We start from the raw sequence: 72,089 nt of genomic DNA on the forward strand, positions 1-72,089 counted from the left end.
TATACTTAGAATATAATTTCAAATCAGTTTTATGTATGCACATGGTTGTATTCGTATTAACTTATTTAACAACGATAACACCTTGTGTGCTTATGATCCGGCACCATTTTTAGTGTGTGACATGGATGGAACACTTTTATTTTCACAGCCCAATATTAGCTTTATTCTACAGTTGATTTAACTGAGATTCTGTGGGTTTGAGAAACTTGAACAAGGGTATGCAGCTTAGAAAGTGCTCAACAGGGATGTAAGTCCAGGCAAGCAGGCTGGAGTCCCTGCCCCTGACCACTGCATGTGCTACCGCTTCTGGAGTCTGTGGCCTTTTCCACACTGCGTTGCCTCTCCATCTGGGAGGGCCATACTCCAATCCTGGAATCACTGGTTCTTTCCATATCCAGTGTTTTCACATAGCTTTCCCTCTCTTCAGAATGCTCTTTTTCATCTGTAAGTACAAGGATACAAAGATAACTCTCCATGACTCTGTTACATTCCTTTAGGCCCCAAGTCAGTCATTCAACAAATACCTACTGAGCCCCCAAAATTTGCCAGGCCCTGTTCTACAAACTGAGGATGCATTCATGAGCAAAACACATAAACTTCATCTTTTTAGCACTTAAAGGAGGGTATATACGGAATATAAATTTGGTAATTGATAAGACATGGCGTATTAGAAGAAAACTGCATGCAGTGGGGCTCCTGCAGCTGTGTAGGTGTCTTCTGCCTGCTTGGTGTCCTCATCCTCCTCCTGGGGCTACAGTGGCGTCCTGGCTGGATCTGACGGGCTGATGGCGGGGAATGAGAAGCTCACGCAGAATCTCAGCACCGCTTGGCTCCTGCCTGGACAAGGTGTGCGCCCTGAATGTGTGGACCATGGCGAGCCAGAGACGAAGATCCGCGACTGGTACCAGAAGCAGGGGCCTGGGCCCGGGCCCTCCTGCGACTCCAGCAGCTCCTACAAGACCATCGAGGACCTGCGGGAAAAGGTATTCTTGGGGCCACCACTGAGAACCGCAGGACTGTCCTGCAGATCGACAACACCCGTGCGGCCGCAGAGCACTTCCGGGCCAAGCCTGAAACGGAAAGCTCTGCGCATGCGCTTGGAGGGCGCCATCAAAGTGCGCAGGTGCGGGACCAGCTGACCTAAGCTGGACCCGCCTGGAGATGCAGATCCATGGCCTGAAAGAGGAGCTGGCGTCCCTGAAAAAGAACCACGAGGAGGAAGTCGGTGGCTGAGGGGCCAAGCGGGAGGCCAGGTCAGTGTGGAGGTGGATTCGGCTCCTGGCACCGATCTGGCCAGATCCCGAGTGACCTGCGAAGCCAATGTGAGGCCATGGCGGAGCGGAACCGGAAGGAGCTGGCGTCCGGTTCACCAGCGGGGCTGGGGAGCGGAACCGGGAGGTCGCTGGCCACACGAAGCAGCTCCAGATGAGCAGGTCCAATGTCACCGACCTGCGGGGCACCCTCCAGGGTCTTGAGATTGAGCTGCAGTCGCAGCTCGGCCTGAAAGCTGCCTTGGAAGCCACACTGGTGGAAACTGCGGTGCGCTTTGGGGCCCAGCTGGCGCAGATCCGGGCGCTGAGGAGACGTATTGAAGGGCCGGTTGGCCACTGTGCGAGCTGACGGCGGCAGAATCAGGAGAACCAGCGGCTCGTGGACATGAGGTCGCGGCGGGGGCAGGAGGTCGCCACCTACCGCAGCCTGCTCAAGAGCCAGGGAGATCATTCCAACAACCTCTCCACCTCCAAGGGCCTCTGAGGCGGCAGGCTCCCGGGCTTCTGCCCTCCTTCAGAGGGTGTCTCCTGGGTTAGGAGGACAGGAAGGAAGGGCTCTTCCCCTGACCTGCCAATAAAATTCTTTGGCCCAAGGGGGGGGAGAAAAGAATGAAAGATGTAGCAGGCAATAACAAACCAAAGAATGAAAAATGTTTAAAAAAAAAATGCAGTTAATGTGAAATAACGCAGCATCTGAGACAATAAACACTAGTAGAGATAGTGATTACTGGAACCAACACACCAGGAAAATATTGCAAGTCTAATTTTGCACAGAACTAATATCAGATCTTCACAATACATAGAAAATGAAAAAATGGAAATCCATAATCACAATGGCAGTTTTTTTTTGGAATGTGTTTCATCTGGCTTGTTTTCAACTTGATTGGGGTACAATTGACGAATAGGTGAAAGCTGTACACATTGATTTTATGTATACGTTATGAAATTATGACCACCATCAAGCTAGTTAACATTTCCATCTCACATCGTTTTTTTGGGGGGGGGGGAGGGTGTGGTTAGAACACTTAAGATATCCTCTCAACAAATGTCAAGTATACAAGATTTATCCTCTTAACAGATGTCAAGTGTACAAGACTATTGCTAACTGTAGTCACCATGCTGTACATTAGCCCTCTAGAAATTATTCATTTTTGCATGACTGAACTTTGTACCATTTGACCAATCCTTATTCATTTCCCTAAACTAATCACTGGGGACCAACATGCTACTCTGTTTCTGTGAGCTAGGCTATTTTACATAAGTGAGAATATATGGTATTCATCTTTCTGTGTATTTTTCACTTAGCATAATATTCAGGTTTATGTTGTCCCAAATGGTAGGAGTAACTCTGGGGCTAAAAAATATAGAATATTTCATTGTGTGCAAATATGTGTATGTATATTTTCATTCATTCATTTCGTTATTTTTCTAATTTTGCTATTGTGAATAATGCTGCAATAAACACTGGTGTGCCGATACCTCTTTGAGATCCCAATTTCACTTCTTTGGGTGAACCATGACCTAGAAGCATGATTGGGAGATCATACGATAGTACTATTTTTAACTCTTTGAAGAAACGCTATACTATTTGCTTATAATTGCTGTTTTCATTCTCACCAACAATGTTCAAAGGTTTCTCTTTCTCCACTTTCCCTCTCTTGTTTCATCTGTAATGATGGCTATTCTAACAGGTGGGAGGTGATATCTCCTTGTGGTTTTAGTTTGCATTTACCTGATGCCTAGTGATGTTCAGCTCTTTTTATTTACCTGGTGGCCATTTTTATGTCTTTTGAGAAATGCCTACCCAGGTCGTTTGCTTATTTTAAATCAAGGTAATTGGTTTTTGCTATTGAGTTGTTTGAGCTCCTTATAAGTTTTGGTTATTACCCCCTTTACAGATACATGGTTTGTGAATGTTTTCTCCTATTCTGTAGGTTGTCTTTTCACTTTGTTGATCAGTTGGCCAAATATGCTCGGGTGAAATACGCTTGCTTTCTGTTCTCCCTATTATTTCATTGGTCTATATGTCCATTTTTCTTATGACAGTTCCTTACTGTGATAATTCCCATAACGTTGTAATATATTTTGAAATAAATGTGATGTCTCTAGTTTTGCTCTTGTTCAAGATTGATTTGGCTATTTGAGATCTTTGGTTCTAGGTGTAAAGAAATACCACTGATATTTTATAGATTGCCATTTATAGATTGTTTTGCTTAATAAGGACGTTTTTAACAATGTTAATTCTTCAGATCAATGAATACAATGTCTTTCCGTGTATTTGTGTCTCCTTCAATATCTTTGACTAATGTATTATGATTCTTAGTGTACAAGTTGTCTGCCCCATTGGATTAAGTATTCCTAAGTGCATTATTTTTTGCTATTTTAAATGGGATTGCTTTCTTATTTTCCTTCCAAATAACTCATTGTTTGCAGAAATATCACTGATTTTTGTGTGCTATTTTATGTTCTACAACTTTACTGAATTTGTTCATTCAAATAGTTTTTTGGTGTAATCTTGTATATAAAAACCCTAAGGCCATATCATCTGCAAATAGAAATGATTTTAATATTTTTCTAATTTTGATGCTTTTTTGTCTAATTGCTTTGGTTAGGACTTTCAGTACCATGTTAAACAGAAGTGGTGACAATGGACATCCTCGCTTTGTACCATATAATAGGAGAAACATTTTCATTTTTTATTATGTTAACTGTGGGCTTTTCATATATGGTATGTTGTGTTGAAGTAAGTTCCTTCTATACCTATTTTGAGAGTTTTGACATGAATTGTCAAATGCTTTTGCTGCAAATTTTTAAATTCTCTTTAATGTTATATCACACTGATTGATTTGCCTATGTTGAAGCATTGTTGCATCCCAGAGATACATTTCAGTTGGCCATGGTTTATTATCTTTTTAATGGGCTATTGAATTTGGTTTGTTAGTATTGTGTTGAAGATTTTTACACCTATGTTTATCAGTGATATTGACCTGTAGTTTTATTTTCTTGTGATTATCTTTGGCTTTGATAAAAGTGTATCATGGCCTCATAAAATGAGTTTGGGTCATTCTTTCTTTTGGGTTTTGAAAGAGTTTAAGAAGGATTGCTGTTCTTCAAATGTTTAGAATTCATCCATGAAGCCATTTGGTTCTGGTCTTTGGGAAGTTTTTGTTTACTAATTTAATCTTGTTTGTTATTGGTCTGCTGAGGCTTCCTATTTCCTCTTGATTTAGTTTTCATAGGTTGTATAAAGAAGTTTGATTTCTTATAGATAATCTAATTTATAAGTGCATAATTTTCATAATAGTCTTTTATAATCCTTTTCATTTTGAGGCATTTGTTCTAATGACTCCTTATTTCTTATTTTAGCTATTTGGGAGTTATTTGAGGATACTCTTTTTTTTCTTAGGCTAAGTTTTATCACCTTTTACTTGAAAAAAAAATTTAGTTTTGCTGATTTTTCTAGTTTTTCTAGTCTCATTTATTACTACTTTAATACTAGTTCTTTATGATAACTTTGGACTTAGGCTTTTCTGCTTCTAGTTTAAGGTATGAAGTTGGCTAATTTGAATTCTTTAATATAGCTATTCATTGCAATCAACTTTTAGTACTAGATTTGGTCCATCTCAGTTTTAGCATATTGTATTTTTTGTCTTGAGATTTTCTCTTTTGATTTTTCCTTTTGCCCAGTCATTGCTCAATGTAATGGTATATATGTTAACACACCAATATGTGATAGAGTACATAAACCTCCAAATCACTAAAGTTACAGAAGATTTATACAACATAATGGCCACAAAACTTGTACATATGGAACAATGCTTGCAACAATAATAAAAGTCATGTTCTTTTCTAGTGCACATGGGATTCTCACCAAAATCAAATACAGGTGGGCCTTTGACAGAACAATAATATAGACATGACATAAAATGTGTAGGATGGACTGGGTGCAGTGGCTCACACCTGTAATCCCAGCACTTTGGGAGGCCGAGGCGGGAGGATCATGAGGTCAGGAGATCGAGGCCATCCTGGCTAACACTGTGAAACCCTTTCTCTACTAAAAAATACAAAACAAAATTAGTCGGGTGTGGTGGGGGGCGTCTGTAGTCCCAGCTACCAGGGAGGCTGAGGCAGAAGAATGCCATGAATCCAGGAGGTGGAGCTTGCAGTGAGCCGAGATCGCGCCACTGCACTCCAACCTGGGTGACTGAGCGAGACTCCGTCTCAAAAAAAAAAAAAAAAAAGTGTAGGATGCAGCTAAACCAGTGGTTACAGAAAAATTTATCCCTGTAGATCATTAAGAAAGAAGAAAGGCTAAATATTGACGAGTCTATTTCAAGAAGACAGAATTTAAAAGTCTCAAATTATGTCTACAAAATGTTGAAAGAGTAAACAATGAAGTAGACACCATCTATTTATTTATAAATGTATGTAGAAATCATAGGTTAATATCCGTGTTTGATTTCAGTTCCACATCAAAAGGTCTATAATCATTTTTCCACTTTTGTGTTCTTATTGCATTATTTTCAAAAATATTTTTAATTGAAATACTAAAATACATATTTTATGGGGTACAATGTGATATTTGGATATGTGTATATTTGTAATGATTAATGAACATTTTACCAATTTTTGTGGTGAGACATTTAAAACGTACCCACTTAGCCATTTTGATATACAACACATATATAGTACATGGGTAATTATAATTTTGTATTATATATGATATAATATATTACATATAATACATATGTATATATTATATATGCAACTATATAATTTTGATATATACAATAACAATATACAACATTGACACAAATGAACAAGATTTTCTTCTATTTAAAGGCTGTGGATATGTCTTTTCTGTATCTATTCATCCATTGATGGATACTTAGGTTGATTCCATATCTTGGCTATTGTGAATAATGTTGCAATGAACATGGGAGTGCAGATATCTGTTTGACATACCCATTTAAATTGGATACATTCTTAGTAATAGAATTCCTGAATCACATGGGGTTCATACTATTAATGCCTACATCAAAAAGTCTGAAAGAGCAGACAGACAATCTAAAGTCACACCTCAAGGAACTAGAGAAACAAGAACAAACTAAACCCAAACCCAGCAGAAGAAAAGAAATAACAAAGATCAGTGGAGAACTAAATGAAATTGAAACAAAATATACAAAAGATACATGAAACAATAAGTTGGTTCTTTAAAAAAATAAGTACAATAGACTGTTAGCAAGATTAATCAAGAAAAGAGAATACCCAAGTGAGCTCAATTAGAAATGAAACAGGTGATATTACAACCGATACCACAGAAATACAAAAGATTATTCGTGGCTACTATGATCAGCTTTATGCATGTAAAGTAGAAAACCTACAGGAGATGAATTAATTTCTGGAAATATACAATGCTCCTAGATTAAACTAAGAAGAAATAGAAACTCTGAAGAGAGAACCAGTACCAAGCAGGAAGATTGAAATGGTGCCAACAAAAAAAGTCTGGGACCAGATGGATTCACAGCTGAATTAATTGGCATCAATCCGATTGACACTATTCCACAAGAGAGAGAGGGAAACCTTCCTAAATCATTCTATGAAGCCAGTATCGCCCTGATACCAAACCCAGGAGAGGATATAACAAGCAGAACTGTAGACCAATATCGCTGATGAACATACATGGAAAAACTCTAAACAAAATACTAGCTAACAGAATCTAACAGCATATCAAAAAGATAAATCATCATGATCAAGTGGGTTTCATAACAGGGATGCAGGGATGGTTTAACATATACAAGTCAATACATATGATGCATCACGTAAACAGAATTAAAAGCTAAAGTCACATGGTTATTGCAATAGTTGCAGAAAAAGCATTTGACAAAATCCATCCCTTTATAATTGAAACCCTTAGCAAAATCAGCATACAAGGGACATACTGTAAGGTAATAATAGCCACCTATGACAAACCCACAGCAAACATTCTGAATGGGGAAAAGTTGAAAGCATTCCCTCTGAGAACTGGAACAAGACAAGGATGCCCATTTTCGCCACTTCTATTCAATATAGTTTTGGAAGTTCTAGCCAGAGAAATCAGACAAGAGAAAGAAGTAAAGGGCATCCAAATCAGTAAAGAGGAAGGTGCACTGTCGCTGTTTGCTGATAGTATAATTGTCTACCTAGAAAACCCTAAAGACTCATCCAAAAAGCTCCTAGAACTGGTAAACAAATTCAGCAAAGTTTCAGAATACAAAATTAATGTACACAACTCAGTAGCTCTGTTAATACAGCAATAGCTACCAAACTGAGATTCAAATCAAGAGCTCAACCCAATTTACAATAGCTGCAAAATAAAAATACTTAGGAATACCTAACCAAGGAGGTGAAAGACCTCTATGAGGAAAACTACAAAACACTGCTGAAAGAGATCATAGATGACACAAACAAATTGAAACGCATCCCATGCTCTTGGATAGGTAGAATCAACAGTTGAAAATGACCATATTGCCAAAAGCAATGGACAAATTCAATGCAATTCCCATCAAAACACCACCATCGTTCTTCACAGAACAACAATCCTAAACAATCCTAAAATGCATATGGAACCAAAAAAAAGCCCACATAGCCAAAGCAAGACTAGGAAAAAAAGAACGAAACCAGAAGCATCACATTACTAGACTTCAAACTATATTATAACGCCATAGTCACCAAAATAACTTGGTACTGTCATAAATATCAGTCTATAGACCAGTGGAACAGACTAGAGAACCCAGAAATAAAACGAAATACTACAGCCAACTGATCTTCAACAAAGCAAACAAAAACATAAAGGTGGGGAAATGACACCCTCTTCAACAAATGGTGCTGAGAAAATTGGCAAGCCACATGTAGAAGGATGAAACTGGAACTTCATCTCTAACCTTATAGAAAAAGCAACTCAAGATGAATCAAAGACTTAAACCTAAGACCTGAAATTATTAAAATTCTGGAAGATAATGTGAGAAAATGTGATCTTGTAGACACTGGCTTAGGCAAAGATTTCATGACCAAGAACCCAAAAGCAAATGCAACAACAAAAAATAATAAATGGGACTTAATTAAACTAAAAAGCTTCTGCACAGCAAAAGACATCATCAGAGTAGACAGACAACCCATGGAGTGGGAGAAAATCTTCAGTCTATATGTCCAACGAAGGACGGATATCCAGAATCTACAAGAACCTCAAATCAGCAAGAACAAAACAATCCCATCAAAAAGTGGGCTAAGGACACAAATAGACAATTCTCAAGATAAAATATACAAATGGCTAACCAACATGAAAACAATGCTCAACATCACTAATTATCAGGGAAACGAAATTCAAAACCACAATGCAATGCCATCTCCTGCAAGAATGGCCATAATCAAAAAATTTTTTAAAAACTAGACATTGGTGTGGATGTGCTGAAAAGGGAACACTTACACTGTTGGTGCAAATGTAAACTCGTACAACCACTATGGAAAACAGTGTGGAGATTCCTTAAAGATCTAAAAGTAGATCTACCATTTGATCCAGCAATCCCACTACTGGGTATCTACCCAGAGGAAAATAAGTCATTATATGAAAAAGATACTTGCACGTACATGTTTACAGCACCACACTTCACATTTGCAAAAATATGGAAGCAGCCCACATGATCATCAATCAATGAGTGGATAAAGAAAAAAAAAATATATATATATATATGAATACTACTTAGCCATGGAAAGGATGAAATAATGGCATTTGCAGCAAACTGGATGGAATTAGAGACCATTATTCTAAGTGAAGCAACTCAGGAATGAAAAACCAAACATTTGTATGTTCTCACTCATAAGTGGGAGCTAAGCTATGAGGATGCAAAGGGATAAGAATGATACAATAGACTTTTATGGACTTGGGGGAAAGGGTGGGAGCAGGTGAGGGATAAAAGAATACGCATTGAGTAGTGTACACTACTTGGGTGATGAGTGCACCAAATTCTCAGAAATTGCCACTAAACAACTTATTAATGTAACCAAACACCACCTGTTCCCCAAAAACCTATTGAAATTTTATATCTCTCTCTATATATCTATATATATAGATATATATGCACACACACATATATATATATATATACACACACACATATATATAGGTATATCATCCAGGAGCAGTGGCTTATGCCTATAATCCCAACACTTTGGAAGGCTGAGGTGGGAGGATTGTTTGAGGCTAGGTGTATGAGACCAGCCTGGGTAACATAGTGAGACCTCATTCTTACAAAAATTAAATTTAAACAATTAGGGAGGCATAGTGGCATGTGTCTGTAATCCTAGGTACTCAGGAGGCTGAGGTGAGAGGATCACTTGAATCTGGGAGATTGAAGCTGCAGTGAGCCACGATTGCACCACTGCACTCCAGCCTGGGTGACAGAGCAAGATCCTAACTCAAAAACAGGAGGGTATCTATTTTAGATACATCAAAGTCTTATCTGTGCTCTTGAATTCCCTGTCTTAATCTCCTCAGACTGATTTTTTAGACAGTAGGTGTGTAACTTCCCTATCAATTTTTAATATTTTTATTGCAGAGATGTGTCCAAATGTAATATTTTAGCAGGATATATTTAAATGGTAGCACACTGATCATTCTACAACATATATTTTTCTTCAACTTATTGAAATGTTCACAAATTGGTATTAATATTGATCATATGTGCATTTTCTTTATATGAATACTTAGGTTTACCACTTTTTTCATGCTTTATAAAGTACCAGAGTGTCTATCCTTGTATAATCTCCTTGGAAGTCTTAGGTAGTGAAGAAAGAACATCTTCAATGTTATGAGATATTACTAAATTCATCTCTAAAAGAGTTACACTAATCTTTCTAACCATTTTCCCTTCTTCCTTTATTTAACAAATAATCAATTTTTACTGTTAGGTTGGTGCAAAAGTAACATATGCCAGGCACAGTGCTAATGTTAGGAAACAATAGAGAAGAAAATGAATATATTTTGGACTCCTCATGCAATAACAAAGCCCCAAACAGTGAATAGGTAAAATGTATGACATGGTCATGCCAGATGATATGTTATGAACATAAAATAGGGAGCACTGTTGCAACTTTAAATATAATTATGGATTGGAATGGACAAGGTAATGCCATAGTAACATCTCAAGCTGCACAAAAACATTATGTGATGTTCACACTGTAAATCTGTCAGATGGTACTTGGGGTCCACACATCAAAAGTCCCTCAAGGACCTAAGATGATGGATAAATTTGTTGACCATTTTGTCATTTTATGTTCTTGAATATGTTTATATTTGTGGCTATACATGAAGTTTATACAACTATTGAAGTCTATCCATAAAAAATCATAAGTGTACAGCTCATTAAGAATTTCATAACAGTACCTAAAATGTATCTAGAGAGAATTTTGCAATTTTACGTATTAACCCTCCACCTGTGATTTTTAAACACTTAGTTTTTTAACTTTCATACCTATGCAGCATTTAGATAGCCCATTAAAGTAATTTTTAATTAAACATATACATATTCATGTGGAATTTTCATTGAAACTTAGAAATAAAATACAAGAGTAAGTGAGTTGAGGCTTGTGTGAAGAGTACAAAAGGATTGTGATGTCTCAGGTGTGAGAGTTCTCACTGATTAAGAGTAGAGCAAGCCTTCATACAGAAATTGTCATATTATCAGAGCATTTATGACTGGTAGAGTTTATACAGAAATGCATTTGGTAAATTCACAGCAAGGAAGCAGGATACGAGAAGTTATGAAGGAATATGAAAGTGTGTGGTTTAAAGATACTCGGAGATATTGGAAGAAGCAATGTTGGAAGACAGGGTGGTTACCAGCCAAGGAGAGAATACGCTCATTCTGTTTCCTGGTGTCCGTATCTGCTTCCACAGTTGGGTTTATGTGTTGGGTTCTGCATCTGAGGATTCAACCAATCATGGACTTAACCAATGATGGATTGAAAATATAATTAGGCTTATGATGGTCACATTGGTACAGACTTTTCTAAAAATTTTATTTTTTTGTTATGTAGTAGGTCTATACATTTATGGGGTACATGAGATGTTTTGACACGGGAATGCAATGCATAATGCATGATGGAAAATGGAGTATCCTCTCAAGCATTTATCTTGTGTTACAATTTTATTATACCCTTTTAATTATTTTTAAATGTACAATTATTATTGATGTCACTCTATTATGCTAGTACTTATTCATTCTAACAACTGTGTTGTATCCATTAACCATCCCCACCTACCCCTTCATCCCCCCCAGTGACCTTCCCAGTATCTGCTAAGCATATTTCTAATTTATGTCTCCATGAGTCCAATTGTTTTGATTTTTAGGTCTGCCACAAATAACTGAGAACATGCAATGTTTTTCTGTGCCTGGCTTATTTCACTTAGCATAATGACGTCCAATTCCATCTATGTTGTTGCAAATGACAGGATCTCATTATGTTTTGTGACTGTACAGTACTTCATCATGTGTAAGTACCACATTTTCTTTACTCATTCATCTGTTGGACACATAGGTTGCCTCCAAATTGTAGCTATTGTGAACGGAGCTGCAACAAGCATGGGTGTGTAGGTATCTCTTCAGTATATTTCTTTTCTTTTGGGTATATACCCAGCAGTGGGATTGCTGGATAATATGTTAGCTCTGTTCTTAGTTTTTTGAGGAACCTCCAAACTGGTCTCTGTTGTACCTTTAAATACAACTTTAAATGCAACTTTACATTCCCACAAAGAGTTTATGAGGGTTCCCTCTTCTCCATGTCCTCACCAGCATTTGTTATTGCTTATCTTTTGTATAAGTGCCATTTTAATTGGGTGATATCTCATTGTAGCTTTGATCTGCATTTCTCAGATCAATGTTGAGCAATTTTTTATGTGCCTGTTTTTGACTTTTGTCTGTCTTCTTTTGAGAAATGTCTGTTCAATCTTTTACCAATATTTAAATCAGATTATTAGATTTTTTCCTGTAGATTTGTTTGAGCTCCCTATGTATTGTGGTTATTAATTCCTTGTGAGGTGGGTAGTTTGCAAACGTTTTCTTCCATTCTGTGGGTTGTCTCTGTTGATTATTTCCTTCACTGTGCAGAAGCTTTCTAATATAATGTGCTCCCATTTGTCCATGTTTGCTTGGGTTGCCTGTGTTATGGAGTATTACTCAAGAAATACTTGCCCAGACAAATATCCTGCAGATTTTCTCCAGTGTTTTCTTGTGGTAGTTTCATAGTTTGAGGTCTTAAAGTCTTTAGTCCATTTTGACTTTATCTTTGTATATGGTGAGAAGATGGTACTAGTTTCATTTTTCTTCATATAGATACCCACTTTTCCCAGTGCTGCTTATTGAAGAGTCAATCTTTTCCCCAGTGTCTGTTCCTTGCAACTTTGTAGAAAATGAGTTCACTGTAGGTGTGTGGATTTCTTTGAGTTCTCTATGTCATTGGTGTATGTATCTGTTTTTATGCCAGACCCATGCTGTTTTGGTTATGGTAGCTCTGTAGTATAATTTGAAGTCAAGCAATGGGATTCCTCCAGTTTTGGTGGGTTGGTTGGTTGGTGGTTTTGCTTAGAATAATTTTGGCTATTCTGGGTGTTTTGTGCTTTCATACAAATGTTAGGATAGTGTCTTCTAGATCTGTAAGAAATGTCACTGGTATTTTCATAAGGATAATGTTGAATCTATAGATTGCTTTGAGTACTATGGATATTTTAACAATATTGATTCTTTTGGTTCATGAACCTGGAATATCTTTTCATTTTTTAGTGTCCTCTTCAATTATTAATGTTTTATAGTTATCATTATAGAACTCTTTCACTTCTTTGGTTAATTCCTGTTTAATTTTGTGGCTGTGCTAAATGCGATTACTTTTTCAATTTCTGTTTTAATCTATTTGCTATTGACATCTAGAAATCTGCCTTTTGTATGTTGATTTTGTATCCTGCAACTTTCCTGAATTTTAGTTCTAATAGGTTTTTGGGGAGACTTTAGGTTTTTCCAAGTATAAGGTCCTATCATCTGTAAACAAAGATAATTTTACTCACCTTTCAAGTTTGATGCCATATATATATATGTGTGTGTGTGTATATACATATATATGTATATATGTGTACATATATATATACACACACACACATATATATATATATATTTATTTATATTTGTTTCTCTTGTTTGATGCCCTAGCTAGGACTTCCAATAATATTTTGAATAACAATGGTAACAATAGTTGCACTAAAGTGCAAGACAAAGTCTCCTTTAATTTCCTTTAATTTTCTGTCCACTTTTCTCAAGCAGAAGGAGTCTTGCTCCATAGCCACCATATCTGGTAATATGCTGAGTCTCACCTGAAGCCAGCATGTCTCAGAGTGTCACCCAAGGCCCTTGATGTAGTACCTGGGTGTCACTACTGGTTATCTGGAGCCCAAGAGCTCTTCAGTTAGGAGGTGATGAATACTGTCAGGACTGAGTCCCTCCCTTTAAGGCAGCAGATTTCCTTCTGACCCAGTGTGTGTCTAGAAATTTAGGACCTGGAAAAGGGGGTCTTATGACTCTGGCTGGTATCCAACCTGATGTGATGAGCTGGTATCCAAGATGCAAGACAAAGTCCTCCTCACACTTCCCTCTCCTCTCCTCAAGCAGAAGAAAGAGGCCTCCTTTGAAGCCACAAGCTGTGGAGCCTGAGGTTAGGGGATGAGGGTTACCTGCCCTGGCTGGTGTTTTAACAGGTCAGGTGACCCCCCAGTCCACTGGCTCTGGGCCCAGTTCAGCACTAGGACTTGCAACTCTTGTGGCCTAGACTCCCCTTCAGGTTTGTCTGTGGCTCCGGAGCACTTTAGCCCTTCATGGTGAGGCTTGGGTAGCTCAAGTAAGTTCCAAACACTGGGATTGGCAATTCCCCTCTAGCAATGGCTGGTTTAAATGCTCCCTCCATGGTGGGTGTCAGCTGCATTGGGTCTGGGTTTTCTTTCTGCTATAACAAGGGCATCACTGAGTTCAGTGTCTTAAAATTGCTGGCTCTGCCTCTCCCTAGTGCACAGAGAAGCTCTCCATACCACACCACCACTGCTGGGGGATGAAGGAGTGGTAGTGTCGGTGATGCAGTATTGTTTTTCTGACTTCTTCAGGGCCTCATTCAGAAATGTGAATTTAATTCCATGTACTGTGAGTGCTCACCTGATTTTTGGTTCTTGTAAAGGTGGTTTTTGTGTAGTTTTTAAATTGGTGTTCTTGCAGGGGGATGATCCGTGGAATCTTCTATTCTGTCCTCTTGGTCCATCCTCCATCCTCCAGAACTTTTTCTTGTCATTATTTCCTAAAAAATGTAACAACTATTTACATAGTGTTCATATTGCATTAGTTGTTACAAGTAATCTAGACATGATTTCAAGCATATGGGAAGATTTGTGTAGGTTGTATAGAAATACTCTTCCATTTTATATTAGGGGCTTTAGCATCACGGATTTTGGTATTTTCAGGATGTCCTGGATACTGAGGACAGATACTGAGGGATGACTGTACACCGGGGTGACTGCACACAGGGATGAGTACACTACTCGGTACTTGTACATTTGACATACTGAGAAGGACTAAGCACAGCGTTGGAACGTTGTAGGCACTGGGAAAAGTGGCTCCCTTTCCCGTTCTTTTTCATTCCCAAATTATATAATGTAAATTCGATTAGACTAATATTTCAAGGGAAGTCTCTGAGCCTTTAAGGATAGCGGTGATGTGGAAGGTCACCCTGTCATGGAGAAATCTTAGATCACATTCGGTCATCAGATTCACAGATGTTAAGTTTCACAGAAGCATAGCAAGTACATAATACTCCTCCTTTTATTTGATTCTGACAAAGTGACACTCGGAGCTTTCAGTGTTCACTAAGATTACACAATTAATTAGAAGCAAATATAATCAATGGACAATGGTTTTTTAGAACCTTGAAGGTTGTCAGACTCAAATATTTTCTCCTGAGTCTGGGAAAGCCCCAGCTGTGTTAATGGAGAGTCTCTATAGATGCAAATTTTCCCCACAAAAGAGGGCTTTGCAGGACCATTTCAAAATATGTCAAAGACACACTTTGGGGTGGAATATTTTGATTTCCCTCGGGGTCTGCTATCTGTCATGTGATGCTATAGCAGAGTCAGGTTGGAATTTGGTATCTTGTTGCCACTAAGAGTCTGTTTTGTCAGTCTTAGGATCTCTCTTTCAATGTTAATGCTGGCCAGTTGTGCCTAAACTCCAAAAGAGGGGGGTATAATGAAGTGTGTCTCCCTTCTTATGTTCTGGAATTAAGCTTTTCAGGTTTCCTGAGGTCCTATTGGCCTAGAGAGGGGTCTGTTCAGTTGATTAAGGGACTTAGGATTTTATATTTAGTTTACAGACTTCTGACACTGGTTTTGCATGATCCTCCCTTTGCGAAATTCAGATTTGCTTTTACAAAGAGCTGATTTTAAATGTCTCATATGAAAATAGAATTTTAAACTAGAAAAATGAAGTTTAAAAAATGTACAATGTCATGAAAAAGATGGATTTGCTTTTGGATAGACGCACCGCATAAATGGAAAATATGTTTAATTCCCACAGGGACCGCAAGTGGAAAGTTAGAATCTATCAATCAAAAATAGCAAAACAAAACAAAAATACCAAAATGGTGGATTCTGAGATGGTCTTAAAGTAGAAGCTCCAGGGAAGAGACGATGCCAAGTACAGGGAAGATGAATAAGCAGGAAAAAAAAAATGCAAATGATTAAGCAATAAACACTCACCTCAATTCCCTAAAGTGAAGAAACTGATGTAATTTTCTCGTTTTGCATTCTGAATTTAAAGCCCTTGCTTTGCCCTTAGCATGGTGAAAGCAGCTTCACTGAGCTGGCGTGGCTTTGATTTATTCTCTGATGCAGTAGAACAGGTGGAGCAAAAGGTTTGTGCTGTATGTGCCGTGTTTCTCTTTGTTGAAAGGTGTGTCGGTAACCCGTCTCTTCAGTGCTTTATAAACGGGGTAAGTAAGGAACAAAGATACCTGACTCTTGTTGCTGTATCTTCCTAATTCTGACTTTAGGTTTCCTGAAGGTCCCAGTTTGTTTTTTCTTTTTCGGCCCTAGGAATAGTGCATTATATTTCACTTTGCATTTTCACGTGCCTCAGTCACTATTAGTATTTTCCTCAGCATTATTTCTCTAACCTGCAGTACAGCAACCCTGAGGATGACCAGGCCTCAGTCATGGGTCTCCTTGACTCTTCATTAGTCTAGAAGTTACTGGGCTTCTTAACTTTGAGACAATTGTGTCAAGCGTGATTGAAACAATTCAACTGGAAAATGAGACACAGAAATATTCAGACAAAGCAGTTACTGAGCAAAGCTCTGAATTGATGGGAGGGGTGGCGGTTTAGTCTATTATGCAAAGGAGATGCAGGACAAGAGGACCCTAGGCTTGGTTGCAGGGCTGCGGTTTTATGAAAGATTCGACACAACTGCCCCATGTGCTGTCTTTAACTTCATTTTTCAATCACTACGCACGGAATTTTGGACATTTTAGGCATGATTTTGGGGGATAAATGGTATCAACAAAATGAAAATAAATATTTTTATATTTCAACTAAATACTTGATATTTAGGGCATCTGCCCCGTTTACTGCTGTGATTTCTTGTAAAAATATTTCTCTGCATGACAGTTAATAAATTAAATGCCTTAGATGTCACCGGGGACTGGGAGAGGGCTCACTCCCTCCTGCTGCTCTCCTGCTCCGCACTAGTTCTGCACCCCGAGCTGCTCTCCGCAGGCAGGCGGGACTCTCCCTCTGCTCCTCTGCCCCAGGCAGCGCTGCCTCTGGAACTCAATCTTGTGAGGAACAGCAGAGTAAGCTGAAAAGTTTTCATGAGGAAAGTGGACTTTAATGGAGATGTATCATGGTAGAGAAATTTAAGGAGATTTCAAAGTTTCAGCTTATTTCATGGTATCAGTTATGATATTTGTACCATTAACAACATTAACATCAGCTGTGATTTCCATCACTGAGTCCTGGATGAGCTACTGTATCCAAAAGTTCGTGAAAAGCTCAACCCAACACTAACACTGTGTGACAGACCTAATGTACATTCCCTACTTAGGTCTCGAGCCATCCCACAAGGCCAGTGTATGTGTATTAATTCTGGGGGGAAATAAATAAGACGTAAAGAGTGCACATGTCTTCACTCTTGACTTGGCTCATGAAGAGTCACCTCCCCACATCTGTTTCGTATTTCATTTTAGCTTGTGGCCAACATGCGGCTTGATCTCTCTAAGATTTGAACTTAGGATTTTATATCAGTTTAACTCAAGTTTTAGAAAAATAACTCAAAGCGCATGTCTTACCAGAGAAAGGTTAGGAAAGTCATGTACATAGGAAAGATTCAAAACTAATGACTCTTTTTTTCCCTCAAGTGGAAACTGTGAGCCAGTCATGTGCTCAGGGAATCCAACTTCTCAGAATCAAACTGCAAGCACCGATTTCATTCTCACGGGACTCTTTGCTGAAAGCAAGCATGCTGCCCTCCTCTACACTTTGACCTTCATTCTTTTCTTGATGGCCCTCACTGGGAATGCCCTCCTCATCCTTCTCATCCACTCAGAGCCCCGCCTCCACACCCCCATGTACTTCTTCATCAGCCAGCTCGCTCTCATGGATCTCATGTACATATGCGTGACTGTGCCCAAGATGCTTGTGGGCCAGGTCACTGGAGATCACACCATTTCCCCGGCAGGCTGTGGGACCCAGATGTTCTTCTACCTGACCCTGGCTGGAGCTGAGGTTTTCCTCCTGGCTGCCATGGCCTATGACCGCTATGCTGCTGTTTGCAGACCCCTCCATTACCCGCTGCTGATGAACCAGAGGGTGTGCCAGCTCCTGGTGTCAGCCTGCTGGGTTTTGGGAATGGTTGATGGTTTGTTGCTCACCCCCATTACCATGAGCTTTCCCTTTGGCCAGTCGAGGAAACTCCTGAGTTTCTTCTGTGAGACTCCTGCCCTGCTGAAGCTCTCCTGCTCTGACGTCTCCCTCTATAAGACACTCATGTACCTGTGCTGCATCCTCATGCTTCTCGCCCCCATCACAATCATCTCCAGCTCATACACCCTCATCCTGCGACTCATCCACAGGAGGAATTCTGCCACCGGCCGCAGGAAGGCCTTGGCCACCTGCTCCTCCCACATGATCACGGTGCTGCTCTTCTTTGGTGCCTCCTTCTACACCTACGTGCTCCCGAGTTCCTACCACACAGCTGAGCAGGACATGATGATGTCCACCTTTTACACCATCTTCACTCCTGTGCTCAACCCCCTCGTGTACAGTCTCTGCAACAAAGATGTCACCGGGGCTCTGAGGAGCTTGATGCAGCCAAGAACGAACCAAGAAAAGCTGTAAATAGCCAGCATCGTCCCCTTCCTCTTTCTAGAATTCCTTTATTCTGTCTCTCCTCTCTTTTGCCCTCAGGTTCCAGGGTCCCCAGCACAAAGCCACTCATATTTTCCCTCTTGCTTGTACCTGGCTTTTTCCCTCCACACTGCGCATTGCTCCTATTTATCTCCTTAGATTTAATATCTTTTTTTAAAGCTGTGCTGCAATAGCTGACCTATGAAAGACCTTATAGGGTGCCTGTTATCTCCTCTCCCATCCCAGGTTCACTGATCATTTTAGTCTGAGACTTGGTTGTAAACACTTTACCCCTGGAGGAGACTCGGTGTAAAGACTTGGAATCCTAGCAGAGCCCTAGAGAAGTGTCGGCTGCTCCTCACTTTGCAGTACATTGTAAACCTCGGTTCACTTGGCAGCCTCTGGCTTTCAACGTTTCTGCTATTGTATCTCAGTAAGTAGAAAGAAACACATTTTTTCCAAAGGCTAACGTTAGTTTTATCATGTAAACGCCAATAGTTTTAACACTGTTTGACTACCAAAACCACCTAAAGGAAAAATGAATCCATCTTAAAATTCAAAGAGATAATAGGTTCATCTATTCTATTGTATGTAAATAAAAGTATTTCCACATTTAGTTTCTTTAGTCTATTCCAGACAATCGTCTACTACGTTTAGAGTAAATATTGTAACAGTCTCTGGGATATTGGAGATTTAGGAAAGCTTAACCCCCTCAGCATGTTTCTTCTGAAACTGGGAAAACCAGCAAAATAGTTGTAAACTTGTCACCAGCCTTCAGTTTGCCAGACATATATCATGCTACAGAGAGAACTTCTGTTGATCTGTGAGCATCAGCTCACTATCATTTTCATTAACAAAACAACGCATGTGTCTAGTGTTTCTGGAATGTGAGAAATTAGGAGAGAAATACACTTGCTCTAATTAATATGCAAGAAGCCAGATCTCGAGCTGAATCTCGAAGCTGTTAATATACTTCCCCTTGGCACAGCCCTGACCTGGCCCGATTCACAGTGAATGGAAGCCAGGTGCTCCATGCCTGCTGCATCTTGGAGAGAACTGACAAGTACTCGCTTTACATGACACATCGAGTGAACACTTTTGCTTCTCACTGAAAATTATTCCTGCAGGGCATGAAGGCAGTTTGTCTGCGTTTGTGTACAGAGATCTGAATGTGGAAGTAAATTCCACCAAGTGGTGCAGAAATCTCACTCATAATGTAAGAGGGGATTGTTAGAGGTCGGTAAAATTTGGTTTCAGAAATCGCTGTAATTAAACAAATGGGCAAAACTGCTCAAATGGACACCAGAGACGACAGACTAACAATGTTAGTAGTTATGTTGTCATCACATTATTTATATAATTATACATTATTGACCTCAGGAAAGTGTACAGAGTGGGATTGCTGAATTATATAGTCGCTCTATTTTTAGTCTTTATAGAACTACCATACAGTTTTCAACACAGGCTGTTGCAACTTACATTTCTCCCAACAATGTACAAGTACAAGGGTTTCATTTTCTCCACACACATGACAGCATGTGTTACACATTGTTGGTCTGGTAACAGCCATCCTAGCAGGTGTGAGCTGATACCTCATTGTGGTTTTGATTTGCACGACCCTGATGATTAGTGATGTTGGACATCTTTTCATTCACCTGTTGGTGAATTTGTATGCCCTCTTTGAAAAAATGCCTATTCACACTGTCTTTACCATTTTTAAGTTGGGTAATTTGATTTTTGGTATTGATTCATGTCAGTTTATTTTTATATTTTGGATGCTAACTCCTTATCCAAAATATGGTTTGCAAATATGTTCTCTCATTGCAGAGATTACATTTTCATTTTGTTGTTTCCTTTTCTGTGCAGAAGTTTTTGGAGGTTGATGCAGTCCTGCTTGTTTATTTTGCTTTTGTTGCCTTAATTTTTATGTCATCAAAAATATCATAGCCGAGATCAGTGTCAAAGAGCTATTTCCCCCAGTCACCATCTAGGACTTTTACAATCCAGGTCTTACACTTATGTCCTCAATCCATTTAGATTTGGTTTTGGGGCATAGCGTAGGATAAGAGTCCAGTTTCATTCCTCTGTATGTATATATCCTGTTTTCCCAATGCCATTTATTGAACAGACTATCCTTTCCTCATGCTGCATTTTTGGCACCCTCATCAAAGACTAATTGGCTGTATAAGCATGGGTTTATTTCTATAATTTGTAATATATAGCTTGAAATCAGTCTGAAGCCTCTGACTTTGTTCTTTTTTATTTTAATCAATATTGCTTTGGCTATTCAATATTTTTGAGTATTCACAAAATTTCTAGAATTGTTTTATTCTATTTATGGAAAAAGTGCCTGTGGAATTTTAGTTGGGGTTACACTGAATCAGACGTTTTCTGGAGTAATATGGACGTTTAAAGAATAGTAGTTATTCTAACCCATTAACATGAGAGATCTTTCCACTATTTATCTCATCTTTAGTGATCAGATCTTTTACCCCCTCACTGTATTTATTCCTATGTATTTTATTCTATTCGATGGCATTGGGAATGGTATTCTTGTCTTAATTACATTTTTGGATGGTTCCTTTTTGGTGTATAGAAATACTACTGATTTATATATGTTGATTTTGTATCCTGCAACTTTCTTGAATTCTTTAACTCTGAAGGGATTTTGATGGAGTCTTTAGAGTTTTTTATATGTAAAATCATGTCATGTGCAAACAGATGGCAAGATAATTTAACTTCCTCTGATTTGAAAGCCCTTTTTCTTTTTATTACCTAATTGCTCTGGCTAGAGTTTCCAGTATTGTGTTGAATAGAAGCAGTGAGAGTGAGCACTCGTGTCTTTTTCCTGATCTTAGTGGAAAATCTTTGTTTTTCGCCATGGAGTATGATTTAGCTGTGAGATTTCTTATGTAAAGGTACATTCCTTCTATAACAAATCTGCTGAGTGTTTTATCATGAAAAGATGTTGAATTTTATCCAATGCTTTTTCTATGTCTATTGAGGTGAACAATTGTTTTTGTCATTTATTCTGTTAATGTGGCATATTTGTTGACTGGTGTATGTTCAACCATCTTGGCATCTGGGGGTGGGGGGAAACTTGGGACCCCAACTGACTACGCCTAAAGGAAAAAAGATATTAAGCTGAAAGCTGTTATGCAAGAAACTGCCTTTCCTTTTGTTTTGTTTTTTGTGTGTGTGTGTGTGTGTGTGTGTGTGTGTGTGTTTTCCTAATTGGTTAGCTACAGATAAAAGGTTAGAGTAACAGGCAGTTACTCCATGTTCTCCTCACCTCGCGTAAAGCGAGGATCCTTCTCCTGAGTGAGAAAGGAATACATGACTCTTCACCTAACCGCTCCTTTGCTGCTTTTCTTCTTACAACCTGTGGATTATCACACTCTCCCTCTTTCCCCTCTAGCCTGCTTTCCCCTTTAAATATTAAAGTCCTCAAAATTATCTTTAAAGAAAAGCACAGACCACAGTCTATTTCTGTAATTCTGTGTTCTTTTTTCTGAGCATGTCCTTAACCTTGGTGAAATGAACTTTCAAACTGTTGAGACATGTCTCAGATACTTTTGGTTTATACATCCTAGGAATAAATCCCACTTGATTATGGTGAAGTATGCTTTTAATGCACTGCTTAATTTGGTTGGTTAGTATTTTGTTAATTTTTATCAAATTATGAAAGCTGTCTTGGAATATTGACCTATAATATTGTGAAAGCTGTTTGTCAGGAATATTGACCTATAATATTTTGGGGGTTAGTGTTCTTACCTGGCTTTGGTTTAAAGGGAATGTTGGCTTCAGTAATGAATTTGGAAGTGTTTTTCCTCTTCAAATATTTGAAAAAATTAGAGAAGGATATGTGTTAATTCTTGAAGAGCTTGGACAAATTCACCAAGTAGTTTTCTAGTCCTAGGCTTTTCTTGGGAGATTTTTTTTTTTTTTTTTGAGATGAAGTCTCACTCTGTCACCCAGGCTGGAGTGCAGTGACATGACCTTGGCTCACTGCAACCTCCGCCTCCTGTGTTCAAGTGATCATTTCATGTGCTGAGTACTCTTATACTTACTTTCTTAGCAATTATCAAGTATATGATTGTTGAAACTGCAGTCGCCATGACATACGATAAACCTCCTGAACTTGTTTCTCCTACTTAAATAACATTTTGTATCCTTTGACCCACATCTTCTCTTTTCCTTCATCACTCCAAACTCTGGTAACCAACATTTTACTGTTTCTATGTGTTTGACTATTGGACGCTTCACATATAAATGAAATTGTGCAACATTTGTCCTATATCAGGCTTTTAAAAAATATTGTCCTCTGGCCTCATCCATATTTTTCTGAATTATAGAATTGTCTTTGACTTTTGACAAACTGATCATAATATGTCTCAGGTATAATGTTTTGGTTTGTTCTTGCTTGGGTTCTTTTGAACTTTATGAATCTGTGTGTTCCTATCCCTCACAAAGTTAAATTTTGTCATTTTAGCTTTGTTTTTCTCTCTTCTCCTCCTGTGAATGTCATAATGCACATACGTATTTGCTTGATGTTGTCCCATAGTTCCCAGATGTTTCTGCATTTAAAAAAAATTTTTGTTCCTCTAAGTGTATGATCTAACTTCAAGTTCATTGCTTCTTTTCTCTGTATGATGAAACATGTTGTTAAAGTATTCTGTTGAACTTTTCACTTCTGTAATTGTATTCAGAATACTTCACAAGCTTTACACTGAAGTTAAATGATTTACACACCTCCATTGCAGTACTAGAGTGTGTTGCAAATTTGACTACAAATCTTCTCAACGCATGAATTTTTTCCTTTTATGATTTCAAAGTCTTTATTAAATTTCTCAAGTTGTTTATGCATTTTTTTCATTACCTTTAGATTTCTGTTATTTTGAAGCTCTTTGATCCTATTTAATATGATTTTAAAATTGTCAGGCAATTCATAGATTTCCATTTCTTTGGGGTTGGTTAATGGAGCTTTACTATTTGGTGGTATTTATTACTTTGGTGGTGTCACATTTGCCTGATTTATTGTGACTCAAGTAGCTGTGCATTGATGTGTGCGCATCTGAAGGTGCAAACAGCTCTTCTGGTCTGTGTAGACTGGTTTCAGTAGGTAAAGACATTCTTCTGTTCTTTCTCTAGGCTAATAAGAATTACCTCCAGGATTGTAGTTAAACAGGGTTAGAGCTATGTCATGTGGCTACTCCTGGGTCTACAGCAGAATTTTCAGTTGGCAGCTTGTTACCAGAAGTGGAGTTGAGGATAAATCCTGTTCCTGTCTGGTCCCTGGGTAGAGTGGACTGGCTCTAGCACCTTGGTCAATAGGGCTATCACTAGGATCACTAGGATCTGCTTCAGGGTTCACATTTGGTTCTGTAGAGGGCAGGCCTGTTACCAGGTACGGAGATGGGTGTGGATTCTATTCAGTCCCTCGAAGGACTCCCATTACCCTGGTGGGAAAGTCTCTGGGCAGGAAAGATCATCCCCAGACCACAGTTGAGGACCTGGAACTGAGTCTCAGGGCTGTCATGGACCACAGCTGAGTCTGAGGTCTACTGTCCTGCATGGATGGGTGTACCTCCTGCGTAGTACCTGTAAATGTAAGATATCCCCAAGCTGTGGTTGAATGGAAGCTGGAGCTGGATAAGAGGGCTGATTCAGGAACTCCAGCTGACTGATGTCGGCTGTCTTGTTTTTTGGGGCATCAGTGAATGTGTCACCCAGGAGGTCACTGAGTGGGCAGGACTGCTCTTGAGCAATGGAAAAAGGGTGCCAAGTAACACAGCTGCTTCAAGATTGGCATTGGACCTAGAGTTGTGGGCCCGCCTCTAGGCACATGAAACAGGGTTGTCTCCTGGCAGGTCTCTCAGACTATAGCTGAGGGAGGCTGGAGCTTGGTCATGGACTGCTTCAGGGTCCAGAGCTAGAACTAAGGTCAGCAGGCCTGTTACCTGAGGTACTCGTCAGTGTGACTGCCTCTGGGTCCCTTGGCAGATGGTTCAGGTGGCAGGACCGATGCCCAACAGGGCTCTAGTTGAGTCTGGAGGGATGTTATTTCTGTGTCTGTAGCCAGGACCACAGTCAGTGAGCCTGCCACCTGGGTGAGTTCCTGCCTTCTCAAAATAGCTCTTTTCAGTGCTGGGATTCACCACAGTTTTGACACTTCCTACCAAGATCCAGAAGTTCCCGGCAAGGGACTTTTGTGCCTGGTTGGCTGCTATATTATTGCTGCTTTGAGGGGATATGATTATAGGAGCTCCTCTTCTACCATCATGCTAATATTTTTAATCTTTGTATTAAGAATAGTTCTCTAGCACATTCTTCAACTTGGATTTTACTCAGTAAGTTAATTTAAAACCTGTGAAACCAGACAGCAAGTTATCTGCTGTCAAGATACAACAGTGACACTGATGTGTAAGATGGACATTCCTATTCTGAAAGAGAAATTGGAAGTAATAAAGAAATCTTGGAGCCAAAGCAAGCCTGAAACCTGTCAGGGCAAGTTACATTAGATTTTAGGACTTGAGGTCCTCTTTGGCTTGATATCCTGACCTGCAGTCCATAAATGTGGTGGCCCCTCTTCCTTTGTTCTGGGCATGTATCTTTCCATTTCTTTATATCTCTGGTGTCTTCAGGATCGATTACAAAATTTTTGACATGTTTTATATGTTTATGGCTCTTAACATTTTATTTTTGCTTTTATAAATATTTTCTCAGTTTACATTTAAAATGTAAAAAAGGTAAAACTTAAGCAGGGTTTCCACCATAAATATTACTGTTGAAAAAAATATACATCAATAGCTCTTGTCATTGTTACTATGTTTTAAGTATTTTAAATAAAATATTTAAAATACGTTTTAAGTATTTTAAAAATATTCTCTTCAAAAAATATAGAAATCTCAATAATCTGAATTATTGTGGAAGAATTTTATTAAAATTATTTTAAAATCCAGACTTGACCTCTAAGTGTTTGGATGCCTGGGAGACCTATCAGGCTTGTTTATAAAAATCTGCAACATTTTAACAATATCAGCTCTTTCCAAATATATTTTATTGTATTCCAATCAATACGATTAGTTAGATCTTTTGAACCTAGCCAAATAGATCAACTGAAAGGAAAAAATAACTGTTAAAAGCTTGACTATTTTGAACATGAACATACAGGAAGACAAGAATTGTTTCACTAGATGTTTAAAATCGTCATGAGGGGAACACCCAATAAAACAAGGTATTTTAAAGGAATCCAGTGGAAGACCAATGGAAAAGAGTTCATGTGGAAACTTAGCCTCCCCTGCTCTGGCTTCTGGCATAGGATGTTGACCCTCCTTCCTCCTGCAATCCCATTGTTTCCTCCATACACACTGGTTCTCACACCCATGATTTCAGGACTGCCTTCTCTTATGAACTCTGGATTCATGGATGCACTAGCCTTGCTGCATAATCTTCATGGTCGATGTGTACTGGGCAACTGGAGTCCCAAATTTGTTTCAGCGTTACATGCCAACCTGCCCAGCCCCCAAATTCCTGTGTGTATAAATAGCAATCCAACTTTACCTCCTCCACCACAAACCCCTTGCCCAGACACCATATCTCTCATCAGGACTAGCTCTTATTATTCTATACATACATATAGAATATATACATCTTATTATTCTATACATACATATAGAATATATTTTGTAAAGTGGAAAAGGCTAAGTCTATTAACTAACTCATGTTTCATAGATAAGATTTTGATGATGAGATCTGAGATTATTATAAATATTGGTTAAGAGTATACATTTATAAACAGAGGTAAAAATTTTAAAAGCCATCAGAAGAAAACCAGAATGGTTCAGGAGAGCTACCTACTGACCTCTTTAGCTCTCTTAATTGCATTCTTCTTCAAATCCCAGAGGTGATGTGTCAACGGAAAGCTTTCATCCACTCCCCTGGTGGACATGGTAAAACCAGGCATGATGTCACCTTCTTACTTCTCTCTGTGCTCTTAACCTGACCACACACCACCAGCTCGTCTCGGTGAGGTTCAAGACAGCGTCTGATGGTGAGTTCTGCCAGAAGACAGGCAGTACTAGTAGAAACAAAAGGGTAAGCTCTGCTCTCGACTTGTTCTGCTTCTGAAACATTCTATTAGGAACAAAAGGGTAATCACGGCTCTCCACTTGTTCTGCTTCTGAAACATTCTGTTAGTTCTTCACAGTATTTCCTCATTTTGTCTTTATTTTTTAATGGAGAAAAACACATGTGATTCTTTCAACTTCTATATAACACTTATTTACTGTGACATAATTGTAAATGGATTTTTAATTTCCATTTATGGAAAAAATCTTTTTCTATATTTTGGGATTTTTATACAAAGATGCATTTATTTTTCCTGTCACTAAAGTTTTATAGAGGAAAAGTGACTGATTTGCTTTTGAGTAGGGATGATTTCTGAGGGTTACAAAACTCTAGAAACAATGTCTCAATCATTTTATGTTTCCCTAATGAAACCCAGAGAGTGTGGCCTAAACCCAAGTGTAGACTGCGGAGGGAGGATGGTGTCCGTTAGAGACTGAGGCAGAGTCACGTGCTCTGGGTCCCACTCTTGGGCTGAGACACGCGTTCTTCCTCAGGTTAGGTGTGTGATATTAGGCAGGCACCCTGAGAACCTGAATTTTTATAATATGTAAAAAGAGAATATCAAGTAGCTTGTAGGCTCTTGGGAAAGAAGAAATGTAAAGTATTAAACAATTTTAATATTGGTATTAGAACAATTCCTGGGATGGTGTCTGCTTCAAATAAAGATTTGATATGACTCCATTTATACTTATAATAAATCCCCAAGTTAAACATGCATTAAGCAATTTACATAAAATTCAAACAAGTGGATAGAGAACAAGAATGAACAGGGGGCCAGTCACTACGTGTGGACAGTGTTTCCATATCTGTCCCGTGTCCTGGGTGAGCTGAGTGGCTTCATGATAGTGATCCCCATTTACTGAGGTGCAGCAGAGATTTGCTTAGCAAACCCCGCATCTCCCTGCCCTTCTGCTTCCCCTGAATTTACTGAGCAAACACCTTTTAGGGCTTCACGTGCGCTGGTCACTCTGGTCCTTGCTTCACTTTGGTCACAAATACAGACGAGATCAGCAGGTGTGTTTTGCAGTTTATTGGAATGTTTTAAAATTGTGCACAGATCTCAGTCACCATTTGCCAGTGGGGACCGTGTTTGATACAAATCATCTACCCACCTACCTACCTATTCATAGATATAGAAATATATAGACACACAAAATGTCTCAGATTTGTTGGACATTTATATTAAAGCATCCCAGAATATTGGAACTTTTAGTGAATTGAATGTCTTAACTAGTTTTTATAATTATTATAAGAATACAAAATGTATTTGAAACTTGTAAATTCATTCTAAAATGTCCCTGCGTCATAACCACAGCTAAAGTCTTCCCAGAAAGAGGAGTTACTCTGTCCTTATTCTTGAAAAGGGCTATCAAAATTTAACATCTAACATGTCAGAAGTTGAAAAGTTGGAAAGGTTTAATTTCTTTCAGAGAAAATGTGGAAGAAGCTGTTACGGATTATTTCAGAAAGGCCAGATATATTTTGTGTCTATTGCCTTTATTTTGTAGCTATTAAAAAATTCCACTTTAAATCACGTTTACAAAATCATTTTTCCCTGAATAGACTCACTGTGACCTCCTTAAGTGCACTGAAGTTCAATTCATCTTCGATCCATCTTCAGCATATAACACAGACAGGCTGTGAGTGTCACGGTGGAGAAGGAAACTGAGTTGAAGTCAGAGGCATCTCAGTGTTTGATATTCCTCCCTGCCTCTCAGTGTGTATGAAAGATTGATTGTGGCAGGCAGTGAAGCACATGACGTTTGCAAAACCAACTAAAGCTTTGTCTGATAAACAGCAGTGACCCTCCAAATTCTAGTTATTCCTTGCTGGGATTTAATGAGCTTTAAAATGAGGGGAGCTATAAGGAGATGAGGTTGGAGGACCATATACTAAACAGGAAGGACATGGGATTCTCCAAAAAGCTCTGCATAACCAGGGTTAAAATAAGAAATGTAGAATATAGTTATATATTCACATGTGTATGTTTACATAAATATATGTTTATATATAAAACCAGAATATTTACACAAACACACAAATATAAAATCCAAAGTGTTTTTTTTCAAGTGGGTCATATGCTTTATTTTGCAGACCTTCTGCCATTTTTATTTTGAAAATCAACTTCTTAAATGTATGAGCAGGTACTGCATCTGGAGAATGGAAGTAATACATCTTATATAATAATAGCAACCATCTTAGGTAGGTTGTGCAGAATAGTGTAGATACTAACTCTTTAAGAGTATATGTGTTTATTCATCGGAAAGTGTACCATTCTAAGCACTTTAATTACATTTCCTCATTTTCCCTTCATCACAACTGAGCTCAAACATGATTTTTATCCTTTTTGATGTAGACTGGAGAAAGGAATGGCAGATAGAGAAAAAGATGGACCTATGACTGGAGTCTGTGTGTGTGCTCCTTACTCATGTCCCTCAATGTCTAAAGGGTCAGTCGTGTGTGAGGACCCTTCCCTGCTCACGAGAATGTGAGGCTCACTTCATGCAATCACAGAGCCTCACAGCATGGCCTGATCCTATGGGAAGAGGAGTTTCAAACATCTGGTATAACTTCTTTTCCAAGTTACGCTTTAGTTACTTGCTGCATCTTTCTTATATGAAATATACCTCTGAGTATTTTGAAGATGCTTATTTTCATAAATCAGAGATGTTAATTCAGCCCTCTATGACAAAAACTCTAGAAATAACGAGTTTGATTTATCTTTCTTTCAGTGAGTCACATTTGTGTTAGCAGAGGAGGGTGGTTCTGCAAATTTCCAGTACTTGTTGATAAATGACACTATCAGCAAAGTTTGTGAATTTGAACCATGACAACCTTACTATCAGTTACCAATTCTCTTGGTCTAGAGTTGTGAATTCTTAGTTTGTTTTGTAAATTTGTTATATGTCATTTATATACTCAACTCCCCAGACCCACAGGACTTACTCAGGTTAGCACAATCAGCATACACGAACATGAGTACTCACTAAACACTCGTTACAAAGGGATGCATTACACTAACTCCAAAACTCTCCTTGGTGGCCTAGGTGAAACCTCATGGCCAACACCACCTGGATGGCCAACCACACTGGATGGTCGGATTTCATTCTGATGGGACTCTTCAGACGATCCAAACATCCAGCTCTACTGTGTGTGGTCATTTTTGTCGTTTTCCTGATGGCATTGTCTGGAAATGCTGTCCTGATCCTTCTGATACACTGTGATGCCCACCTCCACACCCCCATGTACTTTTTCATCAGTCAGTTGTCTCTCATGGACATGGTGTACATTTCTGTCACTGTGCCCAAGATGCTCCTGGACCAGGTCATGGGTGTGAATCAGCTCTCAGCCCCTGAGTGTGGGATGCAGATGTTCCTCTATGTGACACTAGTAGGTTCGGAATTTTTCCTTCTAGCCACCATGGCCTATGACCGCTACGTGGCCATCTGCCATCCTCTCCGTTACCCTGTCCTCATGACCCGTAGGGCGTGTCTCTTCCTGGCATCGGGCTGCTGGCTCCTGGGCTCAGTGGATGGCTTCATGCTCACTCCCATCACCATGACCTTCCCCTTCTGCGGATCCCGGGAGATTCATCATTTCTTCTGTGAAGTCCCTGCTGTAACGGTCCTGTCCTGCTCAGACACCTCCCTCTATGAGACCCTCATGTACCTATGCTGTGTCCTCATGCTCCTCATCCCTGTGACGATCATTTCAAGCTCCTATTTACTCATCCTCCTCACCATCCACAGGATGAACTCAGCAGAGGGCCGGAAGAAGGCCTTTGCCACCTGCTCCTCCCACCTGACTGTGGTCATCCTCTTCTACGGGGCTGCCATCTACACCTACATGCTCCCCAGCTCCTACCACACCCCTGAGAAGGACATGATGGTATCTGTCTTCTATACCATCCTCACTCCAGTGCTGAACCCTTTAATCTATAGTCTTAGGAATAAGGATGTCATGGGGGCTCTGAAGAAAATGTTAACTGTGAGAATTGTCCTTTAGGAAATTAAAAAGTGGGACATTTAGATATAAAGATTTATTTTCCTTTTCTCTACCCATCAGATACTTAGGATTTTATCCCCATGTTGTTCCTTAGACTCTCATACAATGATGTCTCATCTTATTTTCATCTCATGTTGAAGAATTCTTTCACTGTGTGGAAATTCTATTTTGCCATCCTTGTCCACCCAAAATTCTTATACAATTGTGTTGTAGTAATGTAACATTTTTGGAAGTGGATAACTGCTCTTTAATTTTGTGAAAAAGTATTCATAACCTTAGGAAATGCATAATAAAATATTTAGAGAAATAAAGGTCATGAGGTGTTCAAATGATGAGAGGGAGAGAGGGGGGCAGTGAAACAAACTGAGCACAATGTTGCTGCCACAGGTGAGTCTAGGTGAAGGGTATGTAGGTAGTAATTGTACTATTCTTTTTTAATGATAGTTTTCTGTAAATTTCAAATCATTTACAAATAAAGAATTAAATACCAGGCTTTTCTCCTTTTTTGAAAATATTCTCTTTTCACTTGGTGGAATTGTGACATCTTAGAAATCATGCTCATTTCATTGTGTCTAACAACTACTGAGAAAATCCAGTCATTGCCCCTTCTTTATTGAGGGCTACCTTTTTCTGCATGGTCCGATTCTGACAGCATCTAGTCGATATTGCCTCTCTGAAATATTCAGTGCCATATGGTATACTGAGGATGTAAGACTATATAATGGACTGCAGAAAAAATATTACACCTAAGTGGAAGGAGTTTTAGGGAAGGTTACCTGCCCAGGGTGATTCCTGAGCTGAGATTTCAAACATGTAACTTGTTATACAAACAAGGAGTGATGTCATCAACATTCAATCCTTCATTTATTCAACAAACATTTTGTGCTTTATTATAATTAAAAATAGGTAAATAAGATTAAATTTGGAATAGCACATGGCTACTTTTTCCAAGGAATTGGAAAAATACATGTAGTTTATGCAAACAATGTAGTAAAATAGTTTTGATACTCTTGTGTGAAGGGTACAGCTCATAAGGACACACTAATTCCATCTGTGACAGCTGAGTTCAAACAAGGAGCTGAGAGGAGACTCTGTGGCTCAGTGCTGAATAGTGACTAGGAGTTACCCTCAGCTGAGTGTGTGATAGTGGAGGCAGGGAAACAATGCTCACAGAGACATGCTGCCGGGGAAAAGCACAGCATGGGCAAAGACAGAGTGCTGACTAAGCCAGAGAGAGCAATGCTCCAGTAGATCTTTCTTTCTTATTTCATTTTAGCCTCCTTTCTTGCCCTTGTGTGGCCCAGGGTTTTAAAAACAATAGTGAGATGATCAGATTTGTATTTTGGAAATGTTATTTGTGTGGTAATCAATTGGAGATAAAAATCAATTGGAGACCAAAAACACGGAGACCAGGTAAATGAGAACGGTGATCTAAATGATGTTGATCTAAGTGGAGTCGACCATGCCTTTATACCAGGATAGGCTTCTAGGAGGACATTTGAATCCGTTACATAAAAGCACAGCTGTGGTAGCTGCATGCCTATAATTTCCTAATTGGCTATGTCCAACTTGTGAATAATCAGGTGGTTTCAAAAGTACAGATTCCTCTTCTCTCACCACATCCAATTATTTTATGACTATAACAAAGATTCTGTAGTGTTTTGGAAAAAATATGAGAGAACTAGTTTTTAATATTTTTCCTGAACTCAGACAATATAAAAGGCATACTCTAACTTGGATGAGTTAAAGAACATGTGTCAACTCTCAATATGCTGGATTATAATTATAGACACATTTGATGGTTATCTTTAAAACGTATTTGTAACAGGAAATAAAATATAGCAAAATTTCTTAAAATGATTTTCATAGTTTTATTGTGCTCAACATTAAGTTGTTTAGCAGATTAAAATAACCTGCTATAATGTTGGTAAGTCTTATAGCTATGAAGCAAAAACCTGTAGTATGTAGACAAAGAATATTTTAAAACAAGGAATCAATGCATACCACTAGAAAAAACATCACTGAGCCCCAAAAGAAGATAGTAAGGAAGGAAAAAAAAAACACTACAAAACAACTGGAAAGCAACTAACAAAATTATTGTATTAAGTCGCTATGTATTAAAAGTTATCTTGAACGTAAATGTACTAAATTGTCCAATGAAAAGACATACAGTGGCAGAATGAATAAAGAATGCTACCTTCAACAGATTATTTTAACTTGCAAGGACATATGTAGACTGAAGTGAAGTGGTCAAAAAGGATATCCCACGCAAGTCATAACCAGAAAAGAGCAGGAGTAGCTATGCTTATATCAGATAAAATAGACAAGTCCAGAACTGTAGAAAGAGACAAAGAAGATCTTATATAATGATTAAAAAGCCAATTCAACAAAGTGTATAGTAATTGTGACTATATATGCACTAAACATTAGATCACCTAAATATATAAAGTTAACTATTAATAGATCTCAGGGGAGAGATAGCAATAAAATAATACTAAGAAACTTCACCACACTTTCAGCAATGGAAAGATTATCCAGACAGGAAGTCAACAGTGAAATAACAGCTTCTAAGTTGCGCTTTAGGGCAATGGACCCTAAAAAGCATATGCAAAACATTTTATTCAGTAGCTGCAGAATACACACTATACTCAATTGCACGTTAAACATTTTCTAGGTTAGATCACATGTTTGAGTATAGAAAAGCCTTAAGATTATCAAAATATCAAGCATCTTTTCTGATCACAGCAGTTTAAACTGTAAATGAAGAATTTTCCAAAAGTTTACAAATAAACGGTGATTAAACAATATGCTCCTAAACAATAGGTGGGTCAATGAAAAAATTAAAAGGGAAAATAAAAAGTTGCTTGAGGCAACTGAAAACGGAAAATTCAACATACCAAAACCTGTAGGACACAGCGGAAGCAGATCAAAGAGGAAGTTTATAGCAATGAAGGGCTACATCAATAAAGAAGAAAGACCTCAAATAAGAAAAGGTAATATTGTACCTTAATTAACTAGAAAAAAGAAACCCAAAATTAGTGGATAAATTAATAGAGAAGAAACAAAACAAATGATAAAAACAGTGCCAAACATCAGATAAAAGTCTTTTTGTGAAAACAGACTAAGAAGGTTAAAGTAAATCAGAAATTGTAAAAGGAAACATTAGAACTGAGGCCACAGAAATACAAAAGATTATGAAAGTATAATGAAAAATTGCATGCCAAAAATTAGATAAACTGAAAGATATAAATTCATTGATACATAAAACCCATCAGGATTGAATTATAAATAGTAAATCTAAGCAAACCATAATGAATTATGCAATGAAGTAGTAATAAAAGTCTCCCACCAAAAAGAAAAAGCAGCCCAGGTCAATATGGACTCACTGCAAAATTCTATCAAAAATTGAAAGAACTAATACCAATTCTTCTCAAACACTTCCAAAAAATTGAAGTGGGAATACTTCCAAATTCATTTTACAAGGCCAGAATTACCCTAATACCAAAGCCACAGAAGGACACGGGAACAAAAAAGGAACTACAGGTCAATATCTTTTGGGAACATGAACGCAAAATTCCTCAAAAAAAGTTATCAAACTGAATTTAAAAGCACATTTCAAGAAGCATTCACCATGATCAAATGGGATTCATCCCAGGGATGCAAGGATGCTTCAACAGATGCAAAATAATAAACATCACATAGCACATTAACAGAATGAATGATACAATTGTGTGATTAAGTAGATGGGGAAAAGCATTTGACAAAATTTCAAAACTGTCAACAAATTAGGTATACAAGAAATGTGTCTCAACATAATAAAGCCCACATATGACAAACCCACAGCTGAGACAATATTTAACAATGAAATGTTGAAAGCTTTTTCTCTAAGATCCAGCAAAGGACCAGAATGGTCACTCTTGCCACTTTTATGTAACATAGTACTGGAAGTCCCAGACAAAGCAATTATGTGAGGAAAATAAAAAATGTAAATAGGAAAGGAAGAAGTGACCTGGTTTCTGTTTGCCTATAAAGTAATATTACATATAAAAAACCTAAAGACTTCAACAAAAACTATTCCCTAATAAACAAATTCAGGAAAGTTTCAGGATATAAAATCAATGTACATAAATTAGTTTCTATACTCTAACAGCAAACTGTATTTTTAAAAAGTCAAGAAAGACTCAGAGAGAGGAGTTATAGCAACAAGATAGATAAATAGAAGATTCTCCGGGATCATTCATCCACACCCACAAAAGCACAACTAGAAACTATTCAAACACAAGAAAAACATCCTGAATTCACATGAATTCAGGAGAGAAAAAAAGAGAAAAAGAAGCTGTGTCTGGTCTGAGCCAGAGCAATTAGGCAAAAGAAAGAAATGAAAAGCCTCTAAATTGGAAAGAAGGAAGTCAAATTTTCCCTGTTTACAGATGACATGGTCACGTATAAAAAAAAAATCCTAAAGATACCAGCAAACACTGTCAGAACTGATAAATGAATTCAGTAAATTTGCAAGATACAAAATCAACATACAAAATTAGTAGCATTTATATATGCCAACAGTGAACAATCTGAAAGTGAAATAAGGCAATCCCATTTACAAAAGCTAAAGTAAACACAAAATATCTAGGAATAAATTTAGCCAAGGAAGTGAAAGATCTCTACAAGAAAAACTATAAAACTCAAAGAAATTGAAGTGATCACAAACAAATGGAAAGATTCCCTATGTTCGCGGATTAGAAGAACTGATACCATTAAAATACCCATCTACCAAAAGAGAGCTACAGAATTAAAGCAATCACTATCCAGATACAAAAGACATTCTTCCCAGAAATAGAAAAAACAATCCTGAAGTTCATATGGAAGCAAAATAGACTCCAAATATCCAAGGCAATTCTGAGCAAAATGAATGGATCTATAGGCATCATACTATCCGATATACTACAAAGCTATTAAACATCGAAACAGGATGGTATTGGCATTAAAAAAAAAAAGTTCAGAGCTTGAAGACAAAGCAATTGAATTAACCCAATCAGTGGGGGAACGGTGGCTCATGGCTGTAATCCCAGCACTTTGGGAGGACACCACGGGCAGATCACTTGAGGTCAGGAGTTCCAGACCAGCCTGGCCAACATGGTGAAACCCCATCTCTACTAAAAATACAAAAATTAACAGGGTGTGGAGGTGCGCATCTCCTTCAACATTATTTCAGATGCTTCATTCCTGGCTTAACTCTTCATTCAAGGTGAGATATGGGAACAGGATTGTGGAGGCAGGTGGCCCCAGGTGTGGAGCCTAAGGGGAAGTGTACATGGCAAGAGAGAAGCCACAATATGGGGGATAAGAAAGGAACAAGGTATCTGTGGTGGTCATCCATGGTTGAGATGACGTGTGGACCCTGAGTCAGACTGCCTGGTTCAAATGCAGACTCTCTACTTGTTACCCATTTGATCTTGGCCTATCTACTTGATCTTGGCTCTCTACTTCTTATCCATTTCATCTTGGACTTATGGCTTCTCATACCTCATCTTCCTCAGTCCTTCATATTAAATCCCCCTAAAGTAGGAACAAAGCTTTGGCCACTTGTTCCTCCCATCTTTCAGTGGTCTTTACTTAGGAAGTGTGTGTTTAAATATATGTATGTGACACAGGGTTTCTCCCACACCCCTGAGCAGGAACAAGCTGTATCTGTATTTTGCACTATACTCACTCCCATGCTAAACCCCCTCATGTACCTCCTGAGAAAGAATGATGTGGTGGGGCTCTTCAGAAAGTTCTAGGAACACATCAAGTCTGTAAACAGAACACATAAATACCAATGTGGAAAACGGTAGAGGGCCAAGATGCAAAGACTCCAGGAGCATCTCATTTTCCAGCATGCAGAACGTTGCTCCATCTTATGAGAAAACCATTTGGTTCAATTTAATTTGAATTATTAGTTTTCTCATAAAAAGAGTAAGAGCCAGGCACAGTGGCTCAGGCCTATAATCCCATCACTTTGGGAGGCTGAGGAAGGCGGATCACTTGAGGTCAGGAGTTTGAAACCAGCTTGGCCAACAGGGTGAAATCCCTTCTCTACTAAAAATACAAAAATTAGTCAGGAATGGTGGTGGCCACCTGCAATCCCAGCACTCGGGAGGCTGATGCAAGAGAATTGCTTGAACCTGAGAGGTAGAGATTGCAGTGAGCAGATAGCAGGCCACTGCACTCCAGCCTGGGCGACAGAGCAACTCCATCTCAAAATAAATAAATAAACCAATACATAAATAAATAAATAGTAAAAAGCTTAAGAACTTTTATTAAGTAGTTTCTAACCATTGTTTTGAAATGGCTGAACCCAACTGTGTTTCTCCTTGAAGCTAGGTAAGCACAGACAAAATTCCAGTTTTCTCTCTTTATACCTGCTTTAACCATTTCTCAGAGTGCTTTGAAGCTCAGCTCTGTTCAGTGTTATTTGTGCTTCAGGTATTGCTAATCTCCACTGTTGTGGGTATCAGCTTCCTAGGAAAGACAAAAGTATGGTTTGTCAGGGGCAATACTAATAAAGTAGATTTTTTCTCTTCATTGCTCTGGAAATCCCAACATGTTGGCTCTATTCTCTTTTCCTGTCTTGGGTGGGAAGTTTTCTGGTAATTCTCAGATAAGCAATAATTCAGCTCATGTAATACAAGAAGACTTTTTCTTCTCTAATAAATACAGCCAGACTTGAGTAACAGTACATCATCTATGGGTGAGCAAGGAACGATAGGCTTCTCTCTTGGCATTGTAAGCTCATCCCAGTCTCACTAGCTCTAGCTGCATACACTTCCTTGAGTCAGTGCAGGTGGAACTCGGGGGATAGAGTGGAAGTAAGGAGCTAGAAAAGCCTTACCTACTGCCACCAATACAGAGAAGCTTCCCTCCGATTTTTGATGGTTTGATTATAATATGTCTTAGGCATAGTTTTGTTTGGATTGAATCTGATTGGTTACTTTTCAACTCACTGCACATGGTTATTTACATCTTTTTCCAGGTTTGAAAAGTTTTCTATTATTTATTTATATAAGCTTTCTACCCCTTTATCACTTTGTTCTCTCTTCTTCAATGACTCAAATTTGCTGTTGTGTTGCTGTCCCACAAATGTCCTAAGTTTCCTTTACTATTTTTCATTTTTTCTTCTTTTCTATTTTCATATAACCTGGATTTGAGTTCACAGATTCTTTGGCTTGATCCATTCTGCTGTTGATGGTCTCAACTGAAGTTTACATTGTGTTCATTATATTTTTCAGCTTTAGAATTTGTTAGATTTTTAAAGTTATTTCAATATTTGCTAAGTTTATCATTCTGGTCATACTGTATTTGTCATTTGTTTCAATGGTTTCTGTGTATTTTCTTGAAGTTTGCTGGGCTACCCTAAAACTGTTATTTCAAATTCTTTGTCAGGCAATTTATACATCTCCATTTGTTTGTTTGGTGTCGTATGCTCTTTTGATTTTTCTTCCTTCTGTACTCATGCATCAATGTCTCTGCATCTAATAAATTAGATACTTGTTTTAGTCTTTGTAGACTTGTTTCGTCCTGAAACGTTTTTCAGTAGTAAGCCTGTCTGGAGATTCTGAGCAGGTTGTCTGTTGTCCCTAAGCTCTACATTGCTGTGGTCAGTGCAGCTCTAGGTGGTGCCCTAAGCCTGAGACTGCCATGACTGGTGCTGTGCAATGCTGTAATCCCATGGCCACTGGAATTGGAGTGGGTCCCAGATGATACCCTGTGGCCACTGAGGCTGGTGCAGCACTGATGCACGTCTGAAGCCCATGTTCACTGAGGTCTGCCTGCCAGTGGATCCTTCCCAGAGCGTAAGGCCACTCTGGGTAGGTGGCAGTGATGATGACGGCACATTAATTCTGCTTTGCATGGGCTGCAGGTTTCTGCCTCGTGTTGCTGTAGATGGGGACGCTCAGACTTTGTGGACTGGCTGGAGTCAGTGGTTGTGGGGGCTGCCTGGTTTTCAGTTTTTCGTGGTGGGCCTTGTGTTAGGCACCAATACCAAGTCCTACACTTGCTTCCCTTTTTATTCCCTAGATGTTTGGTATCTCTCCCTACACTGTGCTGTCTGAGGTTGGGAATAAGAAATGCAGGTAATGAAAAACTCGCCTTCTTGCCCTCTTCAATGTTTCTTATCTTACTATTTTATAACCAGAAGAAAATTGTATAACCAGGTACTATGATCTCTCACATGCCTTTACTAGCTTTTGTGAAGGTATGTTTGTGTAAGAATAGTTATTAAAATTGATGTTTCTATGGGGGATACAATTGTTAAAGAGTTCTGTTCTGCCAGCTTTCCCACTCTCCTCTCTTTTTACTTTCTTGATTGAGACCTTTGAAGCACAAAAATTTTGAAGTTAGATGAGGTCCAATTATTTATTTTCTTGTTGCCTGTGCTTTTGGTATCATGCTAAAAAAAAATGCTAAATTTAAGGCCTTGAATATTTAACCTTATCTTTTCTCATATTTTTTATAATTTTACTTCTTATGTTTAGGTCCCTGATCAATTTAAGTATGATTTGTAATCCTACTTCCTTCTTTTGTTTGTGGATATCTGGTTGAGCACAGTGTGCTAAAGTGAGTCTTTTCCCACTGAAGAGACACAGCGTCCTTGTCAGATGATTACTGACTGTGGACACACGGGTTTATGTCTAATCAGATTCTCCTGTGTTCTATTTATTCATGTGTATGTCCTTATTCTGTTACCAGGCTTTTAAAATTAGTGTATCTTTTTGGAAAATTTTGTACTCGGGAAGTGTAAATCCTCCAACTTTGTTTTTCTATTCAAGGTTGTTTTGGTTTTTTGCAGTCTCTCGTAATTTCATGATTTTTAGTGTTTTCCACTCCTGCAACAAAAGGCATGGACTTTTGACAGGCATTGTATTGAACCTGTGGCTACATTTTGGTCGTATTGTCGTCTTAACCACAAGTCTCCCAATCCATTAACGTGCGATATTGTTTCATCCATTTATGTCTTATTTGCTATTAGCAGTGCTTTGTAATTTTCAGTGTGTTGTTTAACACTATAAGTTTCTTCTTGAGTAAGTGTTGGTAGTTTCTGTGTTTCCAGGTTGAAGGTGTCTAGTTAGTATTCAATTATTTGTAATATTCTTTTATAATTATATTTCTGAAAGGCTAGTTGTTATATACCCATGTTATATTCATATTTATATTTTCATGATATAAGACTTCTCTCTCTCTCTCTCTTTTCTTTTGTAAGTTTACCTAAAGTTTTGTAAATTTTGATCTTTTGAAAGCTAGAAATGGTCAAATTGTTTTTTCTATTCTGCATTTTATTCATCTCTATTCTAATACTTTTTTTTCTTCTGTCTGCTTTGCAGTTAGTCTGCTCTTCTTCTAGTTCCTTAAGGTGTAAAAGTATGTTATTGATTTTAGATGTTTCTTCTTTTTTTGAATGTAGGCAATGTAGCTAAAATTTTCCTTAAGAATTGCTTTAGATGCATCCTATATGTTTTGTTATGTTGGGTTTCTTTCAAATCATCTGAATATATTTTCTAATTTTGTTTACAATTTCTTTTTTGACCCACGTGTTTAATCCCCACATATGTGTAATTTTGTACTTCTCCCTCTATTTCAGATTTCCAGTTTTATTTCATTGATGGGAAAAGATACTTTGAATTAAATCTTTTAAAATTTAGTCTCACTTGTTTTGTGGCAATTGATCCTTGAGAATGTGTTGTTTGTACTTGAGAAGCATCCATATTCTACTACTTCTGTATTCTTCACATATATGTTAGGTCAGGGTGGTTTATAGTGCTGTTCTAGTCACTACTATATTAACATTCTAATAATGTTAATGCACTATGCATTATTGAAAATGGACATTTAAGTCTTGAACCATAAGTATAGAACTGTTGATTCCTTTTATTCTGTCCATTTTTGCTTCATATATTTTAGGTCTCTGTTACATCCATTCATGTTTATACTTTTTATATCTAAAGATCTATATTACATTCTCCAAGGAAGGTACACAAATGATCCGGAACAGTATACAATTTTATTTTATACATAAGTTTGTTTCATAAACTCACTTTGTCTTACATTAACATGGGCCCTCTAGCTATCTTTTGGTTACCATCTGCATGAAGTATCTTTTTCTTTTCACTTTTTACCTATAGGTGTCTTTGCAAATAATGTGTCTTTTAGACAACACACAGTTGGATTATGAGTTTTTCACCCACTCTCCGAACCTGTGCTTCATTGTTCTCCCTCCAAACATTTCTGAACTTAATTATTAATTCCAGATAGTAAGAGTGTATTACTAAAAAATATATATATAACAAATTTGTCAAAATTTGCAAACTTATCCAGAATTATTTGTCTCTAAACAGAAGGATAAGCTGTTATATTTTTAAAGTTGTATTTTATTAATGATGCATAATTGTGCATACTTACGGTATACAATGTGGTGCACACATTGATCATACATGTGTAAAGATCAAATAAGGGTATTTACCCTATACATCACTTCAAACTTATTATTTCCATGTGATGAAAACATTCCAAATCCTCTTTTCCAGTTATTTAGTAATGTAAGATACAATATTGTTAACTGTACTCATCCTATTGTGAAATGGAACACTGCAACCTATTCTTCCATCAGACTAATTTTCTGTCCTCTGAGCAATGTCCTCCCATCTCCTTCTCATGCCTACTCTCCCCAGCTTCTGGTAACCACCATTTTCCTCTGTACCTCTATGAGATCAGTGCTTGGCTTGTTTAACTTAACAGAATATTTTCCAGGTTCATCTGTGTTGCCACAAATAATAAAATTCTACATTTTATAAATGAATAGTTTTCCATGGTGTATATACCACATTTTCTTTTGTAAATTTAAATTTTAATGATTATGGGAATATAATTATATATAATTTTAAGGTACATGTGATGATGCAGGTATATACATCAGATGATAAATTATAGGAAAGCAGAGTTTCTCTGTGTTTTGACCATTGCCTCTTACCTTGGCAGATGGTGAAAGCTCAAAAAAACTTCAATGAATACGCTTACATTTGGAAAGTACTGCTGGAATGATACTTAATATTAATCATTTGCTAAATTTAACAATTTACTAATAATATAATGCATAATTTTATAACCGTGCCCAAACATAGTTATATAATAATATTTAACTAGAACAGTGGAACTAATGCATGCATTTTTGTTAACGAACATTTATAAAGATAAGCTGAAGATATATTTTGGATAATATCAATAAATAAGGCAATCCTTCCCACTGATCTTTCATTTAACAAAGCCATGCCTGTCTTCTCGGTTAAACTCAATCATTCCTTCAGTCAAGCATTTGCTGTCATCATTACACCACTCAATGGTGCACTGTTCTTTGTTTGCTATTTAGCTTGGTATCTCTTTGGCCCTGTATCTAGACATGCACATTTTGATATCTGAGTCGAAGTGTAGGCACTGGTGCTGCTCTGTTTGCCGTGGCTTTTTGTAGTTTGTGAAGCTTCTCTGAAGGTCTAGTTCCTCATATGTAAATCGAAGGTCCTCATTTAGATGACTTAAATCTATAGTAATCCCTGGCTCCAAACTTCATAATTGTCCACTCCCTTTTCAAAGAAGACTCTATGATTGATGTTTACATTATTCAAAGAAATAATGACATTAATAGATACACGAATACTTTCATAAATGTATACTTATTCTGAATTTAAAAAGACTTCTAGAGTCATTCTATGGACTTGGATAAAATAAATTGTTATATTCACAGATAAAACAATTTAAGGTATAAAATTCTGACTCAATGTGCTTTTTAATTTCCTTGAACACTTTTTCTCCTAAATCTATCTTTCTTTATTCTTCCTTTATAGTTTATTTTCATATACTTAATAAACAAATTCAGAAATGACAAAGTTGAAATTACAACTAACCACACAGAAATACAAAAAACCCTGAGGGACTATTATGAATACCCCTATGCAGACAAACTAGAAAACCTAGAAGAAATAGATAAATTCTTCAAGGAATTTATCTTCCTTGAAGAATTCTTCCAGGAAGAAACTGAAATCCTGAACAGATCAATAATGGGTTCTGAAATTAAATCAATGATTAAGAAAACCTACCAACCAAAACAAGCCCTGGACCAGATGGATTAACAACCAACTCCTACCAGACATATAAATAGGAGTCGGTACAAAATCTTCTGAAATTATTTAAAAATTGAGAAGGGACTACTCTCTAAGTCATTTTTTGAAGCCAACATCATTCTGATACCAAAATCAGACACAAACAGAACAAAAGTAAACTTCAGGCCAACATTCCTGATGAGCAGACACACAAAACTCCTCAACAAAATACCAGCAAAGCAAATCCAGCAGCACATCACAACGTGAATTCACCACGATCAAGTAGGCTTTATTTCTGGGATGCAAGGTTGGTTCAACATGTGCAGATCAGTAAATGTGATTCACCACATAAACATAACTAAATACAAAAACCACACAATCATCTCAATAGATGCAAAAATGATTTTTCATAAAATTCAGCATCCTTTCTTGTGAAAAACCCTCAGTATTCTGGGCATCAAATGAACTTATCTCAAAAAAATAAGAGCCATCTATGACAAACCCACAGCCACCATCATACTAAACAACATCTGGAAGCATTCCTCTTGAGAACTGGAACAATTTGAACAATTTCAGTTTTTAATTTCTCATCAAAAATCGTGTTGACATGATTAATTGAAGTATTTTATCTCCCTTTCTCCCAAATACCAGGCCACAGACAGAATGAAATATTTTAAATAAACATTAAAATAAGTCCAGATTGGTCTTTAAGTTTTTTTTTACTTTTTATTGTATAAATTCAAGATGTGCAACATGTTTTGATATAGATATCTAAAGTGAAATAATAATTGCATGCTAGCCGTTTAACATATCCATCACTGCCTGTAGTTTATTTTGTGATTAAAAATACACATAATCTAGTGACTCTCAGCAAATTTGCAGTATATAATAAAATATAACTATAGTCCTTCTGTTGTACATTAAATCTCTAAATATCTTTTTCTTATATAACTGTAATTTTGTCTTTTACCTACCTTATCCCAATTTCTCTACTTCCCCACTTCCCCACTTCCCCGACTCTGGTAACCGCCCTTCAACTCCCTATTTATCTTACTCAATTTCCTTTTATTTTACATATAAATGAGCTCATGCTACATTTTCTTTCTGTGCCTGACTGACTTCACTTAGCATATTTACTCCGCACTTATAAATTTATTAAGCTTAAACAAGTAAGCTCCAGTCTCTTAAGAAGTTAATTTATCCACAAATATAAATTTCTGAACAATCATGGAAAATGTGTTTACAACTATGTCTTTTCAAGTAGGTCTTGTAAATATTTTCTATTTTTTTTTAATTTATTTATTATTATACTTTAAGTTGTAGGGTACATGTGCATAACGTGCAGGTTTGTTACATATGTATACTTGTGCCATGTTGGTGTGCTGCACCCATCAACTCGTCATTTACATCAGGTATAACTCCCAATGCAATCCCTCCCCCCTCCCCCCTCCCCATGATAGGCCCCTGTGTGTGATGTTCCCCTTCCTGAGTCCAAGTGATCTCATTGTTCAGTTCCCACCTATGAGTGAGAACATGCAGTGTTTGGTTTTCTGTTCTTGTGATAGTTTGCTAAGAATGATGGTTTCCAGCTGCATCCATGTCCCTACAAAGGACACAAACTCATCCTTTTTGATGGCTGCATAGTATTCCATGGTGTATATGTGCCACATTTTCTTAATCCAATCTGTCACTGATGGACATTTGGGTTGATTCCAAGTCTTTGCTATTGTGAATAGTGCCTCAATAAACATACGTGTGCATGTGTCTTTATAGCAGCATAATTTATAATCCTTTGGGTATATACCCAGTAATGGGATGGCTGGGTCATATGGTACATCTAGTTCTAGATCCTTGAGGAATCGCCATACTGTTTTCCATAATGGTTGAACTAGTTTACAATCCCACCAACAGTGTAAAAGTGTTCCTATTTCTCCACATCCTCTCCAGCACCTGTTGTTTCCTGACTTTTTAATGATCACCATTCTAACTGGTGTGAGATGGTATCTCATTGTGGTTTTGATTTGCATTTCTCTGATGGCCAGTGATGATGAGCATTTTTTCATGTGTCTGTTGGCTGTATGAATGTCTTCTTTTGAGAAGTGTCTGTTCATATCCTTTGCCCACTTTTTGATGGGGTTGTTTGTTTTTTTCTTGTAAATTTGTTTGAGTTCTTTGTAGGTTCTGGATATTAGCCCTTTGTCAGATGAGTAGATTGCAAAAATTTTCTCCCATTCTGTAGGTTGCCTGTTCACTCTGATGGTAGTTTCTTTTGCTGTGCAGAAGCTCTTTAGTTTAATGAGATCCCATTTGTCAATTTTGGCTTTTGCTGCTGTTGCTACCAATGAATTTCTTCACAGAATTGGAAAAAACTGCTTTAAAGTTCATATGGAACCAAAAAAGAGCCCGCATCTCCAAGACAATCCTAAGTCAAAAGAACAAAGCTGGAGGCATCACGCTACCTGACTTCAAACTATACTACAAGGCTACAGTAACCAAAACAGCATGGTACTGGTACCAAAACAGATATAGACCAATGGAACAGAACAGAGTCCTCAGAAATAATACCACACATCTACAGCCATCTGATCTTTGACAAACCTGAGAGAAACAAGAAATGGGGAAAGGATTCCCTATTTAATAAATGGTGCTGGGAAAATTGGCTAGCCATAAGTAGAAAGCTGAAACTGGATCCTTTCCTTACTCCTTATACGAAAATTAATTCAAGATGGATTAGAGACTTAAATGTTAGACCTAATACCATAAAAATCCTAGAGGAAAACCTAGGTAGTACCATTCAGGACATAGGCATGGGCAAAGACTTCATGTCTAAAACACCAATATTTTCTATATTATACTGACTATGCTCTTGTGTGGTTGTCATTCTATTCTGAGTTTTTAACCCTCTTGTTTCACCAAATCTCTCCTGAAAAATGAATAAATGCATTGACTCAAGAAACATTTATTTTTGAGCATCTATTTTGGAATAGGTGCTATATTAGGCTTTGGAAAGACACTAGTGATAAAATGGATAAAATGTTTTATCTCCTGGATCTACATTCCGTGGTAGACAAGAGATAATAAACAAATACTCGCAAGAAAAGTATCAGGAAGATAAACATTATAAAGAAGTGTAAAACGTGGTATGTAAGACGTGGTATGTAAGACGTGGTATGTAAGACGTGGTATGTAAGACGTGGTATGTAAGACGTGGTATGTAAGATGTGGTATGTAAGACGTGGTATGTAAGACGTGGTATGTAAGAGGTATGTTACTATTTTCTATTCACTGCTCAGAGATGTCTTCTCTGATAAGACAGCAGAGAAGAGACCTAAATCAATTGAAGAAGTGGGTCACGATGTATTGGAAAAGAGACCACCAAGCAGAGAGAATAATCTTTTTTCTTTATTAAATGTATTAAATGCATTGTGTTTATTGATATGCCCCATTAGTTTAATTGTATTTCCTCACGCTTGATTTTATTACCTTTATTTTAATTTCCATTTTAAAATTTTTATTTTTGATGAACAAATAAAATTGTATATATCATGTACAATGTGATGTTTTCAAATATATATATAGTGTGGAATGGGTAAACTGAGGTAACATATGCATGACCCCACATATAATTCTTTGCAGTAAGAAGACAAAATCTACTCTTTGCCTTTATTTCAAAATTATTTCATTGTGTGGTAGAGCATTTAATATTTTCTATATAACAAAATTTGTATATTCTATTATGTACAAATACCTATTCATAAAACATCTTATAATAAAATATCCTTAATTTCCCTCTTTACACAGTATCTACTAGTTTCCTAGCGTAAGCAAGAACAGAATACCTTCTGAAATACTAGTCTGTTCTCCCTTCCTTTATCATTCAATGGTAGCCAGTATGTTTACCCTGTGCTTATTAGTATTTCTTTAAATGTGCGTTCATGTTTTCTCCATCATCTTTATTATCTTACAATCACTCACCAGCCACAGAGCAGCCATTCGGCTCCTTCCCCATCACGCTCAGTGCTCTCCGGACTCAGGTGATTCCCATCTCATGTCGTTCTGTTGGCCGATCATCGTCTCTTCTTAGTGGGTCATCAGTTCTCTGAATCATCATATTTCTGTCCTAAAATGTTTTCTCATTTATAAAACTGCTTTATTAAGGATTTGGGGTTGTAGAGTAAGTTTGAGGTTTTACATCAGTATTTAGCTCTGACTTAAGGCAATAATATTGGGGTGGTTTAATTTATTCTAAGAAGTTACTCATTTCTTTTTCTTCTATAGGATTTTTGGAAAGTCGTTGCATTTCCTAATTTCACTTTTAAGAATTTGATTTGCCTTTCCAGTTATTACCAGATGGATTGCACGGGGCTACAGGCACTGGGGATTCTTGCTTCTCAAGCCCTACAGCTTTGTTGTATGCATTCCTGCTGCTCCATGTTCACTTCTTACCACCTCCCTCCTCCTGGTTATGCCTGGGATGGTGACCACCTTACTTTAGGCAAGATTGTCCTGTTATCTCCACCACTTCTTTCCCAGGTACTCTCTGCATTTTCTCTTCAATAATCCTCGGATTATTACCTGGCTCCGTGTTCGTCAGGCTTGGGTATAGCAGTTTACACTTATGAGAGGCCCCTCTCCTCCTTGGGGAATAATGTTTCCTGATATTTTTGATTCTTACCACCACCAGTGACCTTGACTGGGTCTCTTCCCTGCTGGACTTCCTGCTTCCAATATGGAGTTTCTGTACCAATTCTGATGAGTGTCAGTGACTTTCTTTCCCTTCCTTACATGTAATTTACAGTTGATGGATTGCCTTTGTCTCCTGATTTCAGTGAAGGAATCATTTGTGCTTTCTTTCATTATTCTTTGTCTTGGATGTTTATGATATAGTTGGAGAATTAAAGAAGGATGAAAAAGTTGGAAGACTATCTAAAAGTTTGTATCAGCAACTAGGACTCCCTTATGTATGTTTGAAATGTTCTATTTGCTTTTGTGAGAAATGAGATGAATTGATACATAAAGTGTTGTTAGTTAGGGTGCTCCAATAGAGGCCCAGGAAACACTGGAACACCAAAATTGATGAAGCAAACATGAGCAGAACAGAAAAAAGAAAAATAAACAGCAATATGATAATAGTAGGGGATTATAATACCCCACTCTCAACAGTGGATAAATAATCCAGGCAGGAAACCCATAAGTAAATAGGGGATTTGAACAACAGCTAGACCAAATGGCTCTAATAGCCATATACACAGAGCATCCCATTCAGCAGCAGGATACACATTCTTTTCAAGCACACATGGAACATTCTGAAGAACAGATCGTATTTTAGGTCACAAAACAAGTTTTAGCAAATTCTAGAAGTCTGAAATAATATCAAGTAGTTTTTCTTATCCAAATGGTATCAAACCAGAAATAAATCACAGTAGAGAAATTTGAAAATTCACAAATATGTGGAAATTAAACAATACACTCATAAACAACAAATGGAACAAAAGAAAATTTAAAAGTATCTTAAGACAAACAATAATGGACAAATAACATACCAAAATTTATGGGGTACAGCAAAAGTAGTTCTGATAGCTGCCTTGAGAGAAAGAGAGAAAAACGATCCCAAATAAGCAACCTAACTTGGCGCTCTAGGAATTAGAAAAAGAAGAAAAAACTAAGCCAAAAGTTAGAAGAAAGAAGAAAGTTATAAAGGTTAGAGCAGAATTAAACAGAGACAAGAAAGGCAATAGAAAAGATCAGTAACACGAGGAGTTGGTGCTGTAAAAACGTGAGACAAATTGGCAAACCTTTAGGTAGACAAACCAAGAAAACTAAGAGAGATGACTCAAATAAAACTGTAAGTAAAACAGGAGAAAGTACAGTCGATACCACCAAAATACAAAGGGTCACAAGAGACTACCATGACCAATTATGTCAATAAATTGGGTCAATTATGTCAATAAACATAGAATAAATAGATAAATTCTTAGACATGTATGTCCTGAAGAAAGAATAAACGCGAACAAATGAATAGTACAGAGATTGAATCAGGAATAATAATAATAATAAACTTAAAAGTTCAGGACTTGATGTTTTTACTGGTGATTGCTACCAAATATCTAAAAGCAGATTAATGCTCTTCTCAAACTCTTCCAAACAATTAAAAAGGGTACACTGTCCAACTCAAACTCATTTTTTGATGCATTACTCTAATACCAATGTCAGACAAGGACACTATGAAAAAATTACAGGTCAATTTTTTATTTTTATGATCATAGATGTAAAGATTCTCAACACTAGCAAACTGAATTCAATATGTTCAAAAGATCATTTTCTTGAATGTTTTCTTTCTTCTGAAATTTATTCTTCATCTTGCTTCCAAATGTCAGTTTTCTTTATATATTTTTTCATTAATTTAATAAGTCTAATTTTAAATTTTCCAACTAAAAATATTTGTGGGTTTAATAAACATATTTTAATTAACATTTAAATTAAACCCAAGTTTGTAAATATAATTGTATATTTTCTGTCCATTAGATTTTGGTTATGAGTATCTGATCAATTGCATGGTAAGCTATTTTTTCCCACAGAAGTAATCCCAGGACCTTAAATCTACACAATCTCTCAAAGTTTAATTGGTGAGCTGGGATTGTAGTCCTTGGGGTGTTAAAAGCATAAATAAGCCATACCTTAAGTCTAGGCCCTTTATCCCTGTAGGGAGTCCCTCTTCTCCTCTATTCTCCTTCAGAACTACTTATTACTTTAGGTTCAGTGTATGTAGCACATAGTGACTCTATGGGTTTCAGTTTTCTGAACCTCAAATATGCAAAAACATAGAAAAAGCACACCAGGCATCCCACCTTCTGTGTATCACTAATGGAGCATCTCTTCCTCTTTCTCCCCTAATAAGTTGTATATTATGTTCTCATTATTTTAATTTTTTTCTATTTTTATTATCTGAGATTTATCATTGGAATCACATAAATATTAAACCAGGAAAGATCATCCAGGAAGAAATTGAGATCACCCACAATATCAGGTATTCTAAAACGTGTTGTATGAAAATTGTAATAATTTAAAGCATGAATTGCAAATCTTGCAGGTAGAAATGTCAACGCATCTCTTAATTTTGAGGAAGAACAACTTGGATGAATATATGGATGTAAACTGCTGATCAGCTACAGCCAAAAATTACATTGTAATTTAAACATGTCCCTAAACTTGGCCCATTACCAATCCAGAAAAGTCTGTGCTTCTGATTATGTAGATTTTCAAAGGATTGAAATGTAGTTGCCTTTTCCAAATCTTGACTAGCTTGTCTGACAAGGTGGGATCATGTCAAGTAGATTGGACTGAGGTGATCCCTTTATTTTACAGAGCAGTCTTTGGCAAACACTGATCCTGGAAACTGATATGATTTTGTTTGATGAATTTTATGGGTTGTTTTTTAAAAGCCAGGAAAGGAGACATAACGTTAAAACCACTCATTTGTGGCCATCCACATTATACTATAGGGAAGACTGATTTTTTTTCAGGTGATTATTGTAGCAAAATATTTTAAGTTTTATTGAGATCTTTTGTCATATCTAAATTAGTTCATCATATATCCTGAGCTTAATTCAATGCCTGGCTCATGATAAATTTTATTTATTGTGGTGAGAGCACTTAACATGAAATTTACCCTCAAACTTTTTAGGTGCACGATACAGTATTGTGAACTACAGGCATGATGTTGCACAGCCAGTCTCTAGGACTTACTCATCTTGTGTAACTGAAACTATACCCATTGTACAGTAGATCAAGTGAAGAAATATGTGATATATGGCACGAGACCTATAGAACAGGCAGGGAAAACTTCTTCTGGCATCAGAAAATCTGTCCATTTCTGAGATCACTGTATTCACCTCCTTAGACCACAATGCTACCCAATGAATGTAACTGGCTGTGACAAAACTTTCATCAACTGACAGACTTTAAGATTGATGGAAAGAGAAAGACCTGTTGTATCCTAGAATTCTACCATCCGCTCTTGATCATCATTACCACTTAGCAGAGCTTTGCATCAAATTCCAGATAAAGAATATCAAACTCAAGGATATAGCAGCTCTTGAATAATGGGAAAGACAAATTAACTGTTTGGGAAGTAGAAAGATAATCATGAAATTCAGTCATTAAAGTCTTGCCCTGAGCAAATGCCATGGACTTGACATCATAAAAAACATAAAATTGGTATAAGCCAAAAATGTTTGTTTTGGGAAATTATTTAAAGCAAAATAAAAATACCTGAAAGACAACAGAAAATTCAGTCACCAAGGGAAATAAAACTCTAGTTACCAAAACAAAATGTCAAAAGAAAACTTACATAAACATATACATCCATGCATTCAATAGAAGTTGCATAGAATTTTATTTAGCCATATCTCAGTATTTTGGAATTTTACAAACACCAAGAGTTGCAATAATAATATATAATCTTCATCTCTCATTCTGTTTTTTCCTCGAGCTTGGGAAAGATAATGTGTGAGTGGACAGAGTGATTTTGAGGATCAGGATGAGACAATTCTGCTTAAGGCAGCTTCTCTTAGGACAGCAGGAGGTAGCAACAGAAGAAAGGGCAGAATAACCATTAACAGTTTACACCATATTTATAGCTATAATAGTTTAATATAATATGAAGTAATTACTTTCAATTACTTTTTAATAACATACAGATATATACTATGTATTCTTTAAAATTGTTATCTAAAAATTTAGGAAATTTAAAAAAACTTTAATCTTAGAAATTATCTAGAAATTTAAATTTCTGAATAATCACAGGTAAATGTGTTATGATTTTATCTTTTTTCAAATAAACCTTACAAATATTTTCAATATTGATAGTTTCATTTTAAATGTGCCAGTAACATGCTGTCATTTCATTGTCATTCTAGCAGTAAGGATTCTGAGTCCTTAGCACTGTGTCTGACCCAGCCCTCTCCTTCCAGAAAGTGACTGAATAAACTCATTCAGAACATATTTGAGCATCTGCTTTGGGGCTAGCACCATGTTAGGCTTTCAGCAGATGCCAGGGATAAAAATGAGCAAAATGTCGCATCTTATTAGTATGACACTATATTGTGGAAAAGAGAATTATAAAAATATGTTAAAGATTGTTAATTTTATGAAGAAAAATAGGATAAGGGACAGATCAGTCTTTTTTATTCATTGGTCATTGAAATCTTTTCTGATAATCATATAGCAAAGAAGAGACCTAAAATAATTGAAAAAAAATGGGTTCTAGTGGATCTGGGGGAAAAGACTGCAAGGCAGAGGGAACAGTAATCTTTTTCCTTTAATAAGTGTGTTAATCCCATTGATGTTTATTGATATGCCCATTAAGGTTAATTGCATTTTCTCATGTTTTGTTTTATATTATATTCCCTCTTCTTTTTAAAAAAAAAGTCATTGTCTATTTTTTTCCATTTAGTACAATTTTTATACTTTTTCTATTACCTTTATGCTAACACTTTTATAAAGTATAGAAATATTTTTATGAAGACTAAACACTATCTTTCCATTTACACAATGTCTATTGATTCCCTAGCATACATAAGAATACAATGGCTTTCTCTCGCTTTTTTTCCTTTAACATCCAAATTTAGTCAATATTTCTTAGTGTTTATTACTGTATCATTATGCTTGATGCTTCACTGCTTACCAACTTTATTATTTTATTGCTATATAAACTATGAAGCAACCATTTGGCTTATTTTTCATCATTTTCTTCAAATTCTTTCGTGGGTCAAGCTAATTTCCATTTCACATCTTTGTGTTGTCTGACAAATTATGTCAATTATCAAGTCTCTGCTTTCCAGTATTTCGGCCTCATGATGATCTCTCGTTGCTAAAAGTGCCTGTCAAGGACTTTTTCTTTGTAAATTAAGTGTGATACCGTATCATGAGTTAGTTCTGCTTCGTGGCAATAATTTTTGGGTGGATTGATTTATTCTGCTAGGAAGTTAGCTACTTATTTTTATGTTGTGTGTAGTGTTGGAAGGAAACTGAATTTCCATATCTTATTTTTAAGATTCAATTTGCCTTTTCAGTTATTACTGGGGGAATTCCATGAGTTTACAGGCACTGGGGAGTCTTGGCAGGTTCCTCAGGCCTTGTCATCCTCATTCCTGCCGTCTTCTCCGTGTCCTCTTCTGTATCACACCCCCTCACCGGGGGCAGGCCTGGCCTGGCGATCACCCCAGTGTAGATTATGCTGCCCTGTTAGCTCCACCACCTCCTCCCCATGTGGTCCTTCTTTCCATTTGCTCTTTTGATGGCTTCCTGCCTCCTTGTCTATCATAATTGTACACAGAAGTTCAGGCTGATCCGATGACACTCTCAATCTAGGAAAAGATGTTTCCTGATATTTTTGAGCACTGCCACCACCAGTAACTTCAAATCCCATTTGTCTTCCCTGCAGGGTCTCCTGGTCCAAATCTTGGTGTTCTGCACCAATTCTGATGTGTCTCTTTCTGCCTTACATGTCGTCTGTAGTTGGCGGGTTTTCTTTCCCCGATTTCATTGAAATAACCACTTGTACATTCTTTTATTATTCATTGTCTTGAAAGCTTAGTGTACATTTTAAGAATAAAAGTAGAAAGGCTAAGATGAATAGTATAGCTAAAGATACATACCAGCACCAAAAGCTTCCTTTTTATATTTGATGAGTTGTGTTCTGTTTGCCTGTGAATAAGGGGATGAGCAAGGCAAAGGTTGCAAGGGGTTATTGGATAGAAGCCTCTCACTGAGGTCCAGGCAGAAAACGGTGTGTGCTAAGATACAGTGTAGTGGAACAGGCGAGGAGAGACACCAGCAAACACACACACATGCATATGCATATAACTGTATATATTTGACAGGAGATTGTTTTAAATCGTGCTATTTTCTCAGTACATGATTAGTTAGCTGGCACATCCATGATTTAGCCTATGCATTGCAACTGTTGTCTATTCTTTTTTTTTTTTTTTTTTTTAATACTTTAAGTTCTAGGGTACCTGTGCACAACCTGCCAGTTTGTTACATATGTATACTTCTGCCATGTTGGTGTGCTGCACCCATTAACTCGCCAGCACCCATCAACTCGTCATTTCATCAGTTATAACTCCCAATGCAATCCCTCCCCCCTCCCCCCTCCCCCCTCCCCCCTCCCCATAATAGGCCCCGGTTTGTGATGTTCCCCTTCCTGTGTCCAAGTGATCTCATTGTTCAGTTCCCACCTATGAGTGAGAACATGCAGTGTTTGGTTTTCTGCTCTTGTGATAGTTTGCTGAGAATGATGGTTTCCAGCTGCATCCATGTCCCTAAAAAAGACACAAACTCATCTTTTCTTATGGCAGCATAGTATTCCATGGTGTATATGTGCCATATTTTCTTAATCCAGTCTGTCACTGATGGACATTTGGGTTGATTCCAAGTCTTTTCTATTGTGAATAGTGCTGCAATAAACATACGTGTGCATGTGTCTTTATAGCAGCATAATTTATAATCCTTGGGGTATATACCCAGTAATGGGATGGCTGGGTCATATGCTACTTCTAGTTCTAGATCCTTGAGAAATCGCCATATTGTTTTCCATAATGGTTAAACTAGTTTACAATCCCACCAACAGTGTAAAAGTTCCTATTTCTCCACATCCTCTCCAGCACCTGTTGTTTCCTGACTTTTTAATGATCGCCATTCTAACTGGTGTGAAGATGGTATCTCATTGTGGTTTTGATTTGCATTTCTCTGATGGCCACTGATGACGAGCATTTTTTAATGTGTCTTTTGGCTGTATGCATGTCTTCTTTTGAGAAATGTCTGTTCATATCCTTTGCCCACTTTTTGATGGGGTTGTTTTTTTCTTGTAAATTTGAGTTCTTTATAGGTTCTGGATATTAGCCCTTTGTCAGATGAGTAGATTGCAAAAATGTTCTCCCATTTTGTAGGTTGCCTGTTCACTCTGATGGTAGTTTCTTTTGCTGTGCAGAAGCTCTTTAGTTTATTTAGATCCCGTTTTTCAATTTTGGCTTTTGTTGCCATTGCTTTTGGTGTTTTAGATATAAAGTCCTTGCCCATGCCTATGTCCTGAATGGTATTACCTAGGTTTTCTTCTAGGGTTTTTATGGTATTAGGTCTAACATTTAAGTCTCTAATCCATCTTGAATTAATTTTCGTATAAGGAGTAAGGAAAGGATCCAGTTTCAGCTTTCTACTTATTTTTAACTTTATTAGCAACAATAGTAACATAGGGAAAGAACAAAGTGCTTTGGGAATCAAATGATTTGTCTTTCCCCTAAATAATTCTAGCTCAAATAACGATGGTTTTACACAGTTCCTCATCACAGATGGTTTTTGTACATTCTCTTAAGGAAAAGAAAGTCTTAAATTCCACAACTTCTGACCTCAGAGAAATCTATATGTAGTTACAGAAATAAGGCAATCTCCAAATTGCCCCCTAATTATATTGTGTACACACACACACAAACACAAACACATAAACATATTGGAAAGTTACAAAAATCATAATTAGAGTGTAAGTTACCTATTAATATTTATTCAGTTTCTCTTTCTCCCCTGCTACTAAAGTTACACACAATTAAAACAACTGATTTGGCATCATCTTTTGTGACTTCAGAAGGTAGGGAAGCACTCTGCGCTCCACACGCAGCTGTGGAATTTTTCTTGGTCGTCTTTTTTCACTTACTTTTAAAAACCTATTTTGCGAAAGCATTCCTATTTCTCCACCTCCTCTCCAGCATCTGTTGTTTCCTGAATTTTTAGTGATCGCCATTCTAACTGGTGTGAGATGGTATCTCATCGTGGTTTTGATTTGCATTTCTCTAAAGACCAGTGATGATGAGCTATTTTTCATGTTTGTTCGCTGCATAAATGTCTTTTGAAAAGTGTCTGTCCATATCCTTCACCCACTTTTTGAGGGTTTTTTTTTTTTTTCTTGTAAATTTAAGTTATCTGTAGATTCTGGATATTAGACCTTAGACAGATTGCAAAAATTTTCTCCCATTGTGTAGGTTGCCTGTTCACTCTGATGGTAGTTTCTTTGGCTGTGCAGAAGCTCTTTATTTTCATTAGACCCCATTTGTCAATTTTGGCTTTTGTTGCCATCGCTTTTGGTGTTTTAGTCATGAAGTCTTTACCCATGTCTCTCTCCTGAATGGTATTGCCTAGGTTTTCTTCTAGGGTTTTTATTGTTTTAGGTCTACAATTGAAGTCTTTAATCTATCTTGAGGTAATTTTTGTATAAGATGTAAGGAAGGGGTCCAGTTTCAGGTTTCTGCATGTGGCTAGCCAATTTTCCCAACACCATTTCTTCAACATGAAACTGATTTCTCACTGCTGGTTTTTGTCAGGTTTGTCAAAGATCAGATGGTTGTAGATGTGTGGTAGTATTTCTGAGGCCTCTGTTCTGTTCCATTGGTCTATATCTCTGTTTTGGTCCCAGTACTATGCTGTTTTGATTACTGTAGCCTTGTAGTATAGTTTGAAGTCAGATAGTGTGATGCCTCCAGCTTTGTCCTTTTTGCTTGGGATTGTCTTGGCTATGCAGGGTCTTTTTTGGTTCCATATGAAATTTAAAGTAGTTTTTTCTAGTTCTGTGAAGAAAGTCAATGGTAGCTTGATGGGGATAGCATTGAATCTAATTTACTTTGGGCAGTGTGGTGTATACACCCAAAGGATTATAAATCATTCTATAAAGACACATGGACACATATGTTTACTGTGGCACTATTCACAATAGCAAAGACTTGGAGCCAACCTAAATGTCCATGAACGATAGACTGGATAAAGAAAGTGTGGCACATATACAACACGGAATACTATGCAGCCATAGAAAAGGATGAGTTCATGTCCTTTGCGTGGACATGGATGAAGGTAGAAACCATCATTTTCAGCAAACTAACACAAGAACAGAAAAGCAAACACCACATTTTCTCATTCATAAATGGTAGTTGAACAATAAGAACACATGGACACAGGGAGAACATCAAACACCAGGGTCTGTCGGTGGGTTGGGGGACTAGGGGAGGGATAGCATTAGGAGAAAAACCTAACATAGATGATGGTTTGATGGCTGCAGGAAACCACCATGGCATGCATATACCTATGTACCAAACCCGCACGTTCTGCACATGTACCCTAGAACTTAAAGTATAATTTAAAAAGAAAAATTTAATTTTGCTTTGGCTTTTGATGTAAATTCTACCTAGACAACTATTACACATATAGAGTAACATATACACACATTTCATTTTATAAATTCTCCATTTTATTTTGACTTGGCATTTGACAATATCACTTTGATAGTAGCTTGTGAATATTAGTCAAGATTTGTATAGAGGTTGGGTGTGGTGACTCGCGCCTATAACCCCAGCACTTTGGGAGGCTGAGTCAGGTGGATCTCTTCAGGTCAGTTGTTCAAGAGCACCCTAGCCAACATGGTGAAACAGCATCTCGCTAAAAATACAAAACTGAAGCCAGGGACAGTGGCTCATGCCTATAATCCCAGCACTTTGGGAGGCCGAGGCAGGTAGGTCACCTGAGGTCAGGAGTTCGAAACCAGCCTGGCCAACATGGTGAAACAGCATCTCTACTTAAAAAAAAAAATACAAAAAGTAGCTGGGCGTGGGGCCTGTGCCTGTGCCTGTGCCTGTAATCCCAGCTACTTGGGAGGCTAAGGCAGTAGAATTAGTTGAACGCAGGAGGTGAAGTTTGCAGTGAGCAGAGATTGCACCACTGCACTCCAGCCTGGGAGACAGAGCGAGATTCCATCTCAAAAAACAAAAGAAAATACAAAAATTAGCTGGGCATAGTGGCACATGCCTGTAGTCTCAGCTACTCTTGATGCTGAGGCAAGAGAATTATTTGAACCCAGGAAGCAGAGGTTGCAGTCAGCAGAGATCATGCCACTGCACTATAGTCCGGGCGACAGAGCAAGACTCCATCTCAAAAAATATATATATTTGTATAAATATAACAAAATATTTGCATAGAAAGGACATTGGGTCAGTTGCTTTACTGCATAAATACAGCATTTGAACATACAAATATATCAGTGTAAAAATCGGCAAAGTACAAGAATAAGCAAAGAGTGAGTAAATACAAATATCAAAATAAAAGTTAATACAATACTTTTGTCATTTGAGTAAAACTTCATTCAATAAACATAGAAGGAAGTGGCATTTCCAGCCCATGGATTTATGTTGAGGAAAGTTCTCTAGGTTTTCACAACATGTTTTAGGAGATACATAAGAGAATCATACTGTAAACGATTGTGGATTACCAGTCTTGACCTCATTACTTTCTCTCCCCCAGATATTAATCACTTAGTATTTGAAGCTGACGTGTCCTGAAGCTGCAGGAAAATGGAGGAAACCAATAACAGCTCTGAAAAGGGGTTTCTTCTCCTGGGATTTTCAGATCAGCCTCAGCTAGAGAGGTTTCTCTTTGTCATCATTTCGTTCTTCTACATCTTGAGCCTTCTGGGGAACACTGCCATCATACTAGTGTCTTGTCTGGACTCCAGACTCCACACTCCGATGTACTTCTTCCTCAGCAACCTCTCGTGTGTGGACATCTGCTTTACCACCAGTGTTGCCCCACAGTTGCTGGTTACCATGAATAAAGCCGACAAAACCATGAGCTACGGTGGCTGTGTGGCCCAGCTCTACGTGGCCATGGGCTTGGGCTCGTCTGAGTGTATCCTCTTGGCCGTCATGGCTTATGACCGCTATGCTGCTGTCTGCCGGCCACTGCACTACACAGTCATGATGCACCCGAGGCTCTGTGCATCTCTGGCCAGTGTAGCATGGCTCAGCGGCCTCATTACCTCTCTGGTTCAGTGCTCCCTCACTGTGCAGCTGCCCCTCTGTGGTCATCGCAAACTGGATCACATTGTCTGTGAGGTGCCAGTGCTCATCAAACTGGCCTGTGTGGATACGACTTTCAACGAGGCAGAACTCTTTGTGGCCAGTGTAGTCTTTCTAATAGTCCCGGTGTTACTCATCTTAGTCTCCTATGGCTTTATCACCCAAGCTGTGTTAAGGATACAATCAGCTGCGGGGCGCCAAAAGGCCTTTGGGACCTGTTCCTCTCACCTGGTTGTGGTCGTCATTTTCTATGGGACCATCATATTCATGTACCTTCAACCGGCCAATAGTAGATCCAAAAACCAGGGAAAGTTTGTTTCTCTTTTCTATACCATAGTCACCCCCCTTTTAAATCCCATTATCTACACTCTGAGAAACAAAGATGTGAAAGGGGCCTTGAGGACCCTGATACTGGGAAATGCTATTGGACAAAGCCACGGGGACTAGTGAAACACCTGGAATTGAACGAAGTGAAACACGCCAAGGCCGAGTGAGGGTTCATTCTCCCCAGACATTCCTCTTGTCAATCCCAAGACCCAAGGTTCAATCTAGAAAAAAAAAAGTCTGTCCTTTACTCCACCTGCCATCAAGGTTCATGTACCTATTATTTCTATCTAATGTGCCGGCCCATCTGATAAACTTCTAGTGCTTCAAAGCTCAGCTGAAATGTCTGCATTCCCTAGCTGTCCTGAAACACCATCCTTCTCATCCTTGTGCAGAATTAAGTGTTTCGTATGTTTCCATAGCACTTGATGCACACTGCCATTTCTACAGTTATACAGTTTATATAGTTTGTGTGCATCTACGTGTGTGTGTATGTATATATATGACCAGGCAAAGCAATGTATATAACAGACTGAAAAAATATATGATCATTTTCCCAGAATATGTAACTTTTAACCAGAGAATGGACCATCCCACTCTATTGGCTTATTTACAACACGAGAAACACAATTATTATTCAGAGTTGTGATGCTTTGGTTCCACAGAATTGTGGGATGCAAATAATGATTAATATTTTATTAAAAGAATCAAATAAGCAAACTTGCATTAAGGAGACTGATTCATATATTGTTTAAGTTAGTTCCCTTTTAATTGAAGTGTTTAAAAGTTGAGTAAAAGTGCCATACACTAAAACGTAAGTGTTTTAACATGTTTATAGAAAATTCATATAATAAGTTATTGTTTCTGGCCTTAAACTCTGGTAAACAAAGTTACTCACATAATTTTATACTTTAAAATTTGAAATATGAATCCCACACACAGTCTCATGTTAATGATCATAGTTATGTTTGGTTTCCAAAACAGCAAAAAAATGAAATATGTAGAAGCATTTTAATAAGAACTGTATTCTTATATTTGACGAAACTTTAATTCTGTCTCTCTGTGTATCTTTGTCTGTCTCGGCCTCTTTCTCACTTTCTTTTCCCAAAACGATTGAACTTCATCAATTTGTCAACTTCAAGTATTTTAAGAGAACTGTGCAATTACAGAAAAAAGTGGTTTAATCTGTGGTAGTAATTTTACTTCATATTCTCATTATGATACACATGAGGGGAAAAAAGCAGCATGAAAACATCACTGCAAATGAAGAGTAAAATGCAGGGAGAATCTGGGGTGGAAGTGGAATTTTCTAGTGACTTAGACTTTTATCTGGACAGGCTCTTGCTCTGTTGCCCAGGTTGGAGTGCAGTGGCTCAATCATGGCTCACTGCAGCCCCGACCTCCTGGGCTAAAGTGATTCCTCTGCCTCAGCCTTCCAAAATTCAGATTTATAACAGAAAATAAAACTAGTGCTCATGTATAATTCATCTTTGTGTGACAATTGTAGCCCGTCTACAGATGTGTTAATGATAACGTTTGGACCTGCCTCTCCTAGCAAAGCCTGGACTGAAGGTGAAATGGCTGCACACACAGAACAAAAAGGCATCAGGAGAATTCACTAATGACTCGGGCTGCCTCTTTACAAATACCCTGTCCAACTGGCACCTCTTCAATGTACTTTTACCAAACAAAATGATGAATAGCCAACTTAACAAAAACAAGAGGGAAATAGGTCTGGGTAAATTTGTCTTCCAGGATATTCTCCTGTGATTTTCCTCCTTCAGTAATGGAAGGAAGATTGGGAACTGAGCAGAACTTGCTGAGGAGTGCATGCTTTTATTTACAATATGCAAGTAGAGAAGACGTTCTACAGGAAGCCTCACACGTACAAATGCTTTATTCCTGATAACCTGAGAAATACGGCTTCAGGAAGAATGTACCTGTGTCACAGTCTCAATCAATTTACATGGAATATGGCCCTGGGGCAAAAGATGTGGCATTTAAAGGAAAGCAATAGCTCCAAATGAAAAGACAACAAGGTGTAAAGCAATGATATGAACACAATATGTAGAAAAAAACTACATATGTATTGTGAAGCAACCATTTTCAAAGACAACCATTTAAGGTAACATGGATTACAAATCCCACTGAAAATAAAATCAAATTATTACTGTACACAATAAATTCAAACATAATTCAGAATAAAAATATAGAATAATATAGCTAAAGATGCTAATTCCAGCAATATGTAGATAATAGTTATTTGCACCAAAAAGAAAACCAGAACACAGATATGATTAACATATGCAAAGCAACCTAAAAAATCTACTTAACTGCAGATAAAAATGGGAACACATTTGAAAATAAAATCCTGTTACTACTTTCTTGAATTTACAGCTTTCCTATGATATGGATATGTTTATACTGCTTTTGTCATAATTATATAATTTCATACTATATTTATAATATCGTGAACATTCCTCTTCTGATTTAATCTGCAAAATGTCCACCATTTATTAAAAATCTTCCCTACAATTGAATAACATGAGTATTTTCTTTTTTAAATAAATACCTATATTGAGCATACTTTTGTTTGTGAATATAATTATGTATCTATAAACTATTTTATACATACAATTACTAAATCTTAAACAGGAACACATCAGTCATTTGCACACATTACCGGCTTGATCTGCAGAACATGTTTTCAATGGATGCCCCAAGAAAAAAATTGTCTTGCTTAGTTAAATGACCATTCAATATTGCAATTATTTAAAAACTATACTATGAGAATGCTGAAATATGTATATGATTCCACCACTCCAAACACCATGAATTTTTTAAAAGATGTACTTTTTAAGAAAAAATAAAATGATTTTACATAAATATTAATTCATGAAAAACAAAAATCATACAGGACCAGAGCTCAGAGAATAAAAATGGAAGGCACTTACTGTTTAAATCCAAATGGTCAGTAAAAGAGACAGGTACCAGCTACTGGGAAAAAACAAAAAACAAAAAAAAAAACCACGAAAATATAAAGACCAAGGACACTGAAGAAACTCCATCAACTAATGTGCAAAATAACCAGCTAGCATCACGATGACAAGATCAAATTCACACATAAAAATATTAACCTTAGGCAGGGCACGGTGGCTCACACCTGTAATCATAGCACTTTGGGAGGCTGAGTCCAGCGCATCATGAGGTCAGGAGTTCAAGATCAACCTGGCCCTATCGCTGCTAAAAAAAAAAAGTACAAAAAATTAGCCAGGCATGATGGTGCACGCCTGTAATCCCAGTTACTCAGGAGGCTGAGGCAGGAGAATTGCTTGAACCCAGGAGGCAGAGGTTGCAGTGAGCCAAGATTGTGCCACTGTACTCCAGCCTAGGTGACAGAGCGAGACTCCATCTCAAAAAAAAAAAAAAAAAAAAAGAAAGAAAAATAATGTTATCACTTTGGTCTCATTTGAGTATGAAGGATCAGACAGTGAAAATAAAAGTACCAAGAAAAATAAACAAAGGTCTTATAATTAAAAAAAAAAAAAAGCAACACAGAATGACCAAAGCTGTCTTGAGCAAAAAAAAGAAAAAAGCTGGAGTCATCACATTACTGTGTCTGGAATTGGTGGGTTCTGGGTCTCGCTGACTTCAAGAATGAAGCCATGGACCCTCGTGGTGAGGGTTACAGTTCTTAAAGATGGTGTGTCCGGAGGTTGTTCCTTCAGACCTTCAGATGTGTCGGCAGTTTCTTCCTTCTGGTGGGTTCCTGGTCTTGCTGTCAGGAGTGAAGCTGCGGACCTGCGTGGTGAGCGTTACAGCTTCTTACAGGCAGCGCGTCCGGAGTTGTTCACTCTTCCCGGTGGGTTTGTGGTCTCGCTGGCTTCAGGAGGAAGCTGCAGACCTTCACGGTGAGTGTTACAGCTCGTAAAGGCAGCGTGGACCCAAAGAGTGAGCAGCTGTGAGATTTACTGCAAAGAGCAAAAGAACAAAGCTTCCACCGTGTGGAAGGGCCCTGGAAAGCGGTTGCCCTGGCTGCCTGGGGCAGGATGCTTTTAGTCCCTTATCTGACCCCACCCACATCCTGCTGATTGGTCCATCTTACAGAGAGCTGATTGGTCCGTTTTATTATCTGACCCCACCCACATCCTGCTGACTGGTCCATCTTACAGAGAGCTGATTGGTCCGTTTTGTTGGAGTGCTGATTGGTGCGTTTACAATCCTTGAGCTGGACAGCGCTAGACAGAAAAGTTCTCCAAGTCCCCGCTAGGTTAGCTAGACACAGAGTTAGCTGGATACAGAGTACCCATTGGTGTATTTACAAACCTTAGACACGGAGTACTGATTGGTGTATTTACAAACCTTAGACACGGAGTACTGATTGGTGTATTTACAAACCTTAGACACGGAGTACTGATTGGTGTATTTACAAACCTTAGACACGGAGTACTGATTGGTGTATTTACAAACCTTAGACACAGAGTGCTGATTGGTGTATTTACAAACCTTAGACACAGAGTGCTGATTGGTGTATTTACAAACCTTAGACACAGAGTGCTGATTGGTGTATTTACAAACCTTAGACACAGAGTGCTGATTGGTGTATTTACAAACCTTAGACACAGAGTGCTGATTGGTGTATTTACAAACCTTAGACACAGAGTGCTGATTGGTGTATTTACAAACCTTAGACACAGAGTGCTGATTGGTGTATTTATGATTCTCTAGCTAGACATAAAAATTCTCCAAGTTCCCACCAGATTAGCTAGATACAGAGTGCTGACTGGTGCACATACAATCCTCCCACTAGATATAAAAGTTCTCCAAGTCCCCAATCCGGCTCAGGAGGGGGTTCACCTAGTGGATTCAGCTAGTGGATCCTGCACCGGGGCTGCAGGCAGAGCTGCCTGCCAGTCCCTAGCTGCGCCTGCACTCCTCAGCCCTTGGGCAGTAGATGGGACCAGGCTCCACGGAGCAGGGGGCAGCGCCCATCGGGGAGGCTCTGCCCACGAGGGAGCCCACGGCAGCGTGGGAGCTCAGACATGGCAGGCTGCAGGTCCCGAACCGGCCCCGGGGGGAGGTGGCTAAGGCTGGGCGAGAATTCCAGCACAGTGCCGGCCGGCCAGCACTGCTGGGGGACCCAGTGCACCCTCTGCGGCTCCTGGCCTAGGTGCTAAGCCCCTCACTGCTCTGGGCCGGCGGTGCTGGCCAGGCTTCAAGTGCGGGGCCCACCAAGACCGCTTCCGGCCGCGGGCAGCCCCGGTTCCCACCTGCGCCTCCCTCCACACCTCCCCGCAAGCAGAGGGAGGTGGCTCCAGCCTCAGCCAGCCCAAAGAGGGGCTCCCACGGTGCCGTGGTGGGCTGAAGGGCTCCTCAAGCACCACCAGAGTGGACACTGAGGCCGAGGAGGCGCTGAGAGTGAGGGCTGCTAGCACATTGTCACCTCTCATTACTAGACTTCAAAATATATTATAGTTACCAAAACAGCCTCGTATTGGCATAAAAACAGACACATAGACCAGTAGAACAGAATGGAGAACCTAGAAATAGATTCATGTATTTACAGCCAACTGATTTTTGACAAAGGTGCCAAGAACATACACTGGGAAAAGGAGAGTTTCTTCAATAAATGTCCTGGAACAGTAATCAGCAGCTGGGGCTGGTACCATAAGGACACTTGAAGTTGAAATTATCAATTGCTGGAAGCTCGTGTGAACTAACTTGACAAATAAAAACAGTGTTGAGCCCCAGTCTTAGGAAATCCTCCCTATACTCATGACTTTTACCTTCAGGAGTCTCTACAGCTTCTCACTGTGCAAAGTAGAGGGAAATGGCAGAGAGGAGAAAACATTTGAAATATGCCCAGAGCTTTCTGTTCACCTTAACAATGACCTGATCTCAATAGAAACAATTTAACAGAGACTGCCTAACTTACTTGGGTTTTACCACAGGCTAACCAATATGCCAGAAGGAAAATACCCAACTCCAGGTCCTTCTAACCTGTGTCACCTATATGGGGGGAGTGGTGGGGGGAAGGCGGTGTTAAGAAGCAAATAGATTCAGACCAATTTATAGGACTATAGAATGATTTCTCTACCTTCCACACCTACAAACACATTAATGTATCTCGTGTGTGATAACAGGATGCACATGGAAAGATGACAAGCCTCATATCCTGTTTAACAATGAATCTGTAGAGAAGCCAAAGATAACAGAGGACACAAAAATAAGAACACTAGAGCAAATTATGGCCTCTGACATCATAGGTAAAACTAGCGATAAACATAGCCTAACGCATAAACATAAAATTCACACTAAACGCCTGTTTATCTTTACCTAACACATCATGTAAATTATGGTAAGAATTGTACCCCACATTCGTATACTGAAGTCATCCCCCTGACTATCTCAGAATATACCCTTATTTGGAAATAGGATCATTGCAGATGTAATTAGTTCATTGAAGATGAGATCATACTCTAGTAGAAAGGGTCCCAAATCCAATATGATTGAAGAAAAAGTTAAGTGGCAACAACATGTTTTATTTAGTCATACACTATTGAAACAGAGAAAATAGTCCAGCATGCACTGAACTCAATTTTGATGTATACAGAGTTGATGATCATTTTAAACTTGACCAAACTCTAGCCAGGCTCTTCTGAGCCTTCTCAATTAAGCCTTAACTTTGGTCTATAAAAACTTGAAAAAGATAGGAACATAGTTGGTAACAGCTCAAGTCTATGTCTCTAGGACAACCCAGTCCCCCTTAAAGTGAACTGTCTGAGAAAACTTAAATCTGCCTGTTATTGGTTGCTGTAACAAATACCATGGCCTTATACAACACTTATTTCTCACATTTCTGTAGACTGGAAAGTCCACAATAAAGCTGCCAGTCAGTTTGGTCTGTAAGGACCCACTTTCCGATTTATAGAGGGTGGTTGTCTTGCTGTGCCCTCACATGGCAGAAGAGGCAAGAAAGCTCTCTGCAGTCTGTTTTATGAGGTCACTAAGGCCATTTATGAGTTCATCATTCATGATCTAATCAACTCCCAAAGACTTCCTCTCCCAATATCATCACATTGGGGTTTATGATTTCAACATACAACTTATATAAGTACACAGACAATTGATAGCATGCCAAAATAATTTCCTGCTTGTCCCAGCCAAGACTTGAAGATAGGGCTGCTGTCTCCCAACCTCTGGGAGGGTAGAAGCCCAACATCAGCAAATATCAGTTAACAAACCAAATGGGTTTCCCAGGAACCAACTCCCACTTCTCGTGATTTGTAATTTCTCACATCCCTGACCCTACTGAGGCCCCACTAACTCCCATTTCTCCTTCCTCAAATTCCCTTTAACATTTTCCTCAACCTGGATACATCAAAGTTCAGTTCATGATGAACTCTTCCCTGTTTCAACAGTATGTGACTAATTAGAGCATGTTCTTACCTCTTTAACTAGTTTCCCATTTTGTCTGTCTTGACATCCAGCCCTGGAACTCAAATCCAGATTGGAACCCCCATCTGGCCCTTGGACAACACAATCCTTTCTGTGTGCATAGAAACCTCTGACTTACTTTTTTGGTATTTGGTGGTGAGTTCAACTTCTGGCCTAACACTGTAGAAATTTGCACTGAAGCATGATGAGGATGTGTTTTCTTCTTACGTTTCTGTGTAGAGTCTCTAAGGCTGGGTTAGAATTCCAGGCTTCTTTTGAAAGATACCTCCTGGGCTGGCTGTTTATCTTGCTGTTCCTTGTTTTGAGTGGGAATGCACTTCCTAACTGCTGTGCTAGAATGTTCACTCTGGCTTCTTGTGAGGCCTCTTCATTCTATTTGAACCTACTTTTCCCACGGGAACTCCACAGTTAAACCCCTTTTGAGTTGCTACTCTCTATATATACTATGACACTAACCACGTCTGCTTCTATTTTAGGCAAAATGACTTTACTGTGGATAATTTGGAACTGCAGTGGTTTACTTGAAAATCTTAAGATCTGCCTAAACTGGCTCCTATAAAACTGCTCCCTTCCCATTTCCTTCTTGTTTTCCTTCCTTCTTTTACCATCTTAATTTTTCCATTAAACACCCCTGACACTTTGATATGCACCTCTTTAATCTCGTAACTACACCCATCCTTTTACCCCACCAGATGTTTCACTTACCTCTTTAGCTCCTCAACTCCCTATAGTCACTGGAACTTATGCCTCCCGACTCACAGGGGGTTCTCAAGGGACTGATGCACGCACAAGGCAACACATGGGGCTTCCTGGAAACAGAAATATAATCCACAGCCCGTGTATGATTACGTTTTAGGTGAAAACCCCACAAATACCCCAAAATATGTTATTAATTAAAATCTGTCCTCACTACCTTAACAAGTATCTGGGCTTTACCTTTGAAACTGGTCTCCTTATTTAAAAAAAATTGGACATGCACACAGGAATATTAACTTTTGAAGATAAAGGAATAGATTGAAGTAATGCTTCTTCAAACCAAAGAATGCCAAAGGTGTCATCAAACTACCAGAATGCTGTGGCACGCATAGCAAATGAATACATCAGCTTTCAACAACAACATCAAAAATACAAGTCATGGTAGCAGGCAAAAAATATGCCTTAAAGAGAACCAAAATTAGAAAAGGACTTGGACATGGCAAGCCAATCACGTTATTTCTTGATTTTCCTTCTGTGTGTTCTGCCTAGAAAAAACAACTGCTCTCACTGCTGGCTGGAGCTATCTGAACCTCTTATGGCTCTGAGTGCCATCTGATATATGAATCATTCTTTGCTCAAATAAACTCTGCTAAATTTGTCTAAAGTTTTTTTTCTTATTTAAGTTCTGGGATATATGTGCAGAACATGCAGGTTTATTAAATAGGTATACCATGTGCCATGGTGGTTTGCTGCACCCATCAACCCATCATCTAGGTTTTAAGCCCAGCATGCATTAGGCATTTGTCCTAATATTCTCCCTCCCTTTGTCTCCCACCCCTCAACCCCTCAACAGGCCCCGGTGTGTGATGTTCCCCTCCCTGTGTCCATATGTTATCATTATTCAACTTTCATTTATGAGTGAGAACATGCAGTGCTTAGTTTTCTGTTCCTGTGTCAGTTTGCTGAGAATGATGGTTTCCAGCTTCATCCATGTCCCTGCAAAGGATATGAACTCATTCTTTTTCATGGCTTCATAGTATTCCATGGTGTATATGTGCCACATTTCCTTTATCCAGTATATCATTGATGGGCATTTGGGTTGGTTCCAAGTCTTTGCCGTTGTAAATAGTGCTCCAATAAACATATGTGTGCATGTGTCTTTATAGTAGAATGATTTATAATCCTTTAGGTATATACCCAGTAATGGGTTTGCTGGGTCAAATGGTATTTCTAGTTCTAGATCCTTGAGGAATTGCCACACTGTCTTCCACAATGGTTGAACTAATTTACACTCCTACCCACAGTGTAAACGTGTTCCTATTTCTCCACATCCTCACCAGCATCTGTTGTTTCTTGACTTTTTAATGATTACCTCTCTAACTGGTGAGAGATGGTGTTGTCTCTGAGGTCTCTATTCTGTTCCACTGGTCTATATATCTGTTTTGGTACCAATACCATGCTGTTTTGGTTACTGTAGCCTTGTAGTATAGTTTGAAGTCAGGTAGCATGATGCCTCCTGCTTCATTCTTTTTGCTTAGGATTGTCTTGGCTATTAGGCTCTTTTTTCGTTCCATATGAATTTTAAAGTAGTTTTTCCAGTTCTGTGAAGAAAGTCAGTGGTAGCTTGATGGGAATAGCATTGAATCTATAAAATACGTTGAGCAGTATGGCCATTTTGACGATATTGATTCTTCCTATTCAGGAGCATGGAATTTTTTTCCATTTGTTTGTGTCCTCTCTTATTTCCTTGAGCAGTGGTTTGTAGTTCTCCTTGAAGAGGTCCTTCATGTCCCTAGTAAGTTTTATTTGTAGGTATTTCATTGTCTTTGTAACAGTTGTGAATGGGAGTTCACTCGTGATTTGGCTGTTTGTCTATTATTTGTATATAAGAATGCTTGTGATTTTTGCACATTGGTTTTGTATCCTGAGACTGCTGAATTTGCGGATCAGCTTAAGGAGTTTGGGAACTGAGATGACTGAATTTTCTAAATTCAAAATCATGTCATCTGCAAACAGAGACAATTTGACTTCCTCTCTTCCTATTTCAATACCTTTCTTTCTCTTGCCTGATTGCCCTGGTCAGAACTTCCAATACTATATTAAATAGGAGTGATCAGAGAGGGCATCTTTGTCTTGTGCTGATTTTCAAAGGGAATGCATCCAGATTTTGCCCATTCAGTATGATATTGGCTATGGGTTTGTCATAAATAGCTCTTATTATTTTGAGATATATTCCATCAATACATAGTTTATTGAGAGTTTTTAGCATGAAGGGGTGTTGATTTTTATCAAAGGCCTTTTCTGCATCTATTAAGATAATCATGTGTTTTTTGTCATTGGTTCTGTTTATGTGATGGATTGTGTTTATTGATTTGCATATGTTGAACCAACCTTGCATCCCAGGGATGAATCCAACTTGATCATGGTGGATAATCTTTTTGATGTGCTGCTGGATTCAGTTTGCCAGTATTTTATTGAGGATTTTCACATCAGTGTTCATCAGGGATATTGGCCTAAAATTTTGTTTTTTGTGTGTGTGTCTGTGCTAGGTTATGGTATCAGGGTGATGCTGGCCTCACAAAATGAGTTAGGGAACAGTCCCTCTTTTTCTGCTATTTGGAATAGTTTCAGAAGGAACGATACCAGCTCTTCTTTGTACCTCTGGTAGAATTCAGCTGTGAATCCATCTGTTCCTGGCCTTTATCTGTTCCTTGCCTTTTTTTTTTTGAGGTTGGTAGGCCATTAATTAGTGCCTGAATTTCAGAACTTGTTATTGGTCTGTTCAGGGATTCGGTTTCTTCCTGGTATAGTCTTGGGAGGGTGTATGTGTCCAGGAATTTATCGATTTCTTCTAGATTTTCTATTGTATTTGCACAGAGATGTTTATAGTATTCTCTAATGGTAGTTTGTGTTGGATCAGTGGTGATATCCCCTTTACCATTTTTTATTATGTCTATTTGATTCTTCTCTCTTTTCTTTATTAGCCTGGCTGGTGGTCTATTTTGTTAGTCTTTTTAATAAACCAGCTTGTGGTTTCATTGCTTATTTGAAGGCTTTTTCATTTCTCTATTTCCTTCAGTTCTGCTCTGATTTTAGTTATTTTTAGTCTTCTGCTAGCTTTTGAATTTGTTTGCTCTTGCTTGTCTAGTTCTTTTAATTTCAATGTGAAGGTGTCGATTTTAGATCTTTCCTGCTTTCTGATGTGGGCATTTAGTGCTATAAATTTCCCTCTAAATGCTGCTTTAGCTGTGCCCCAGAAATTCTGGCACATTGTGTCTTTGTTCTCATTGGTTTCAAATAACTTATTTATTTCTGTCTTAACTTTGTTATTTACCTAGTAGTCATTCAGGAGCAGGTTGTTCACTTTCCATGTAGTTGTGTGGTGCTGAGTGAGTTTCTTAATCCTGAGTTCTAATTTGATTGCACTGTGGTCTGAGAGACTGTTTATTATGATTTCCATTGTTTTGCCTTTGCTGAGGAATGTTTTATTTCCAATTATGTGGTCAACTTTAGAATAAGTGCTATGTGGTGATGAGAAGAATGTATATTCTGTTGATTTCAGGTAGAGAGTTCTGTAGATGTCTATTAGGTTCACTTGGTCCAGAGCTGAGTTCAAGTCCTGAATATGCCTGTTAATTTTCTGTGTCATTGATAAGTTTTTCTTTTACCAGTTTGGTGTTGGAAGATTTGAAGGACACCCAGTGGCCCCCTGGAATAAGGAATGCCCAAGTGTAGATACCCACTAGGGCCCATTGCTCTCATACTACAACTGAAAGTTATGGGTAAATTTTCTCTGTTTCAAGCTCTGCAAATTTGTGTTTTGAGCTCTTATTTTGTTTGAGCAGTTTTTTGACTGGACTGGGTTCAGATTTGGAATGGATCTGGTAAAGAAACCAGACTGGGTCCAGTAGGAGGCCTCTGGTAGGTAAGGTTTCTGGAAGACAGCACCTCATGTGTGTTTTGAATCCAAGGACTCTAGAACTTTTCCATCTGGGACTGCAGCCTATTTTATGTATAAGAACCATGGACCCAGAAACCTGTGTTTTTCTAGAACAATGAGTGAACCTGACCAAAGGTAACTTCGAGTTACAAAGGCCACAGTGGGGAAACTTTTTACAAAGGACAAAGAGGTGCATGCCTTTATATTACACCAGCTATGGGGACTGAGAAGACCACCTTGTAGCTATTTTGAACCCCAAAGGAGTCGCCTCAAAACTAAAGGACCCTGTGTCCCATGAAGTTTACCTGTATTTTAAATAGGCCTTTGGATAAGAAATTTTTCATTTCTGTACCTGTCATCTGAGGGACCTGGACTGTCTAACTGCTAGAAAAAGCCCCCAGCGGGTACACTCCCTGGGCAATAATCAACCAATCCCCCAGAGAAAAAGTTTCAAATCAAATGTGAAAAATCCCCATACCTGAACCTGTCCAACTGAGAGTTGGATCATTTTTAGAAAAACGTTTATAAGAAGGAGTCTTTTCTGTTTTCTCTATTTAATCCTGCTTCCCCCAGGTTGACTGGGAACCCTGCAGTCAACTGAACACCTCTTCTCCAACTTCCTGCTAAATATATGCTCCGCCAACTCTTTCTTGTTGTCATGATCTTTGCCCCAAAACTCTTTGTGGGAAAGGGGGTGGAAATATTGTTCAGTCTTGCAATCTTGAAAACAAAACAGGACAGAAAAGTTGTACCAGTCTATGATTATAAAGAAAGATAAGAAGTAT

At 38.2% G+C, this 72,089-nt stretch overlaps 3 protein-coding genes and 1 pseudogene across 3 annotated transcripts; all 4 read left to right on the forward strand.

Moving 5' to 3' along the window:
* Positions 1-474: 474 nt before the first annotated feature.
* On the forward strand, positions 475-2,009 carry LOC135968866 (keratin, type I cytoskeletal 19 pseudogene; annotated as a pseudogene).
* Positions 2,010-17,764: 15,755 nt separating this feature from the next.
* On the forward strand, positions 17,765-18,724 carry LOC135968868 (olfactory receptor 2T3). Its single transcript, XM_065537310.1, has one exon. The coding sequence runs from the start codon at positions 17,765-17,767 to the stop codon at positions 18,722-18,724; it is 960 nt and encodes a 319-aa protein (XP_065393382.1).
* An 8,015-nt stretch (positions 18,725-26,739) lies between these two features.
* Positions 26,740-32,495, forward strand: LOC102133291 (olfactory receptor 2T5). Its single transcript, XM_045390478.2, has 2 exons — positions 26,740-26,786; positions 29,911-32,495. The coding sequence occupies exon 2, from the start codon at positions 29,921-29,923 to the stop codon at positions 30,866-30,868; it is 948 nt and encodes a 315-aa protein (XP_045246413.2). The 5' UTR covers positions 26,740-26,786; positions 29,911-29,920; the 3' UTR covers positions 30,869-32,495.
* A 25,887-nt stretch (positions 32,496-58,382) lies between these two features.
* On the forward strand, positions 58,383-59,333 carry LOC102122804 (olfactory receptor 2G6). Its single transcript, XM_005539531.4, has one exon. The coding sequence runs from the start codon at positions 58,383-58,385 to the stop codon at positions 59,331-59,333; it is 951 nt and encodes a 316-aa protein (XP_005539588.3).
* The last annotated feature ends 12,756 nt before the right edge of the window (positions 59,334-72,089 follow it).

This window comes from Macaca fascicularis, chromosome 1 (genome assembly GCF_037993035.2).
Source record: "Macaca fascicularis isolate 582-1 chromosome 1, T2T-MFA8v1.1".
Lineage (NCBI taxonomy): Eukaryota > Metazoa > Chordata > Mammalia > Primates > Cercopithecidae > Macaca > Macaca fascicularis.

What these genes read in the sequence shown, in the direction of transcription:
- LOC135968868 (XM_065537310.1), top strand. Translation starts at nt 17,765, where the DNA reads ATGTGCTCAGGGAATCCAACTTCTCAGAATCAAACTGCAAGCACCGAT.
- LOC102133291 (XM_045390478.2), top strand. Translation starts at nt 29,921, where the DNA reads ATGGCCAACACCACCTGGATGGCCAACCACACTGGATGGTCGGATTTC.
- LOC102122804 (XM_005539531.4), top strand. Translation starts at nt 58,383, where the DNA reads ATGGAGGAAACCAATAACAGCTCTGAAAAGGGGTTTCTTCTCCTGGGA.